This window comes from Hevea brasiliensis, chromosome 16, assembly GCF_030052815.1.
Source record: "Hevea brasiliensis isolate MT/VB/25A 57/8 chromosome 16, ASM3005281v1, whole genome shotgun sequence".
Classification (NCBI taxonomy): Eukaryota; Viridiplantae; Streptophyta; class Magnoliopsida; order Malpighiales; family Euphorbiaceae; genus Hevea; species Hevea brasiliensis.
The window spans coordinates 23,624,894-23,696,982 of NC_079508.1; the positions used below are offsets into that span (position 1 = coordinate 23,624,894).

The 72,089-nt window shown below is 34.8% G+C and overlaps 1 protein-coding gene across 1 annotated transcript; it reads right to left on the reverse strand.

Annotated features, from left to right (window-relative positions):
• Positions 1-39,361: 39,361 nt before the first annotated feature.
• LOC110665143 (trans-cinnamate 4-monooxygenase) lies at positions 39,362-43,158 on the reverse strand. The gene is made up of 3 exons (XM_021825151.2): positions 42,232-43,158; positions 41,439-41,572; positions 39,362-40,263 (listed from the first exon to the last, which is right to left on the reverse strand). The coding sequence occupies exons 1-3, from the start codon at positions 43,014-43,016 to the stop codon at positions 39,665-39,667; spliced, it is 1,518 nt and encodes a 505-aa protein (XP_021680843.1). The 5' UTR covers positions 43,017-43,158; the 3' UTR covers positions 39,362-39,664.
• Between the last annotated feature and the right edge of the window lie 28,931 nt (positions 43,159-72,089).

A 72,089-nucleotide genomic window follows, 5' to 3' on the forward strand; every position in this document is an offset into this window, starting at 1 on the left:
GCTCCATCTCGAACCAAAGTTAGACGGGCATTCAATGATCTCAAAGCTGTCATGGATTTTCTGCTCAAAGCATCAGCAACTACATTTGCCTTCCCAGGATGGTAGTCAATTACACAATCATAGTCCTTCAGGAACTCAATCCATCGCCTCTGTCTAAGGTTGAGCTCCTTCTGGGTTGGCAAGTATTTCAGGCTTTTGTGGTCCGTGTAAATGTAACACTTTTCACCATACAAGTAATGCCTCCATATCTTCAGTGCGAAGATAATTGCTGCAAGTTCTAGATCATGGGTAGGGTAGTTTTGTTCATGTGGCCTTAACTGCCTGGAGGCATAGGCGACCACCTTCCCCTCTTGCATCAATACACACCCTAACCCATTATGTGAGGCATCACTGTAGACCATGAAGTCCTTTCCTGACACTGGCTGTGTTAACACTGGTGCCTCTATCAACATAGCCTTCAACTTCTCAAAACTGGTCTGACACTTGTCATTCCAGACAAATTTGACATTCTTGTGTAACAACTTGGTCATTGGAGCAGCTATTAAGGAAAATCCCTTCACAAATCTCCTGTAATACCCAGCTAGCCCTAAGAAGCTTCTGACCTCAGTTGTATTCCTGGGAGGCTTCCATTCCATCACTGCTTCTATTTTCTTGGGATCCACCCTAATCCCATCAGCTGACACTATGTGTCCAAGGAATGCAATCTCATTCAACCAAAAGTCACACTTGGACAACTTAGCATACAGCTTCTTTTCTCTCAGGGTTTGCAGAACAATCCTCAAATGCTCATCATGTTCTTCCCTGGTCTTGGAATACACCAAAATATCATCAATAAAGACCACTACGAACCGATTTAGGTATGGATGGAAGATACGGTTCATAAGGTCCATGTGTAACACCCCTCACCAGACTACAGTGTAGCTGAGCAAAGTGTGCTACATTCGGTGCCGGAGCACCCTATCTTATCTTACTTTATTCCTTTCATATTTTGATCTCGTTATATTTTAATATTAATTATTTTTCGATGAAGAAACCAGCGGAGTTTCCCCTATTTTATTACCAGTTGACGTGTTTTACTATTTATCTGTTTGAAAGTTTCAACAATATTTTCAGAATGAAGTCTTATCCATGCTAATAATAATTATCTCATCAATCATTCTCATAATTTTCTCATATTTCAAATCTCATTCATACATTTCAATTTCATAATCATTTCCATACATTTCCATTCATACTCAATTCATATGTAAACATTCTCAAATTACATAAGCAAAATTTTCAAATTTCCTTAATTTACATAATTTACAAAATAATTACAAAATTTCATAATTTACATGATATATAAATTAATTACATATGACAAAGCTAATTAATTAATTTACATCACATTGCTATTAATTACTTGTTCATAATATACATTACAATACAATTTCTAAGCATTTTATACAAAATATAAAATATGATCTATATGGGCCCTATCTACATGCATTGCTGAGGAGGTGACAACCTTGAATACTTCAGACACTTCTGTAGATCTGAACTCCAAAATCTCTGTTTAGTATTCGCGGGGCTTTAACTTCAGTACCTGCGCGAGGAAACAATTCCATCGCGCTAAGCATTGCTGCTTAGTGGTGCAATAATAGAACAAGAAAATAAAATATACAAATAAAGAAAGAACGGAGCATAATTTGAATATTTAAGAATCAATTTAATTTAATACAATGTGTCTAATATTAATTATCTTTTGTTCTAATTTGTTCCTCTTTGGAAGCGTTTAATTCCGAAATTCACAGTGATAATGTACAATATACAGAATTAACAAAAATACTCAGTTTATATTCATATGGTAATAGAAGGTACATTTAAAATATTTAGTTAAGTTATACCTATTTTTGCAACTCTTTTATCATTTTACTTAACAATTTTTATGTGGTTTGGATCATTTCATAATTCTAACTAATTCTTTTGAAGTCTTATTAACTCATTTATTTGATTTCTAATACTTTCAATTACTAATAGTCTTAATTTATTTCAATAAATTACACTGCCCAAGTAACCTACGACAGGCTGACTAAACTGGATAACGGGTCGTTGGCACTGGACACCACGGTGCCTCGGGCCGTCATACCATGGGACGCAGAACGTCAACCATGTATGCAGTCAGTATGGCTAAAAAGCCATGATATCACATAATCGAGCATAAAAAGCCATGAATACGGGCATAAAAGCCATGAATACGGGCATAAAGCCTTTCGCAGTACTGCTAAAACAATACCCTATTGGCATGTCAATCTATCCAATCTGACACACGTGTCTAGGCAATACAAGGGCACATAATATCATTAAATATTAATATATTGTGTTTTATGAATTCATTATTTCATGAGAAATTTCAATTATAATTCATACATTCATTTGATCATTTATATGATCACAATTCACATCAATTATCCTTTTATGCCATTGTACTCAAAATACTTCTCCTTTCTATAATAATGAGAACTAATGTCTCATTCATACATTAATATAGTTCATTTATTCATTCATTATGTTATTCATATTGATCACAATTCTAAACAATGGTTCACCTGTACCATTGTATTCAAAACATTTTCCTTTCTCATTTATACATTTAAGAATCTACTTATGTAGTCACAATTTTATATTTCAAGTTGAGTTATTAATATTTTATGAATTCCATTTGTGATGGGCATATAAGCCCTAACTATCTATTCACATCAATTAGGTGACTTATTTTTCATGTTTCAAGTAATCCATGAATATTTTATGGATTTCAAATTTATGGTCTTAATTTCCTTTTAACAATTTTGACTAAGATACATAGTCCACATTTGTCATACAATTCTAAGCATTTAAGCTTAGAATTGGTTCTAGGTCTTCATCTTAGTTTGTTACTCATTTTGATTACTATTCACCTTACTAGTCAACCAAAATGTTGACTTTTTCATACTTAAGGGATATGTTAATTCTAATTACACCAAGATCTCACATTTTGAGTTTTACATTTGCTAGTATTAATTGCCAATTGCAATTTAAAGTCCCCTAGATGCATTTCTAATTTCAAATTTTGAATTTCAAGTTTTGGTGTCACTATTCACCTCATTGGTCAACAAAAATGTTGACTTTTGGATAGAAAATAGGTGTATTGGTTTTAACACCCCAAACATACCACATTTTGTATTTAAAACTTGTTGGAATTGATTGCCATTACCATTTCTATGCTTAAAACCAAAAGGGCAGAATTTTCAGTTTTTGAAGCCTAAATTTACTGTTCCATTAAGCCCTATTGCAGTGGGAATTTGAGGAAATGATAAACATGAAAGTTGTTCCTTATTTTGTATAGTTGAATTTCCTTTTTTGAATCACTCCATTTGGAGTTTTGTAGCTCCAGATATGGTCCAAAAACCACAGCTGGCCGGATTGCAAAAACTGCAGAATTACCAAATCTACAGTAACATGAACAGTGACTGGAATCACTTTGTTGGATGGGTTCTGGCCATAATTTGGGGTAGGTTTCTTCATAAAAGTTGTTTGTCTATGTCTTAACTTGTTGCTGTAAAAATTTCAGGTCAATTGACCATATCTACAGTGAGTTATGGCCAAATGAACAGTTACTGTTCATTTGGTCATTTCTGCAGGTGCTGTTGCAGGGTATCCGGATTGGGGCCAACTTTTGGTCCTCTTTCTTTGGTCTTTTGGGCATGGTTTCTTCAGCAAAAATGTGCCATTATAAGCCTAGTTTCATGTCCAATTGGCCAAACACCAATTGGACCAACACAGCCCAAGATATGGCAGTCCAAGTGGACTGAAATTTCAGTCACCCTGCTGCTGTCCCTAGGCAGCCTACACATTCCCTTTGCCATGCTATATTTCAGTCCAAATTGTGGTCAACTTACCTAAAATGGTCACTAATTGACCATTAAAATGTTCTCTAACAATTTCCTAAGCTAAATCCAAGTTTCACTCCCAAACCCTAGCTCATTTTCAAGGATTACACCAATTACCTTAGTTAGCACACCAATTCATCATACATATATATATATATATACCTTAAACATCATCTTTAGTCCACTCTAAGTCCATCAAAAACACTTAATCTTGTTCCTCCCTAGGGCTGCCAAAATTCATTGTATACATACACATAAATTCCATTCATTTAATTCACAAATTCTTGTTTATTTTAGGTCTCTAATCATGGAAAGAGAAAGATGTATGCATAATAGGCACTAACCTCTTGTAGGGCAGAATTTTCCCAACTCAAAACTTCACTTTCCTTAACTTTCTAGGCTACCAAACACTTCCCAAGAGGTAGAGACAAGCTTTTAGTGAAGGGACTTAGGGTTTTATAGTGCAAATTCATGGGAAAATGGAAGTAATTAAAGAAAACTTCCATGGAGGGTTATGGAGGAGAGGATCACGTTTTGAAGAAGAAGATGGCTGCTTGTTTTTGGTCTTCCTTGGTCTTTATTTATCTCTTTTATTAATTAGTCAAATGGTTACTTAATTGTGATTGGTGGACAATTTTAAATGACCTCATAATATGTCATAATTGGCATTTTATTATATTTTCTTTTCTTTTCTCTTCTACTAACTTCAAATTAATTTTTCATCAACATTAATTCATATTTTATGTCATAATAATTATTTACTCAACTGGACAAGTCGGCCAAAAATCGTCTCTGAAGGCGAAATGACCAAAATGCCCTCCGTTTGGCTTAACGGGTCAAAATTGTTTGTACCGATTGAAAAATTTTTCTAAATATTTTCTTGGCATTCTAATGCCATAGGATCAATGACCCTTCTCTGGAGTCCCAAAAATTATTTTATGAATTTTTTTCTGGGTCTAGGGCTCCTCGTTGCGAGAACCGCAACTTACCTCTGGTTACCCATCGCTTGGGCACCGGCTCGTTTAACTTGGTTGTATTTTATTTCTAAAATTTTTCCTAAATTTTTCTTATTAATATTTGAGTTAATTATGGTCCCTGACTTTAGTTTAAATATTTTTTCGGACCGGTCACCAGAACAGTAGACTGTGCGGAATTACTACCGGGAGGATGTTACACCATGAATGCCGCTGGTGCATTTGTTAAGCCAAAGGGCATCACCAGAAACTCATAATGCCCATACCGGGTCCTGAATGCAGTCTTGGGCACATCTACATCCTTCACCCTCAACTGATGATACCCTGATCTGAGATCAATCTTAGAAAATACTCCTGCTCCCTTTAACTTATCAAACAGATCATCAATTCTAGGCAACGGATATTTATTCTTCACTGTCACTTTATTCAACTGCTGGTAATCAATGCAAAGCCTCAAAGTCCCATCCTTCTTTTTCACAAACAGCACTGGAGCTCCCCATGGTGACACACTGGGGCGTATGAACCCCTTATCCAGCAACTCTTGCAACTGAGTTTTCAACTCCCTCAATTCCGTGGGTGCCATCCTATAAGGAGCAATGGAAATGGGTGCTGTACCCGGCAGTGTCTCAATAGCAAATTCAACTTTCCTTTCTGGTGGCAAACCAGGTAATTCTTCAGGGAACACATCTGGGAAGTCTTTTACTGTGGGTATGTCACTCAGATTTGGCTTAGCCTGCCTAGTATCCACCACATGTGCTAGGTAGGCTTCACAGCCTTTTCTCATCATTCTTCTTGCAACTGTGGCTGAGATGACATTGGACAAGAAATCTGTCCTTTCCCCCACAACCGTGATCTCATTACCCTCAGGGGTTTTCAAAGAAATCCTCTTCAGTTTACAATCAACCATTGCCTGATGACGTGACAACCAATCCATTCCCAAAATCACGTCAAACTCGTGGAAAGGCAACTCAATTAGATCTGCCAAGAATTCATACCCCAGAATCTTTAACGGGCAACCCTTATACACTTTGTTCACCACAACACTGTGGCCCAACGGATTAGTGACCAGAATGTCTTGGTCACTCTCCCCTACCAGTATCCCCCTTTCTACGGGTAGGTTGATGCAAATGTAGGAATGAGTAGATCCTGGATCTACCAATGCATGCACAGGTGTAGTGTAGAGGAAGAACATACCCCTGATGACGTCCGGGGCATCTTGCTCCTCCTGAGCTCTCATGGCATAAGCTCTGGCAGGTGGTGAGTTATCCGCCTCTCGCTCTCACCGCGAGCCTCTGTGATGGTCCCACTACCTCTGATTTACCAGGTTTTCTACCCCTTTGTGGTGCAAGAGCAGGTCTGTCTGCTTGTGTTGGAGCAGCTGTAGTAGTTCTGTGCGGACAGTTTCTCAACTGATGCTCTGTTGACCCACACCTCAAGCAAGCACCAGTTACTCTCCAACACTCCCCCTTATGCCACTTCAGGCAGTGTGGACATGCAGAAGATGCTGGGGCTGGTCCCCTAAACCCCATCCCCGGGAGCGCCCACCGATGGTATAGACCGACCTCTCCTAGGGGTGAATCGTGGCCCGCCCCGAGACCGACCACGACCTGTGGTTGAGCCGAACTCGTGCAGAGGACCCTTGAACTACTTCCCAAATGAAGGAGCAGAACTAGACCGACTGGTCCCCTCTTCTCTCTCTCTTCTAGTCCGCTTCACCGATTCTTACTTTTTCCACCTTTATTGCAGCTTCCACTAACTTGGTAAATTCTGTGATTCCCAAGGCAGTGAGCTGGATCTTGATGTTGTCATTTAGTCCCTCTTCAAATCTCTTGCACCTTTCAGCTTCGTTAGGGACTATTTCCCTTCCATAGCGGCTCAATCTTACGAATTCCTTCTCATATTCAGCCACCGACACCGTCTCGCCTCAGGTTAATAAACTCTCTTCTTCTCTCTTCCAGGTATACAGTACCCACATATTTCTTCTTGAATTCAGAGAGGAAGAAGTCCCAAGTTACAGCTTCTGGCTGCACTTCACTGGACACAGTGTCCCACCACTCATATGCATCAGACAAAGAAAGATATGGCGACTTCCGTGTTTTGCTCGACTGCAGTGGAGTTGTTTTAGGACTCGCACTGCTCGCTCAACCAATTTTACCGCAATGAGTCATCTTCTCTCTTGCCATAGAAATCCACTGCCCCAAACTTTCTTAGTCTTTCCAGGTGTGATTTCTGCTGTGGAGCTGGAGGTGGTGGTGGTGGTGGTGCTGGAATTACCCCAGCCATTTGTCTAAAGAAGTCAGCCATTTGCTGAAACATGGCCTGTGGAGGCTGAGCAAGCTCTGCTTGAGCTGGCGGAGCAGATTCTCTCATGCCCCCAGTCTCAGCTGCTGCAGGTGGAGCATGACTCTCCACTTCCTCCTCAACGGCTCTCTGAGATGAATGGTCTATATCCTATTCAAAATAAGAAAGATAAACAGATATGCGTTAGTGTCACCTCGACTCTTACAAATGCAATGCATGGTGTGGACTCAATCTAGGCCCAGAAATGCCTAAACCGTGCTCTGATACCACTAAATGTGACACCCCTTACCCGTGTACAGTATACCCGACTAAGTAATGCCACACGGTGTACTGGCACACTCTAATATACCCTCATTAATTTTCAACATAATTTTGAATATAACTTGTAAAATATAACTCATTTAAGTCATTTATTAAAATCATAATTTATTTGAGGTTCCGTAAATTTTAAAGAAAATCCGGCAGAGTACCGGCTAAAAATGGAGAAAACAGTTCTTTGGAACCTGTTAAAAACACTTCCAATAAACAATTTCATTCATTCTCAACCCCAATATCATCACAAAACTCAATATCAAGATCTCAACATTTCATCTTCAATTCTCAATCATCCATCACATGTGATGATCACATATAAATCATAAATAACCATTTACTTTTCCATTCACAAATACAATTTTCATAATTTACATAAACCTCAATATACATTACACAAGTTTAATTACATATGAGAAAATCAAAATTAAGTTACAAAACGTCAAAATGACACCTAGTGTCCTACCAATGCACTGCAGAAGTTGAGATGACACGGACACTGTGCAGAGCTGCAGGATGGACTCACCCGGTCTGTGGTCTACTGGGCTCACGATCTGTATCTCCAGTACCTACGCGTGGCAAAAGCAACGCGCTAAGCAATAATGCTTAGTGGTGCAATAATATAATAAAAGAAAATAGCAAGAAATTAAATGTGTAGTGAATGTATATGTTTTATTTGTTTGGTATTTGTATATCATTTACTTTGTCCACTTTTATTCATTTGGTTGCCCCAAGTAACCTACACTAAACGACTGGACTGGATAACGGGTAAACTGGCACTGGGTGTCTAGTACCTCGGGCCGTCACACCATCGGTCACATATGCATCTCCCGGTGTGCAACAGAACAGCTACCAAGCTGTAAATAATCTCAGGCACAAGGCCAAATCTCAATGCAAAGTCAGAATGGCTAAAAGCCATAAAATCACGGAATGGCATATTGCCATGTGCAGTACTGCTAACTGAACCCTATTGGCATGCCAAACTATCTAAACCAATCTTGTTAGGTATACTAGGGCATTTGAAACTTTTAAATTCTTCACTTTGTGAATTTCAAGTTTTTGGTGTCACTATTCACCTCATTGGTCAACAAAAATGTTGACTTTTGGATAGAAAATATGTACATTGACTTTGACACTCCCAACATACCACATTTTACATTTAAAACTTGTTAGAATTGGTCACCATTACCATTTCTAACTTAAAACCAAGAGGGCAGAAAATTTCAGTTTTTGAAGCATATGTTTACTGTTCCATTAAGCACTGTTACAGTGAGAATTTGAAGAAATGACAAACATAAAAGTTGTTCCTTATTTTGTCTAGTTGAATTTCTTTTTTTGAATCACTCTATTTGGAGTTTTGTAGCTCTAGATATGGTCCAAAAACCACAGCTGGCCAGATTGCCAATCTGCAGAATTGACCATATCTATAGTAACATGAATAGTGACTGCCACTGCCATTTGGGTTAGGTTCTGGCCATAATTTGGGGTAGGTTTCTTCATGAAAGTTGTTTTTCTATGTCTTAACTTGTTGCTGTAAAAATTTCAGGTCAATTGACCATATCTACAGTGAGTTATGGCCAAATGAACAGTTACTGTTCATTTGGTCATTCTGCAGAATCAGTTGCAGGGTATCCGGATTGGGGCCAAGTTTTGGTCCTCTTGCTTTGGTCTTTTGGGCATGGTTTCTTCAGAAAAAATGTGCCATTATAAGCCTTGTTTCATGTCCAATTGGACCAACACAGCCAAAGTTATGGCTGTGTAATTGGACTGAAATTTCAGTCTATTGCTGCTGTCCCTAGGCAGCATAGTCATTCACTTTACCATTCTATTTTTCAGTCCATATTATGGTCAAATCTCCTCAAATGGTCACTAATTGACCATTTGAATATTCTTTAACAATTGCATAAACCAAGTTCACATTTTACTCCCAAAACCCTAGTTCAAGGTCATGATTTCTACAATTTACCTTAGTTAGCTTCTAATTCATCATTCTTATGTTTATAAACTTCCAACATGATTCTAGTTCACTTCAAGCTCATCAAAAACACTCCCTCCTATTCCATAGCTAGGGCAGCTGAAATTCATGTACTCATACACATGAGTTTTTGTTCATTTAAATTACAATTCTTACTAAGTTTCAAGTCCCTAATCATGAAAATAAAGAGTTTTGGGGATATAGATGCACTAACCTCTTGTAGGCAGATTTTTCCCAAGTTAAATCTTCACTTTCCTTCACTTTCTATGCTGCCAAACACTTCCCCAAGAGATTTGGTTAAGTTTTAATGAAGGGGTTTAGGGTTTAGTGGTGGAAACAAAGGAGAAAGGAAGCTTTTGGTTGCACATCAATGGAGGGAGAAGAAGAAGAAATTTCGGCTGGGATAAGGGGAGAGGATGGCTGCTGGCTTTTTAATTTTTTTGGTCTTTGTTTTGTCTCTTTTAAGTATTTAAGAAGGCTTATTAGCTTGTGATTGGTTGGTAATTTATAAATGACATCATTATGATGTCACAAATTGCTTTATTTTGATTTTTCTTTTCTTTTCATCACTACTCATCTTCAATTTAATTTCTAGTAATGTTTATTCATATTTTATGTCATATTAATTATTTACTCAACTGGAAAAGTCGGCCAAAAATCACCTCTGAAGGTGAAATGACCAAAATGCCCTCCGTTTGGCTTAACGGGTCAAAATTGTCTGTACCGATTGAAAAATTTTTCTAAATATTTTCTTGGAATTCTAATGCCATAGGAACCTCAATGACCCTTCTCTAGAGTCCCAAAAATTATTTTATAATTTTTCCCCCGGGTTTAGGGATCCTAGTTGCGAGAACCGCAACTTCCCTCCGGTTACCCATCGCTTGGGCACCGGCTCGTTTGACTTGGTTGTATTTTATTTCTAAAATTTTTACTAAATTTTTCTTATTAATATTTGAGTTAATTATGGTTCCTGACTTTAGTTTAAATATTTTTCCGGACATTCTAGCTGTCCGGACCGACACTGGTCACCGGAACAGTAGGATGTACGGAGTGGTTACCGGGAGGGTGTTACACCTGGACCGCGGGGAACCCTGAAAAATATTTTTAGAATTTAAATAAATGTCTATTGAAGTATAAATGCCATTAGAAATATCAAAGAAAAATTAATTAATTAGTACAAAGAAAAGTGAGAAATCGAAAAACGGACAAAATCCGATATTACCGAAAAATCGGGAATGCAACCTGAACAGGGGCATTGTGGTCATTTGACACCCCAAGTTGTCTTTTGACCTAAATTTCCATTAAAAATACATAATATTACACTTGGAAAATATAAAAAAAAAATTAAATTAGTGGTACCTAATGTAAATAGCAAAAATGGGGTATAATTTGAGTAATTAACACTTTAAACATATAATATTATTAACTTATGGTGAGTGGAGCACTATGGGGCTAAATAATCTATTAAGTGGGCAGGTGTAAACCCACTAACACTTCATCTTCAACCTTAACCACCTCCATGCCGAAATGAAGCTCTCCAAAACCTCCATAGCCGAAATGATTCAAGCTTCCTAAACCTCCACCATTTCCAACTCAAACACCAAAGTCACTTCACTAACTTTGATCCCCACATCACAAGGAAGAAATAGATACTAAATTCAAGGGATTTTGGTGAAGATTTAACAAGCCTCATCAATAGGTAAGTGTTTAAATTGTTTTCTTTCTTAAGTAAAGTTTATGGGAAGCCTGAGATGAATAAGTTGATGAAGAAATTTTGAGTTTTTGGTGAGTTATGATTATGTATTAGTTTAGACAGCCATGGTAATTAAAGAGTTTGAATTATTTTCACATGAAATTGATGGGTATTGATGTTGATTAAAGTGAATAAAAGTTTTAGTAGGTTAATTATTGATGTATATTAAAGTTGAGCACTTGAGTTGGAAATTATGTTGAATTTGAAATTCTTTGCGTAAATGTCTAAATGGACAGCCATGAAATTGTATACTAAATGAAATATTCTTACATGTATTGTGGAGAATTAATGTTGACTAATATGGTTTAAAATTTTAGCAAGTTAACCTCATGTATATGTGATGGTGGACCAAGTGAAAATTTGAGCTTGAAGGCAATTATGGAAGCTTTACAAATTTGGCAGCTTGTTAACTACTTGAAGAGTGCTGGAATTCATGAAGTTGTTTGATGAATTGTGGTCCTAAAGTTTTCCAAATGTGTATGTAAGATAGTGGTGAAGTTATATTATATGATAGTGGAGAAGTTATATGTTATGATTAGGTGATTAAATTATTGTAATTGAGTTTGAAAGATTCTGCACTATATGAAGCATGTTGAGTGTGATTGTAAGCTGCCAAAATGACCAACAATATGTTGTGAATTGTGTTTAGGTTATGGTACAAACCAAAATTGGCATGAATGTGGAGTTTGGTAAATGCTAAAAGTGACCTTTGATGAGTAATGAAGAAAATGCAATAGGGCAGTTTAGCTTTTGGGCCTAGAACCTTAAGTGTGTGGCTCCAATTGGTATGAGACCAATTGGAGGTGAAACTAGGCACAAAATGTGCCAACTTTCATGAAGAAACTTACCAAAATTCTGCTTGTAAGGTAACTTGAAAAGTGACCAAATCCGGATTAGTGCATTTAAGGCCTGAAAATTGACCATTTGGGCAGTAGTTATATTTTGGCCGTAACTTACTCAAAACAGGTCCAATTGACCTAAAATTTTGACCATAAATAGATAAGACCTATATCTACAAGTCTTATGAAAACACCAAAGCCCAGAAATGACCATAAGCAAGTCAAAAAGCTTGCACATGTTCGGGTCCAAAAACTGGCCGAACCAAAATTGACCTAAAATAACCTAAAGTGACCGATTTTGGTACATTCTGAACAGCAATAGTAAAACGACCATAACTTGGTCTAGTAAACTCAGAATGACCTGAAATTTTGCCCTGTATGCAATAAGACATAGATCTACAAGTTTTTAGTTTTGACCGAAACCTGAAAGCTGAGAGAACTAGGTCATCCGGCTTGTTCAAATTAGTATACCGGGATCTGACAAATTGCAATAAAACGCAATATACATGAAAATAAATTAGGTAACATGTACCAATACTAAAAGGCTACAAATGTGACATATTGGTAACATTAAAACCTAATTTACCTAGACTGCATCGAGGGTGTGCATCTTAGGTTGACTAAGGAAATAATAGAATTCGATAAATTAATTATTGAACCTTATTCTTAAAGACAGTTTAAATGAGTACTGAAACACTTCAAAATTGTGTTTCTCAGTTAGCAAAGACTCAGGGAAGGGGAAGGAAACACTGAGTCAGAGCCAAGAGACAGTTATCAGAGGTTTGTACACAACTAGTTTTTAACTGATTTTGTTTTGAATATTTCATATGATTAAATGACATATTTTTCTTATGTATTATGTTTAACAAGCATTGGATTTAATTCAATGATTATTGAATTTGTTATAGTATGTATGAATTTAGCTTTGTGAAATGGTATTTCCACAAGTATTAAGCATTGTTATGGATTGAATAAATTATGTTTTGGAAAATTGTGATAGAACATGTTTTGAATTGTGATGGTAATTTTCATGGAAAAATGCAAATTTATGATTTGAATTGTGATGAGCATAAAAATTATTGGATATTGGAATTGAATTTGAATCGAATTATATTGTGATTTATGCTCACTAAAAGTATTGTGATATTGTTTTATGTCTCACTATAGATGCTTGACTAGGTTATTACCCGTCTCTCTCATTTGTTGTGAAGACAATGGAGTTAGTTGTGTTTTGATTACCATGGTACGTGCACAGACTTAGATTTTCCTCTGATTTGAGGTTAGATCTAAGTTTTTTATCATTATGGCCCTTGCGGACGATTCATTATTGTGATGTGTACTGTGCATGATGATTCGACCTCCCCGACCATAAGGAGTTAGAATCACTTTGAATATGGCCCTTTCGGATTAGTCTTGCATAGTTAGTGAGATAAAGAATGATTTTTGAGATACAACATGATTTTTGAGATGCAGCATGATTTTTGATATACAGCATGGTTTTTGAGATACAGCATCGTTTTTGAGATACAACATGGTTTTTGAGACACAGAATGTTTTTGAATAGTAAAGAATTGTGATTTCAGTTATAATTTATGTATAATTGATTTTGTTGGAACTACCTTAAATGGTTAGTCATGATTTGATAAATTGAATTTCGTGATCAAAGTCATTTCATACAAATGATTTACATTATTGGCAATGAATATTTTGAGTTTTGGAATTTGATGAGTATTCAGATTTCTAAATTATTTGCTATAAATTTTGTCAATGTATATTGTACTATGTTTTAAACTATAGTTGTGCACCACTGAGTTCACCACTCAGCAATAGCTTTGTATGCTGTCGCAGGTAAGAAGAGCATAGAGCAGTGAGTAAGTTTCTTTGAAGACACATTGGATCGACTCGGGTATATCATATGTATACCCATGTACATTAGTTTTGATGTATGCATGTAATAATATGTATGTAAATTATTTGAGCAGTTGTATAAAAACTCTTGTAAAATATTTTGGTATGTAATTAAATGCAAATTATTATAAATGTAAATTTGGGATTTCATTTATCTGAATAGTTTTGTAATATTAATTTTGAGTCTTGTAATCAATGAAATATTTCTTTTATGAGGAGATTGATTTGATTATTGAGATTTGAATTATGGGTTCAAATGAAGTTATTGAAGTTGTATTTGAGAAAACATATTGGGAATGTGTTCTTTGCAGATTTTGATGAACTGTTTTCTCAAAATACAACCGGCACTTTGCCGAAATTTTGAAAAAAATTTTATAACATCAGATTTTAATCGATGATTTAAATTTCATGAAAATTATTTTAAAATCCCTTGTAGTATATTTAATGGATTATCGGTAGGTGAAGTACGGTAATTCATTAGGTGTACTACGGGATCATGTTACATCTTACAGGGGAGTAGGGTGTGACATGTTTTGTTGTATCAGAGCAATGATTTTAAAGTAAATTTCGAACTGTGAATTTGAAATCTTTTTGTCGGTAACTACAACTGCTCAAATGTTTGATACATATAGTACATTTACATCATAAATATGAACTAATGGAGAGGAATCTCCTTATGTTGGTTGTACAGGAAAAGAAAATCTTGTGAAAAGAAATGGAAGAGAAGAATGAGACAATAGAACAGTCCATGATGGCAGAAGTACAAGTTGAGGCCCCAACTCCACAAAGTGTCGAAGGCCCGACTGTACCAGTTTTACCAGTACAAATTACTGCACAAATGGCCCAGCAAATGGCCACTTTCTTCCAACAAATGGCTGATAATCTGTCAGCTCAAGCCCAAGTATAGACCCAACCCCCACAAGGGCAGTGTGAAATAGAGAAGTGGGAGAAATCTTCAGGTCAGAACTCGAGCAGTAATTTGGGGAAGAGAAAAGAATTTGAGGAACCCCGAGCTCAGAGATATGACAGAGGCAGATCATTAGGGCAGAGAACACCAAGATCTAGTCGTCAAACAACCAGAAGTTCCTATTCTGCCCGTTTCTGCCATGTTTGTGGTAAGCTACATGGAGGTATTTGTCAAAGGGCCTCTGGAGCCTGCTACAATTGTGGAAAGCTTGGACACTTTGTTAGAGATTGTACTAGACCGCCTCGATCTGCTCTTCGGAGTTCACAGACCGTCAGTCAGAGTTGAGATAGAAATAGAGTTGGTACTCCTCACCACTATAACACAGTGAATCAACCTGAATATAGTAATGCACCAGTTAGAGCGTCCACTAAGCGCCAAGGAGAAAGAGCAGAAACTTCGGATGTAGCTGCTGGTAAGTTCTTAATTTTTCAAAGAAATAATGAGTTATTATTTGATCCCAGCACTACTTATTTATATGTTAGTGTTAGAATTCTATGTTTTATTGCTATTCCTTTACAGGGGAATAATTTTTTTGCTGGTAAGTTCTTAATTTTTGAAAGAAACAATGAGTTATTATTTGATCCCAGCACTACTTATTTATATGTTAGTGTTATAATTCTATGTTTTGTTGCTATTCCTTTACAGGGGAATAAATTTTGATGTGTTAGTGACTAGTTTTTTTTTTTTTAGAATAAAAACTATAATTACAAGTATGATTGACATTAATTTTGGAAGAATTGTTAGCTAAAAGTATTTTCTAAAACAGCATAAATTATAAAGCTAATTGGTGAGCCTACTTAATGTAAGGCAAGAGGACCTAAAAGTAAGTTACAGTAATAGAATTGCTCTAGATGAGGGCAAAGATGTTACTGTTAGTAATTGTCAAAGGAAATTGTAATCAGAATCGATTTAGGATATTAGTGGATTCGAGAAAGATAAGATGTTAGAAAACCTAGTCCATGAGGTTATAACGTAGTGAGTATGTAATGTTCTCGATGTTTGTATTGTAAGCTGCAGATTACAGTACCGACACGGGATTATTGTGTAGAGCTACGTGCTTCCTCGTGATACAATAAATTAAGAATATTTGTAAGTAATCTATAAATTGATACAATTGTGCCGGAATAAAGTACTATTACTGGAAATAAATGTGAAAATTTAGTAAGAAATTTAGAACTTTAGAACTAGCCTATCAAATGACTACACTTGTAAGGTAGCTAGAGTCAGTGACTCGGTTACATTAATTTGAATTACCGGTACCACAGTAATTGCTATAAGCTTAGAGATATCAGTACGACTTATCATCCTCAGACAGATGGATAGTCGAAACAAGTGATTCAGGTAAATTTTGAAACTCATTGAGTTTCTATAAATAATGAAATGAAATGATAATAATAACCTGTAATATGTGATAAGCCCTCAAGAATATACTGAGAACTTGTGTCATTGAATCCGAGGGGAGATGGGACAGATACATCCCACTAACAGAATTTGTATACATTAATAATTGTCAAGCTAGCATACAAGTGGCACCCTATGAAACATTGTAAGGGAACAGATAACTATGGATTTTGTGATGAGACTTCCAATGACATAGAATAGTCATGATGCAATATGGGTTATAGTTGATAGACTAACCAAGTCTGCTCACTTTTTACCAGTTCGGATGGACTATAGCCTAGGAAGATTGGCCAGATTGTACATAAATGAGATTGTAAAACTGCATGGAGTGCCAGTATTGATTGTATCAGGCAGAGATCCTAGGTTCACTTCTAGATTCTGGGGTAGTCTTCAGAGAGCCCTAGGAATTAGATTGAACTTCAGCACGGCATTCTACCCACAGATAGATGGCCAGTCTGAGAGGGTAATTCAGATATTGGAGAATATGCTACGAGCTTATGTGATTGAGTTTGAAGGTAGTTGGGATACACACTTGCCTTTGATTGAGTTTGCTTATAACAACAGCTACCAATCAAGCATGGAATGCCTCCATATGAAGCTTTGTATGGCAGAAGTACAGAACACCCCTATGTTGGGATGAAGTAGGTGAAAGGAAGATGATTGGGCCAGAAATTTTTTAGCAGACAGAGGAAAAGATTAGATTGATCAAAGATAGACTCAAGGCTGCATCAGACCATCAGAAGTCCTATGTTGGTCTGAAGAGAAGAGATATTGAATATGCAGTGGGTGATACGGTATTCCTCAAAGTTTTTCCTTGGAAGAGGATTATGAGATTTGGCAGAAAGGAAAAACTGAATCCTCGTTTCATCGGACCATATGAGATTCTGGAAAGAGTGGGTCCTTTGGCATATCGGTTGGCATTAACTCCAGAGTTAGCAAGGATACACAGTGTCTTTCATGTGTCCATGTTAAGGAGGTACAGATCTGACCCATCTCATGTACTATCAGTTGAAGAGATTGAGGTAAATCCAGACCTCTCATATGATGAAGAACCATAGAAATTCTGGCCTATGAGGTGAAGTAGCTAAAGAATAAATAGATACACCTGGTTAAGGTGCTGTGGAACCATCATTCAGGCTAGGAAGCTACTTAGGAACGTGAAGAGGATATAAGGAGACAGCACCCACAGCTGTTCAGAAACTAATGCCAGGTAAAATTTCGAGACGAAATTTCTTTTAAGGGGGGGAGAATTCTAACACCCTTAAGTTCGGTAGTGCGTTCTACTGTTCCAGTTACCAGTGTTGTCCGAACAGCTAGGATGCCTAGAACTACACTTCGATATGAGTGAGGAGACATAAAATAATGAAATACAAGAAAAGAAAATACAAAAAAAACAAAGGAAAAATAATAGCAAAGAAATGTAACCAAGTTAAGCGAACCGAGAACCCTAGCGATGGGTGACCGCACCGGGAAGTCGCAACGTGGACCATTGACTAGCCCTGGACTGCGGGGAACCCTGGAAAATATTTTTAGGACATAAATAAATGTCTATTGAAGTATAAATGCCATTAAAAATATCAAAGAAAAATTAATTAATTAGTACAAAGAAAAGTGAGAAATCAAAAAATGGACAAAACCCAGTATTACCGAAAAATCGGGAATGCAACCCGAACAGGGGCATTGTGGTCATTTGACACCCTGAGTTGTCTTTTGACCTAAATGTCCATTAAAAACACATAATATTACACTTGGAAAATATAAAGAAAAATTAAATTAGTGGTACCTAATGTAAATAGCAAAAATGGGGTATAATTTGAGTAATTAACACTTTAAACATATAATATTATTAACTTATGGTGAGTGGAGCACTATGGGGTTAAATAATCTATTAAGTGGGCAGGTGTAAACCCACTAACACTTCATCTTCAACCTTAACCACCTCCATGCCGAAATGAAGCTCTCCAAAACCTCCATAGCCGAAATGGTTCAAGCTTCCTAAACCTCCACCATCCAACTCAAACACCAAAGTCACTTCACTAACTTTGATCCCCACATCACAAGGAAGAAATAGATACTAAATTCAAGGGATTTTGGTAAAGATTTAACAAGCCTCATCAATAGGTAAGTGTTTAAATTGTTTTCTTTCTTAAGTAAAGTTTATGAGAAGCTTGAGATGAATATGTTGATGAAGAAATTTTGAGTTTTTGGTGAGTTATGATTATGTATTAGTTTAGGCAGCCATGGTAATTAAAGAGTTTGAATTATTTTCACATGAAATTGATGGGTATTAATGTTGATTAAAGTGAATAAAAGTTTTAGTAGGTTAATTATTGATGTATATTAAAGTTGAGCACTTGAGTTGGAAATTATGTTGAATTTGAAATTCTTTGCGTAAATGTCTAAATGGACAGCCATGAAATTGTATATTAAATGAAATATTCTTACATGTATTGTGGAGAATTAATGTTGACTAATATGGTTTAAAATTTTAGTAAGTTAACCTCATGTATATGTGATGGTGGACCAAGTGAAAATTTGAGCTTGAAGGCAATTATAGAAGCTTTACAAATTTGGTAGCTTGTTAACTTCTTGAAGAGTGCTGGAATTCATGAAGTTGTTTGATGAATTGTGGTCCTAAAGTTTGCCAAATGTGTTGTTTGATGAATTGTGGTCCTAAAGTTTGCCAAATGTGTATGTAAGATAGTGGTGAAGTTATATGATATGATAGTGGAGAAGTTATATGTTATGATTAGGTGATTAAATTGTTGTAATTGAGTTTGAAAAATTATGCACTATATGGAGCATGTTGAGTGTGATTGTAAGATGCCAAAATGACCAACAATATGTTGTGAATTGTGTTTAGGTTATGGTACAAATCAAAATTGGCATGAATGTGGAGTTTGGTAAATGCTAAAAGTGACCTTTGATGAGTAATGAAGAAAATGCAATAGGGCAGTTTAGCTTTTAGGCCTAGAACCTTAAGTGTGTGGCTCCAATTGGTATGAGACCAATTGGAGGTGAAACTACGCACAAAATGTGCCAACTTTCATAAAGGAAACTTACCAAAATTCTACTTGTAAGGTAACTTGAAAAGTGACAAAATCCGGATTAGTGCATTTAAGGCCTGAAAATTGACCATTTGGGCAGCAGTTAGTATTTTGGCCGTAACTCACCCAAACAGGTCCAATTGACCTGAAATTTTGACCATAAATAGTTAAGACCTATATCTATAAGTCTTATGAAGACACCAAAGCCCAGAAATGACCATAAGCAAGTCAAAAAGCTTGCACAAGTTCGGGTCAAGAAATTGGCCGAACCAAAATTGACCTAAAATAACCTAAAGTGACCAATTTTGGTACATTCTGACCAGCAATAGTAAAATGACCATAACTTGGTCTAGTAAACTCAGAATGACCTAAAATTTTGCCCCGTGTGCAATAAGACATAGATCTACAAGTTTGTAGTTTTGATCGAAACTCGAAAGCCGAGGGAACTAGGTCATCCGGCTAGGTCAAATTAGTATACCGGGATCCGACAAATTGCAATAAAACGCAATATATATGGAAATGAATTAGGTAACATGTACCAATACTAAAAGGCTACAAATGTGACATATTAGTAACATTAAAACCTAATTCACCTAGACTGCATAGAGGGTGTACATCTTAGGTTGACTAAGGAAATAATAGAATTCGATAAATTAATTATTGAACCTTATTTTTAGAGACAGTTTAAATGAGTACTGAAACACTTCAAAATTGTGTTTCTCAGTTAGCAAAGACTCAGGGAAGGGGAAGGAAACACTGAGTCAGAGCCAAGAGACAGTTATCAGAGGTTTGAGCACAACTAATTTTTAACTGATTTTGTTTTGAATATTTCATATGATTAAATGACATTTTTCTTATGTATTATGTTTAACAAGCATTGGATTTAATTCAATGATTATTGAAATTGTTATAGTATGTATGAATTTAGCTTTGTGAAATGGTATTTCCACAAGTATTAAGCATTGTTATGGATTGCATAAATTATGTTTTGAAAAATTGTGATAGAACATGTTTTGAATTGTGATGGTAATTTTCATGGAAAAATACAAATTTATGATTTGAATTGTGATGAGCATAAAAATTATTGGATATTGGAATTGAATTTGAATCAAATTATATTGTGATTTATGCTCACTAAAAGGATTGTGATATTGTTTTATATCTCACTAAAGATGCTTGACTAGGTTATTACCCGTCTTTCTCATTTGTTGAGAAGACAATGAAGTTAGCTGTGTTTTGATTACCATGGTACGTGCACAGGCTTAGATTTTCCTCTGATTTAAGGTTAGATCTAAGTTTTTTTATCGTTATGGCCCTTGCGGAAGATTCATTATTGTGATGTGTACTGTGCACGATGATTCGACCTCCCCGACCATAGGGAGTTAGAATCTGATTCGACCTCCCTGACCATAGGGAGTTAGAATCACTTCGAATATGGCCCTTTCGGATTAGTCTTGCATAGTTAGTGAGATAAAGAATGATTTTTGAGATATAGCATCATTTTTGAGACACAGCATGGTTTTTGAGATATAGCATGGTTTTTGAGATACAACATGATTTTTGAGACACAGAATGTTTTTGAATAGTAAAGAATTGTGATTTCAGTTATGATTTATGTATAATTGATTTTGTTGGAACTACCTTAAATGGTTAGTCATGATTTGATAAATTGAATTTCGTGATCAAAGTCATTTCATACAAATGATTTACATTATTGGCAATGAATATTTTGAGTTTTGGAATTTGATGAGTATTCAGATTTCCAAATTATTTGCTGTAAATTTTGTCAATGTATATTGTACTATGTTTTAAACTATAGTTGTGCACCACTGAGTTCACCACTCAGCGATAGCTTTGTATGCTGTCGCAGGTAAGAAGAGCATAGAGCAGTGAGTAAGTTTCTTTGAAGACACATTCAGATCAGCTCCAGGTATATCATAGGTATACCCATGTACATTAGTTTTGATGTATGCATGTAATAATATGTATGTAAATTATTTGAGCAGTTGTATAAAAACTCTTGTAAAATATTTTGGTATGTAATTAAATGTAAATTATTGTAAATGTAAATTTGGGATTTCATTTATCTGAATAGTTTTGTAATATTAATTTTGAGTCTTGTAATCAATGAAATATTTCTTTTATGAGGAGATTGATTTGATTATTGAGATTTGAGTTATGGGTTCAAATGAAGTTATTGAAGTTGTATTTGAGAAAACATATTGGGAGTGTGTTCTTTGCAGGTTTTAAAGAGCTGTTTTCTCAAAATACAACCGGCACTTTGTTAAAATTTTGAAAAAAATTTTATAACACCAGATTTTAATCGATGATTTAAATTTCATGAAAATTGTTTTAAAATCCCTTGTAGTATATTTAATGGATTATCGGTAGGCGAAGTATGGTAATTCATTAGGTGCACTACGGGATCATGTTATATCTTACAGGGGAGTAGGGTGTGACACTTGAGGGTAATGAGATCACAGTTGTGGGTGAAAGGACAGATTTCTTATCCAATGTCATCTCAGCCATAGTTGCAAGAAAACTGATGAGAAAAGGCTGTGAAGCCTACCTAGCACATGTGGTGGATACTAGGTAGGTTAAGCCAGATCTGTGTGACATACCCACAGTAAGAGACTTCCCAGATGTATTCCCTGAAGAATTGCCTGGCTTGCCACCAGAAAGGGAATTCGAATTTGCTATTGAGATACTGCCGGGTATAGTACCAATCTCTATTGCTCCTTATAGGATGGCACCTACTGAGTTAAAGGAGCTGAAAATCCAGTTGCAGGAGTTACTGGATAAGGGGTTCATACACCCCTGTGTGTCACCATGGGGAGCTCCAGTGCTGTTTGTAAAGAAGAAGGATGGGACTTTGAGGTTATGCATCGATTACCGGTAGTTGAATAAAGTGACTGTGAAGAACAAGTATCTGTTGCCTAAAATTGATGATCTGTTTGATCAGTTGAAAGGAGCAGGAGTATTTTCTAAAATTAATCTCAGATCAGGGTATCATTAGTTGAGGGTGAAGGATGCAGATGTGTCAAAGACTGCATTCAGGACCCGGTATGGGCATTATGAGTTCCTGGTGATGCCCTTTGGTCTAACAAATACACCAGTAGCATTCATGGACCTTATGAACTGTATCTTCCATCCATACCTAGATCGGTTAGTAGTGGTCTTTATTGATGATATTTTGGTGTATTCCAAGACAAAGGAAGAACATGATGAGCATTTGAGGATTGTTCTGTAAAACCCTAAGAGAAAAGAAGCTGTATGCTAAGTTGTCCAAGTGTGACTTCTAGTTGAATGAGATTGCATTCCTTGGACACATAGTGTCAGCTGATGGGATTAGAGTGGATCCCAAGAAAATAGAAGTAGTGATAGAATGGAAGCCTCCTAAAAATACAACTGAGGTCAGAAGTTTCTTGGGGCTAGCTGGGTATTACAGAAGATTTATGAAATGATTTTCTTTAATAGCTGCTCCAATGACCAAGTTGTTACACAAAAATGTCAGATTTGACTGGAATGATAAGTCTGAGGCCAATTTTGAGAAGTTGAAGGCTATGTTGATAGAGGCACCAGTGTTAACATAGCCAGTGTCGAGAAATAATTTTGTGGTCTACAGTGATGCCTCACATAATGGGTTAGGGTGTGTATTGATGCAAGAGGGGAAGGTGGTCGCCTATGTTTCCAGCAGCTAAGGTCACATGAACATAACTACCCTACCCATGATCTAGAATTTGCAGCAATTATCTTCGCACTAAAGATATGGAGGCACTTCTTGTATGGGGAAAAGTGTTATATTTACACAGACCACAAAAGTCTGAAATACTTGCCAACCCAGAAGGAGCTCAACTTTAGACAAAGGCGATGGATTGAGTTCCTGAAGGACTACGACTGTGTGATAGACTACCATCCTGGGAAGGCAAATGTAGTTGCTGATGCTTTGTGTAGAAAATCCATCACAACTTTGAGATCATGGAATGCCCGTCTATCCTTGGCTAGTGATGGAGCTATTTTGGCTGAGTTGCAAGTGAGGCCAAACCTGCTACAACAAATTTTAAATGGGCAGAAGGTATATGAGAAGCTAAAGGCTACTATGAGTAAAATCTCAGAAGGGAAGGCAACTAACTATGAGGTGAAAGCAGATGGGTGTCTGCATTACAAAGGAAGAGTGTGTGTACCAGATGATGGGGAATTGAAAGCCAGTATTCTATAAGAGGCACGCACCAGTGTTTATGCTATGCATCCAGGAAGTACAAAAATGTTTCATAACCTAAAGCTTCATTATTGGTGGCCTGGTATGAAAAAGGACATAGCTGACTATGTGACTAAATGTTTGACATGTCAGCAAGTCAAGGCAGAACATCAAGTTTCATCGGGTTCGCTACAGCCTATACGCATACCTGAATGGAAATGGGATTGGGTCACCATGGATTTTGTTAGTGGTCTAACTCTCACCCAGAAGAAGCATGATGCAGTATGGGTGATAGTAGATAGATTGATGAAGTCAGCACACTTTCTGCCAGTTAGGACTGACTACTCACCGGAGAAGTTAGCAGAATCGTATATCAGTGAGATAGTTAGACTGCATGGAATTCCACTTTCCATCATATCTGATCGAGACCCAAGGTTTACATCTAGATTTTAGAAGAAGTTGCATGAATCCTTGGGTACACAACTCCACTTTAGTACAGCTTTCCATCCTCAGACGGATAGGCAATCAGAAAGAGTAATCTAAGTAAACATTGAAACCAATTGAATTAATAAAAATATTAAACTGAAATGATAATAATAATATGAAATATATGTTAGGTCCTTGAGGATATGCTGAGGAGTTGTGTCATCAAGTTTGAGGGAAGTTAGGATAGATATCTTGTAACACCCTCTCGGTAGCAACTCCGTACATTCTACTGTTCCGGTGACCGGTGTCGGTCCGGACAGCTAGAACGTCCGGAAAAATATTCAAATCAAAGTGAGGGACCATAATTAACTCAAATATTAATGAGAAAAATTTAGCAAAAATTTTAGAAATAAAATACAGTTAAGTCAAAAGAGCCGGTGCCCAAGCGATGGGTAACCAGAGGGAAGTTGCGGTTCTCGCAACGAGGAGCCCTAGACCCGGGGGAAAAATTATAAAATAATTTTTGGGACTCCAGAGAAGGGTCATTGAGGTTCCTATGGCATTAGAATGCCAAGAAAATATTTAGAAAAATTTTTCAATCGGTACAGACAATTTTGACCCGTTAAGCCAAACGGAGGGCATTTTGGTCATTTCGCCTTCAGAGACGATTTTTGGCCGACTTGTCCAGTTAAGTAAATAATTATTATGATCTAAAATGTGAATAAATATTACTAAAAATTGAATTGAAAATGAGTAGAAAAGAAAAGAAAAAAAAATGAATTAAATGAGAATTTATGACATCACATGATGTCATTAGTGTACCTTCACCCAATTATATGGTGACACATGGCTATAACCCATTTAAAATCAATAAAATGGGCAGAAAATGAGAGAAAAATGCAGCTTTCTTCTTCTTCCCAATTTCCATACGTGAACCTTTCTTCCTCCATTAAAATTCATTTCATTTTCTCTTCCAAACCTTGAATTCTCACCACTAAACCTTAAATTCTCTTCATTAAAACTTGTCCACTCATCTTGGGAAGGTGTTTGGCAGCCTAGAAAGTGAAGGAAAGGGAAGTTTAAGCTTAGAAAATTTTGCCCTACAAGAGGTTAGTGCTTACTTATGCTAATATTCCTTTACTTCCATGTTAAGGACTTGAATTTAGTATGAAATTGTAAGTTAAATGGACTAAAACTCATGTGTATGTGTACCATAAATTTTGGCAGCCCTAAGGAAGGAACAATGATGGAGTATTTTTGATGGTTTTAATGGACTTAAAATGAATTAGAGATTATGTTTAAGGTGCATATACACATATGTGATGAATGAAAGTGTGTATCTAAGGTGTGTGTGTGAATCATAATGGGAAACTAGGGTTTGGGAGTGAAAATGTGGACTTGGCTTATGAAATTATTAAAGGACATTTTAATGGTCAATTAGTGATCATTTGAGGAGATTTGACCATAATATGGATTGAAAAATAGCATGGTAAAAGGGAATGACTATGCTGCCTAGGGACAGCAGCAATGGACTGAGATTTCAGTCCAATTACACAGCCATAACTTTGGCTGTGTTAGTCCAATCGATGTTTGGCCAATTGGACATGAAACTAGGCTTATAATGACACATTTTTGCTGAAGAAACCATGCCCAAAAGACCAAAGCAAGAGGACCAAAAGTTGGCCCCAATCCGGATACCCTGCAAACAGCCCCTGCAGAAATGACCAAATGAATAGTAACTGTTCATTTGGCCATAACTCACTGTAGATATGGTCAATTGACCTGAAATTTTTACAGCAACAAGTTAAGACATAGAAAAACAACTTTCATGAAGAAACCTACCCCAAATTATGACCAGAACCTAATCAAATCATTGAGCAAAGTGAAGTTTACTGTACTGAGATTTCCAGAATTTTCATTTGAGCAGTAATGTTTGGAGGACTATAACTCTCTCTAGAAAACTCGGATTTAGGCGATTCTTGAACCGATGGAAACCTAAGGCATAGTAGAACATTTCATATGAAGAAAGTTAGACCAAATTAGGAACTTAACTTGATCAAATTACTGACCAAAGTTGGATCAAAATCTGCCAGAACCCATGATAGCAGCATAAACAGTGCACGTGAACAGTAAACTTATTTTGGCCATAACTTGAGCTACAAAACTCCAAATGGAGTGATTCAAAAAAAGAAATTCAACTAGACAAAATAAGGAACATTTTCTATGAAGGAAGTTTTGTCAAATTCCAACAGTAAATCGACCAATGAAATAGTGCAACTTCGGAGCACCAAAACCGAAAATTGGCAATTTTGCCAAAATGACCTAAGCTTTGAGAAAGTGACCAAAACCAACAAGTTTTAAATGAAAAATGTAGTATGTTTGAAGTGCCAAAGTCAATGTACATATTTTCTATGCAAAAGTCAACATTTTAGTTGACTAATGAAGTGAATAGTGACATGAAAACTTGAAATAAGCTTGGAAATGGATTTGGTAATTGATTCCAACAAGTTTTAAATGCAAAATGTGGTACATCGGGAGTGTTAAAACCAATGTACCTATTGTCTATGCAAAAGTCAACATTTTTGTTGACCAATGAGGTGAATAGTGACACCAAAACTTGAAATTCAAAATTTGAAATTAGAAATGCATCTAGGGACTTTAAATTGCAATTGGCAATTAATACTAGTAAATGTAAAACTCAAAATGTGGGATCTTGGTGTAATTAGAATTAATATATCCATTAAGTATAAAAAGGTCAACATTTTGGTTGACTAGTATGGTGAATAGTAATCAAAATGATTAGTGAATTAAGATGAAGACCTAGAACCAATTCTAAGCTTAAATGCTTAGAATTGTATGACAAATATGGACTATGCATCCTAGTCAAAATTGTTAAAAAGAAATTTAGGCCATAAATTTGAAATCCATGAAATATTCATGGATTACTTGAAACATGAAAAATAAGTCACCTAATTGATGTGAATAGATAGTTAGGGCATATATGCCCATCACAAATGGAATTCATAAAATATTAGTAACTCAACTTGAAATATAAAATTTGTAATTACATAAGTAGACTCTTGAATGTATAAATGAGAAAGGAAAAATGTTTTGAATACAATGGTACATGTGAACCATTGTTTAGAATTGGGATCAATATGAATAACATAATGAATGGATAAATAAACCATATTAATGTATGAATGAGACATTAGTTCTCATTATTGTAAAGAGGAGAAGTATTTTGAGTACAATGGTATAAAAGGATAATTGATGTGAATTGTGATCATATAAATGATCAAATGAATGTATGAATTATGATTGAAATTTATCATGAAATAATGAAGTCATAAAGCACAATATATTAATGTTTTAAAGTATCAAATGCCCTAGTATACCTAACAAGATTGGTTTGGATAGTTTGGCATGCCAATAGGGTATTGTTTTAGCAGTACTGCGAAAGGCTTTATGCCTGTATTCATGGCTTTATGCCCGTATTCATGGCTTTTATGCCCGTATGCATGGCTTTTATGCCCGATTATGTGATATCATGGCTTTTTAGCCATACTGACTGCATACATGGTTGACGTTCTATGTCCCATGGTATGACGGCCCGAGGCACCGCGGTGTCCAGTGCCAACGACCCGTTATCCAGTCCAGTCGTCTAGTATAGGTTACTTGGGCAGTCAATTAAAGTATTATTCAATTCAGGCAACTGAGTTAAGTTAAGTATAATGAAAATCCAGTACAATTAAATTAAGTATTGAATGAATAAGCAAAAGAGATTAGCAAAAGAAACATAACAAAAATATAAATTGCGAGAAATGCATGACTTGAAATACAATACAGATAGAATAAATTATATACCTGCTAGTATTACTGAAAAGTTATAAACTAAGCACTTCCAAAGAGGAACAAACTAGTATATAAGATCGTTGATACTAGAAATACCATACCAAATTAAATTGATTCTTGAGTATTTGAATTATCATTTATTTCTTTCTTTACTTGTATATATTATTTCTAGTTATATTATTGCACCACTAAGCAGAAATGCTTAGCGCGATGGAATTGCTTCCTCATGCAGTCTTGAAAGGTAAAACCAGATGGTATCGATTGAGATTTTTGGAGTCAGATCTGTAGAAGTATCGTAAGAGTTCAAGATTGTCACCTCCTCAAGAATGCATGTAGATAGGGCTCATTTTATACATGTTATGTATATTGTTCATTCCTAGCACATTGTAAATTATTTGTATATCTTGTACAAAATAAACTCATGTAATTAACCTATGAATTATGGAAGCTATTCAAAGTAAGTATTTTAGTATGTGAATTGAATTTGAGTTATAATGAGATTATACTTGTGAATATTGAGATATTGAAAATCTAATGAGATTTCTGAGAAATCTGGATACTGCATTGAGATACATTATGTTTGAAAATTTTTGAGACTATTAAGTTTGAGAACTTGAGTATATATTGAAATTGTCTTTGGCAGGTTCAGAAGAACTGTTAGTCCAAATTACAGCCGACACTTTGTCGGATTATCGTTAAAATTTTTGAAATTTCCAACTTAGTTAGATTTTGATAAAAGTAAAAATAGCCTAAATCTTCAATAAAGTTTTTGAATAAATAAATCAAGGACTGTAATGAAATCAGATAAAATAGAGTGCTCCGGCACACTGAGTGGCATAACTTGCTCGGCTACACTGTAGTTGGGTAAGGGGTGTCACATTTAGTGGTATCAGAGCGCGGTTTAGGTGTTTCTGGACCTAGATAGACTGCATATCATGCATTGCATTCATAAGAGTCGAGGTGACACTATTGCAGATCTGTATTTCCTGTTTATTTTAGGTTAAGGTATGGAATAAGAGAGTGAAGAGACAATGAGATAGTGAATGGAGATGAGAAGGAGACTGTATTTAAGATGAAAAAGGATGAGTACATAACTGTTTGAGGATAGGATTGAGACTAAGGAGAAAGTGAAGTAGGATAACACGGAAATGTGAAGAAATAAAGAGGTATTAGCTCCTTGACTATTTACACCGGATAAATTTCGAGGACGAAATTTAAATAAGAGGGGAAGAGTTGTAACACCCTCTCGGTAGCAACTCCGTACATTCTACTGTTCCGGTGACCGGTGTCGGTCCGGACAGCTAGAACGTCCGGAAAAATATTCAAATCAAAGTGAGGGACCATAATTAACTCAAATATTAATGAGAAAAATTTAGCAAAAATTTTAGAAATAAAATACAGTTAAGTCAAAAGAGCCGGTGCCCAAGCGATGGGAAACTGGAGGAAGTTGCGGTTCTCGCAACGAGGAGCCCTAAACCCGGGGGAAAAATTATAAAATAATTTTTGGGACTCCAGAGAAGGGTCATTGAGGTTCCTATGGCATTAGAATGCCAAGAAAATATTTAGAAAAATTTTTCAATCGGTACAGACAATTTTGACCCGTTAAGCCAAACGGAGGGCATTTTGGTCATTTCGCCTTCAGAGACGATTTTTGGCCGACTTGTCCAGTTAAGTAAATAATTATTATGATCTAAAATGTGAATAAATATTACTAAAAATTGAATTGAAAATGAGTAGAAAAGAAAAGAAAAAAAAATGAATTAAATGAGAATTTATGACATCACATGATGTCATTAGTGTACCTTCACCCAATTATATGGTGACACATGGCTATAACCCATTTAAAATCAATAAAATAGGCAGAAAATGAGAGAAAAATGCAGCTTTCTTCTTCTTCCCAATTTCCATACGTGAACCTTTCTTCCTCCATTAAAATTCATTTCATTTTCTCTCTTCCAAACCTTGAATTCTCACCACTAAACCTTAAATTCTCTTCATTAAAACTTGTCCACTCATCTTGGGAAGGTGTTTGGCAGCCTAGAAAGTGAAGGAAAGGGAAGTTTAAGCTTAGAAAATTTTGCCCTACAAGAGGTTAGTGCTTACTTATGCTAATATTCCTTTACTTCCATGTTAAGGACTTGAATTTAGTATGAAATTGTAAGTTAAATGGACTAAAACTCATGTGTATGTGTACCATAAATTTTGGCAGCCCTAAGGAAGGAACAATGATGGAGTATTTTTGATGGTTTTAATGGACTTAAAATGAATTAGAGATTATGTTTAAGGTGCATATACACATATGTGATGAATGAAAGTGTGTATCTAAGGTGTATGTGTGAATCATAATGGGAAACTAGGGTTTGGGAGTGAAAATGTGGACTTGGCTTATGAAATTATTAAAGGACATTTTAATGGTCAATTAGTGACCATTTGAGGAGATTTGACCATAATATGGATTGAAAAATAGCATGGTAAAAGGGAATGACTATGCTGCCTAGGGACAGCAGCAATGGACTGAGATTTCAGTCCAATTACATAGCCATAACTTTGGTTGTGTTAGTCCAATCGATGTTTGGCCAATTGGACATGAAACTAGGCTTATAATGACACATTTTTGCTGAAGAAACCATGCCCAAAAGACCAAAGCAAGAGGACCAAAAGTTGGCCCCAATCCGGATACCCTGCAAACAGCCCCTGCAGAAATGACCAAATGAATAGTAACTGTTCATTTGGCCATAACTCACTGTAGATATGGTCAATTGACCTGAAATTTTTACAGAAACAAGTTAAGACATAGAAAAACAACTTTCATGAAGAAACCTACCCCAAATTATGACCAGAACCTAATCAAATCATTGAGCAAAGTGAAGTTTACTGTACTGAGATTTCCAGAATTTTCATTTGAGCAGTAATGTTTGGAGGACTATAACTCTCTATAGAAAACTCGGATTTAGGCGATTCTTGAACCGATGGAAACCTAAGGCATAGTAGAACATTTCATATGAAGAAAGTTAGACCAAATTAGGAACTTAACTTGATCAAATTACTGACCAAAGTTGGATCAAAATCTGCGGAACCCATGATAGCAGCGGCATGAGCGATTGCACGTGAATAGTAAACTTATTTTGGCCATAACTTGAGCTAAAAAACTCCAAATGGAGTGATTCAAAAAAAGAAATTCAACTAGACAAAATAAGGAACATTTTCTATGAAGGAAGTTTTGTCAAATTCCAACAGTAAATCGACCAATGAAACAGTGCAACTTCGGAGCACCAAAACCGAAAATTGGCAATTTTGCCAAAATGACCTAAGCTTTGAGAAAGTGACCAAAACCAACAAGTTTTAAATGAAAAATGTAGTATGTTTGAAGTGCCAAAGTCAATGTACATATTTTCTATGCAAAAGTCAACATTTTAGTTGACTAATGAAGTGAATAGTGACATGAAAACTTGAAATAAGCTTGGAAATGGATTTGGTAATTGATTCCAACAAGTTTTAAATGCAAAATGTGGTACATCGGGAGTGTTAAAACCAATGTACCTATTGTCTATGCAAAAGTCAACATTTTTGTTGACCAATGAGGTGAATAGTGACACCAAAACTTGAAATTCAAAATTTGAAATTAGAAATGCATCTAGGGGACTTTAAATTGCAATTGGCAATTAATACTAGTAAATGTAAAACTCAAAATGTGGGATCTTGGTGTAATTAGAATTAATATATCCATTAAGTATAAAAAGGTCAACATTTTGGTTGACTAGTATGGTGAATAGTAATCAAAATGATTAGTGAATTAAGATGAAGACCTAGAACCAATTCTAAGCTTAAATGCTTAGAATTGTATGACAAATATGGACTATGCATCCTAGTCAAAATTGTTAAAAAGAAATTTAGGCCATAAATTTGAAATCCATGAAATATTCATGGATTACTTGAAACATGAAAAATAAGTCACCTAATTGATGTGAATAGATAGTTAGGGCATATATGCCCATCACAAATGGAATTCATAAAATATTAGTAACTCAACTTGAAATATAAAATTTGTAATTACATAAGTAGACTCTTGAATGTATAAATGAGAAAGGAAAAATGTTTTGAATACAATGGTACATGTGAACCATTGTTTAGAATTGGGATCAATATGAATAACATAATGAATGGATAAATAAACCATATTAATGTATGAATGAGACATTAGTTCTCATTATTGTAAAGAGGAGAAGTATTTTGAGTACAATGGTATAAAAGGATAATTGATGTGAATTGTGATCATATAAATGATCAAATGAATGTATGAATTATGATTGAAATTTATCATGAAATAATGAAGTCATAAAGCACAATATATTAATGTTTTAAAGTATCAAATGCCCTAGTATACCTAACAAGATTGGTTTGGATAGTTTGGCATGCCAATAGGGTATTGTTTTAGCAGTACTGCGAAAGGCTTTATGCCTGTATTCATGGCTTTATGCCCGTATTCATGGCTTTTATGCCCGTATGCATGGCTTTTATGCCCGATTATGTGATATCATGGCTTTTTAGCCATACTGACTGCATACATGGTTGACGTTCTACGTCCCATGGTATGACAGCCCGAGGCACTGCGGTGTCGAAGCCAACGACCCGTTATCCATCGATCGTCTAGTATAGGTTACTTGGGCAGTCAATTAAAGTATTATTCAATTCAGGCAACTGAGTTAAGTTAAGTATAATGAAAATCCAGTACAATTAAATTAAGTATTGAATGAATAAGCAAAAGAGATTAGCAAAAGAAACATAACAAAAATATAAATTGCAGAATGCATGCACTTGAAATACAATACAGATAGAATAAATTATATACCTGCTAGTATTACTGAAAAGTTATAAACTAAGCACTTCCAAAGAGGAACAAACTAGTATATAAGATCGTTGATACTAGAAATACCATACCAAATTAAATTGATTCTTGAGTATTTGAATTATCATTTATTTCTTTCTTTACTTGTATATATTATTTCTAGTTATATTATTGCACCACTAAGCAGAAATGCTTAGCGCGATGGAATTGCTTCCTCGCGCAGGTACTGAAGGTAAAACCAGATGGATATCGATCGAGATTTTGGAGTCCAGATCTGTAGAAGTATCAGAAGAGTTCAAGATTGTCACCTCCTCAGCAATGCATGTAGATAGGGCTCATTTTATACATGTTATGTATATTGTTCATTCCTAGCACATTGTAAATTATTTGTATATCTTGTACAAAATAAACTCATGTAATTAACCTATGAATTATGGAAGCTATTCAAAGTAAGTATTTTAGTATGTGAATTGAATTTGAGTTATAATGAGATTATACTTGTGAATATTGAGATATTGAAAATCTAATGAGATTTCTGAGAAATCTGGATACTGCATTGAGATACATTATGTTTGAAAATTTTTGAGACTATTAAGTTTGAGAAATTGAGTATATATTGAAATTGTCTTTGGCAGGTTCAGAAGAACTGTTAGTCCAAATTACAGCTGACACTTTGTCGGATTATCGTTAAAATTTTTGAAATTTCCAACTTAGTTAGATTTTGATAAAAGTAAAAATAGCCTAAATCTTCAATAAAGTTTTTGAATAAATAAATCAAGGACTGTAATGAAATCAGATAAAATAGAGTGCTCCGGCACACTGAGTGGCATAACTTGCTCGGCTACACTGTAGTTGGGTAAGGGGTGTCACATATCTCCCATTAGCAGAATTTGCATACAACAATAGCTACCAAACTAACATCCAAATTGCCTCGTATGAAGCATTGTATGGGAGGAAATGTAGAACCCCAGTGTGTTGGACTGAATTGGGTGAAGATAAACTGGTAGGGCCAGACTTGGTGAAACAGACTGAGGAGAGAGTAAAGTTAATCAAAGCTAATTTGAAGGTTACCTCTGACAGACAGAAATCCTATACCGACTTGAAGAGAAAAGAAATAGAATATGCAGTTGGCGATAAAGTGTTCCTCAAGGTATCACCATGGAAGAAGGTACTAAGGTTTGGAAGAAAGGGTAAGTTGAGCCCTAGGTTCATTGGCCCATATGAAATCATTGAACATGTGGGACCAGTGGCCTATAGGCTAGCTTTACCACCAGAGCTGGACAAGATCCACAATGTGTTTCATGTATCCATGCTGAGAAGATATCGCTCAGATCCTTCACATGTCATTTCCATAGAAGAAATTAAAGTACAACCGGACTTGACATATGAAGAAGAACCCATACGGATCCTGGCTGGAGAAGTGAAAGAGTTGAGGAATAAGCAGATTCCACTGGTGAAAGTGCTTTGGAGGCACCACAACACCGAGGAGGCAACTTGGGAAAGTGAAGAGATGATGAGGCAATAGTTCCCTCAACTGTTTGCATCAGGTAAATTTTGAGGACGAAATTTAAATTAGAGGGGAAGAGTTGTAACACCCTCACTGTAGTAATTCCGTACATTCTACTGTTCCAGTGATTGGTGTCGGTTCGGACAGCTAGAACGTCTGAAAAATATTTAAACTAAAGTGACGAGCCATAATTAACTCAAATATTAACAAGAAAAATGTAGGAAAAATTTTAGAAATAAAATACAACCAAGTTAAATGAGCCGGTGCCCTAGTGATGGGTAACCTAGAGGGAAGTTGCGGTCTTCGCAGCTAAAAGCCCTAAACCCAGGAGAAAATTCATGAAATAATTTTTGGGACTCTAGGGAAGAGTTATTGAGGTTTCGATGCCATTAGAATGCCAAGAAAATACTTAGAAAATTTTTGAGATCGGTACAGACAATTTTGGCTCCTTAAGCTAAACGGAGGGCATTTTGGTCATTTCGTCTTCAGAGATGATTTTTGGCCAACTTACCCAGTTAAATAAATAATTATTATGACATAAAATATGAATAAATATTACTAAATATTTAATTAGAAATGAGTAAAGGAAATGAGAAAATAAATTGAAATTAAATTAGATTTATGACCTAAGCATGATGCAATTAAAAAGCAACACCCAATCACAATTTGACAAATTAAATAAAGGGATAAAAATGAAATAAAAATGAGATAAAAACAAAAACAAAACAGCCATCTTCCTCATTTCCTTCTTATGGCCGAAAATCTCTCATCTCTCTCTTCCATGAAAAATTTCTTCATTCTCTCTTAATTTTCATTGATTTTCCTCTACAAAACCCTAGACCTCCTTCATTAAAACTTGTCTACACTACTTGGGAAGGTGTTTGGCTGCCAAGAAAGCCAAAGAAAGTGAAGGAATTTGGAGTGGAAAAATTTTGCTCATAAGGTTAGTGACCAATCTCTCTTCCTTTCTCTCAATATATGTGTAAGGACTTGATTTAGATTAGGAATTGCAAGAAATTGAAAAGAAAATCATAAGTTATCTACCCCTCTCATTTTGGCAGCCTTATTTTACCTTAGCATATCAATTATAAAATTGAATTATAGTTGTAAATGGAAGTAATTGAACATGAATTTGATGGATTAATGCATTGATTGTGTGTATGAAGAATTGTAGTTGTTGGAGTTAGGGTTTGGGGCACAAATTTTGGATTTTGCTCATGTGTTAGTGAATGTAAGTTCTAATGATCAATTAGTGACTATTTGGCTAAGTATTATGAGGAATTAAAGTGAATTGTAGCTTGGGATTTGAGGTTGGGTGTGCAGCCTTGAGTGACCTGCAGGACTAGATGTGAGTCCAGCAAGTTTGGGCAGCTATAACTTCAGTTGTGTAGGTTCAATTGGTGCAAGGCCAATTGAACATGAAATTAGACACATAATGGCACAACTTTAATGAAGGAACCCTACCCAGAAAGCAAACTTAGGATGCCCTAAAAATTGACCAAATCTAGGTAACTTACATTCTGCCTAGGCAAAATGACCAAATGAACAGTGTTAATTCATTTAGTCATAACTCAGTGTAGAAAGGTCCAATTGACCTAAAATTTATATCAATGAAAAGCTTAGACAATTTAGAACAACTTTTGTGTTGAACACAAACTCTAATTCTGGACTTAACCAAATGAAATTATTGGCTAAAGTTGAACTACCAAATCTGGCAAATGGTATTCTGCCCAGAATTTCTGGGTAGATACCAATCCAGCCAGCCTTGCACAAAATGGCATATCTTGAGCTAGAAAACTCCAAATGGAGTGATTCAAAAAGCGAAATGTAACTAGACACAATAAAGAACAACTTCGATTAAGAACACTTGGCCAAATTCTCTTTGTAGAATAGCCTAATGGAACAGTGAACTCTAGCACCCAAAAACTGAAATTTTGATTTATTCTCCATTAGTTAGAAGTATGGATTGGCAACTGATGCCAACACTTTTGGAAACCAAAATGTGATAAATTTATGTGATTAGGACTTATGTAACTATTATGCATTGGAAAGTCAATAATTTGACCTAAATAGTAAAATGAATAGTAACCTTACATGTAAAATATGAAAATTCAATCAATAACTTTGTAATGTGCCCTAGTACACCTAGTAAGATTGGTTTGGATAGGTTGGCATGCCAATAAGGTTCCGTTAGCAGTACTGCACATGGCATTATGCCATTCTGTGATTTTATGGCTTTTAGCCATTCTGATATTATGATGATACTTGGCCTTGTGCCTAATGTTTATTACAGCTTATCAGCTATTCTGTTGCACACCAGGAGACACTATGTGATCGATGGTATGACGGTCCGAGGTACTTGATATCCAGTGTCAGTTCACCTGTTTATCCAGTCCAGTCATCCAGTATAGGTTACTTAGACAACAAAAAATGCAAGTTGATAAATTTAATGAAATAATAGATATAACAATATACTATAAATAATTACCAATAATTTGTCTGTATGAGAAATCAACATATACACTACATATTTATTTCTTTTTAGTCTTTTTATTTTATTATTGGCATCACTAAGCATTATTGCTTAGCGCGTTGCTTTTTGCCATGCATAGGTTCTGGAGAGACTGACAGGGAGCCCAATAGACCACAGATTAGGTGAGGCCGTTCACAGTTCTGCATGGTGTCCGTGTCACCTCACAGACTTCAGTACATTATTGGTAGGACACTAGGTCCTATTTTGGTATTTTGTACTGCTTGTACTTTGTCGTTAAACTTTTATTTTATGATGTATAGTTGAAACTCATGTAATACACTTTTGTATTAACGCAGATATTTGAATATTGTGTTTATAAATAAAAATTGAGTATTCTCTTTTATGAAATTAAGTTGAATTATGTTCTGAATGAAAAAAAAAAAGTGGAATTGTAATGAACAATTGAAATTTTTTATAAATATTGAGATTATGTTGACATAAATGGAGTTGAGAATGATTAGAAATGTATTGGAAGTGTTTTCACAGGTTCTGAAGAACTATTTTATTTATTTTTAGCCGGTACTCTATTGGATTTTCTATAAAATTTTTAGAACCTCAAATGAATTTATAATTTCAATAAATGACTTAAATGAGTCAAATTTCACAAATTGCATTTCATAACCATAAAGAAATAAATTAAGGAATGATAAAATAATTGAGATAAAATATGGTGTTCCGGTACACTGTGTGGCATATCTTGCTCTGCTATACTGTAGACAAGTAAAGGGTGTCACATTTCTGAAGAACCGTTTTCTCCAATTATAGACGGCACTCTACCAAATTTTCTGTAAAATTTGTGGAGATTTTAAATTAATTAAAATTTTGATTTATGACTTAACTTCAATTAAAGGTTTTTAATACCTGTGCAAAAGTACCCACCACTTTAAAAAAAAATAGAAATTGGTTTAAAATCCCTAGTAGTATATTTAATGGATTATCGGTAGGCGAAGTTCAATAATTCATTAGGTATGCTATGGGATCATGTCATGTCTTACGGAGGGGTATGGTGTGACAATTCTACACTTCTAAAGTAGAAAATGAAAATCCTAGTTGGGACGTATTTCTAGTAGATGATTGAATTCTTATAAATTGCTAATTATTCTTAAGTAAATTTATTCTTGGATTCATAACAATTTATAAGTGGGTAACACTTTACTCTTCACATCTTGTAAGGTTCAATCAATTATTTGGCTCCTAATGCTCAAAACCTTAGGTACATCGATTCTTGGACTTTTCTGCACTAGTTATGTTAGGCCTACTAAGTTAGTAAGCATGTAAATTTGAACATGAATAACCTCAGGTACATCTATTCTTGGTCACTAAAGTATTTAAATACAACATCTTATGTTTAACAATTACTTTAAGAAGATCTCTTAAATCAAATACATCATTTCTATGTTATCATAGCCAACAATGTAAATGTTTAAAACTTTCTAAATAATTGCCTTAGTGGAGAGCCATGATGTAATTTTTAAAATTACACCATTACTAACTTAATCATTTAATTGGAAGATTTCTTTGCCAACTTAGTTACTATAATGTCTCACTTTGCACATGAATCATTTTCATGCATATTTCATATACATTACATTCATTAACAGTAATGTAAAAAGCATGATCATGGATTATTCATTGAGAATTTAATCCTAACCACAAAAATTAGATTTTAATACATCCTAGGTTATCATCCATCTATTGCAACCAAGCATGAAAATCTTCAACTCTTCAAGTCTTATACTCTCCATCAATGATATGACCTCCTTTCGTTCTTGTAACTTCCACTAATGCCAAAATGCCTTTATTTCTATTCTCAATCCAAAAACAATTTAGTCTATGGTGTTTTATCTTATTAACAATTTGCATCCAAATTTATATATATATATATATATATATATGAATGATTTTTTGATTTAATGAGATTCACTTTTTTAAAATATAGGGATTAAATTGTTAATAAAACAAAACTTCAAAAACTAAATTATTAATAAAATAAAATCTTAAAAGCTAAATTGTTTTAAAATTAAAAATATAGTTAAGAGTAATTTGGTAATTTTTGCTAAAATTAATGATAACTTAACTGAAACTTTTACGGTAGAAATTAACTTATAGGTTTATTAAAATGTCAAGAACTAAATTATTAAGTTTCAAAATTGCAAAGACTAATAAGTTGTAGGTTTAAACAAATCTCAAAAATAAATTGTAGTTTATCCATTATTATATTATATTTTATTTATATATTATATTTTATTATTAGCATTATATTATAATTATATATTATTATATTCTATTTTATTATTATTTATTTTTGTTATTTATTATTTTTTTATTATTTTACACTATTGGCAAATGGATGCTACTCAAAGTAGGGTCCCGTTTATAAACTAGCCACCTGAGCTAAATTTCACATCCTTTAATAATTTAGTTAAAACTCACCCTTATACATTATTTTTTTCTGCTACACCCAATTGAAAAAAAAAAAAAAAAAATCACCTCCTTTACCATGTCTGCACAGGTCGGACCAAATATTGATAGGTTGCTGATTTTCCATACGCCACCTCATACCTTTAGATAGCAAATCCATATGAGAAAAGCAGAGCAAAGGAAAAGTGTATATAGTCGACGGCAAATTATTAATATATAGCTAACTATTGCATCTGTATACATGAGTTCCTCCAAATTCCTAGGCTTTGGATGTCAAATCACAATAATTAATCAATGAACAAGAAAATATACTTAATTATTGTAGAGTCTTAGAGCATCTTGGAAGCTCATAGATTTACTGTCAAACCCCAAATTATATCATAATCAACCAATCATTTCATCTCAATCCCCATATATTTTCATCAAAATCATCTTCCATCTTCATCTTCAACAACCCATAAGCACCATTACATAAAAAATAAACATAGTGGAATTAAAATGATCTTGGCTTGGCAACAATGGTGGAGTGCTTCAATATATGCAAGCTGAATTGTCCACCTTTCTCTGTGGTATCAAGATTTGACTGTCCTGGAGGTGGTAAGAGCTCGAAATTCTGTACCAAACGTCCCAAAGTAATACCAAGAATTGGCAATGCAAGAATAATTCCAGGGCAGCTTCTTCTTCCAACACCGAATGGCAGGTACCTGAAATCATTTCCATTAGCCTCAACGTTGGACTCCTCTTCCAAGAACCTCTCTGGCCTGAATTCTCCTGGATTCTTCCAGTGAGCAGGATTGTTGGCAAGCCACCAAGCATTCACCAAAATTTTGCTTTCTGCAGGAATATCGAAACCTTTAAGCGTTGCGTCGTGGAGATTCATGTGGGGGACAAGGAGAGGAATTGCCATTCTGAGACGGAGAGTCTCTTTGATAACAGCCTGAAGATAGGGGAGCTTGTGGGTGTCAGGCTCAGTGACTTGGTGACCAGGTCCAAGCACAGTGTCAAGCTCATCTCGCAGCTTCTTTTGGATTTCGGGATGGTTCACAAGCTCAGCAATTCCCCACTCAATCGACCATAGCGTTGTTTCAATTGCTGTTCCATAAATGACAAATTTTGTATATTAAAAACCATTTATCATCTAAAAAAATAGATTAATTAACAAAAAAGAAGGAAACAAGTCTAATCTATTCCACAATTATGCATAATAATAAAAGTTTTCTTCATTTGCAGAACTTAAATAAATAATGTTATTTAAAAAGAGGTTAGGTAAGAAAGGCACTTCCGACTTAGCCAACCAAAAGAGGAATAAAATAAAGCATACTTTTGATTAATAATCATCCAAAGAAGCGTTTATAGATTAACAAACTAGTTTTGATAATAATAAAATATTGTCCATAATTAGTTGGCTCTCCAACAGCCACTACACCCAAAAAGGGCAAAAAAATTATGTTGGTGGGGTTAGCACTTTCTGCCAAGTCAATACGGAAAGCAATAAATGGAGAAAAAAATTAAGCCTTTGAAAAGTCTCTACACAAAATCTGACTTTTTAGCCTAATTTAATAATAACAGAAAAAATTTAGCTTCAAAATTGGAAACAAAACAGAGAGAGCACCACACCCTTTAATAAAATTATAATAATTTTATTAAAATATACTAAATAATATATTCTACATATGAGATGTTGAAGTACTAATCCCCACATACTAAGGCGTTTGAAAGATAGCATACAGTATTACATCACACTGCAAGTGATGTGAGATCTCTAAATTATATTAATTTTGTTCAAGACCAAAAATGAATATTGTAAGTTATTTTTCATAAGAAAAAAAAACATTTTAATTGCATTCACACAATAAATTTTTTAAAATGAAAAACTATATTACTAATTATTTTGTGCTTTTAATTTATCAAATATATATATATATATAATAAATAAAATTAATATCTCCAGCCTGTAGAGATAGTTGCATCTGTAGTTATAGACGTGCAAAATCTAGAATTAAATGCCATTTATCAGTAACTGATAACGCTTGTAGTGCTGGTGCTGGAGATTTCAACGTGGCTGTCCATGTGACCATCCGCCAAAGATATTTAAGAACGGAAATACCCTCAACTTTAGCCAAATATTATGTGGAGAGAAGACAAAGAGGAGAAGGAATATATGGGTAATGTAAATAGCAAATGACAAGAGAAACGAGGCATTAAACGACAATAAGCAGTGAACTGAAAGATGTGTATGCATAGAGAATAACGTAGTAGTAATGTACCTGCGACGTTGATATTCTCAACAATGTAAAGAACGTTATCCTCATTGATCTCTCCCTTCTGCTGTGAGTCCAAAATATGATCTATCGCGCATTTCAACCCTTCATTGTTCATGCTCTTGGTGCTTGAAAGTTTCCTGTTCAAGTAGACAATATAAATTTATTTTTTTCTTATTGTTTAAATACATTCTTATAATTAAAAATTCTGTTTAAATTTAAAAGGAAAAAGCTTTTAATTTTAAATAATATTTTTTTTTAGAAAAATTTATTTTACTAAATAAAATTAAATTATAATGTTTTATTATTAATATTATTAATTATAAATATTATATTGATTGAGTATAGATATGCCACGAGCTCTCCATAGATTCCACTGAAAAGAATTTGCCAAAACAAAATTACGCTCAAAATAAATGATATTTTATAATTTAATTTTTGAAATATAATAAAAATTATAATTTAATTTTCCAAGTTTTATAAAAAATAATTAACCTTTAAAATATATTTTTATTAATAAATAATAGAATTAATTTATTATAAACATTAAAATAAAGTGTTTAAATTATTGAAAAAGTGAAATATAATATATTAAATTATTTATAATTTACAATTTATTAATTATAAAGTTTTATTAAAATAATCATTTTAATAATAAAAGTAAAAGTAAAAAATTAATTAATTTCTAAAAAAATAAAAAATAAAGGCATTTAATTTTTTGGCGCCCTCATTCTTCATCATCATAAATTTATTTACTTATTTTTATAGGATAAAAAAATAAGAAAAAAAAAATACTTACTTCCTCTCTTCAACAAAGTAGTCCTTGAAGAGCTGCAATCTCATGTCCTTCACTTCCTTACAAATCTTCAAGTAACCTCTCAAGAAAGGTCTCAAAATGGGAATAAAATCACCATAATTATACTCAAAGCTCTGAGCCAATCTACTCCTCTCTCCATTCAAAGCCTTCAGCTTCACAAACAATGGATCCTCCACGCTCTCAAATCTCCTGTCAAACATAATCCTGTACATATTATTATACATCATCAGCTGCAACCGCCGCCTCAACACAATACCACTTGTGGCAGCCTCTGGGTTCTTCTTCACATCCTCCACCACTTTCGTCGCCTCGTCTTCCCACCCATATCGATACTGCTGAACAACCTTGTTTGTGAAAAATGGAACTGTCATAATCCGCCTCATCTTCCTCCAGTGCTCACCGTACACGGTGAACACCATGTCTTGTCCCTTACCGGTGAAAATATCAAAGACAACATTCCGGGCTCTTGACCCGAACTCAACACCTTGAGTATGTAAAACCTCCCTAGCTAACTCCGGTGAAGAGACAACTGCGAGATTACGTTGCCCCATACGGAGAAGCAAGATGTCACCGAATTTCTTAGCGAGTTCTGTGAGGTTGCGGTGGTTCAAGTCATCGCCGACTTGAAGCCAGTTGCCAAAAACTGGCACAGGTAAAGGACCCGGCGGGAGCTTAAAACGCTTGCCGCGTAATTTAGAAACGACAATGGCCACGATAAAAGCAAAGAAGAGACCCAAAAGGGTCTTCTCTAGGAGGAGGAGATCCATGGCAGAAGCAATTTGATTGATCAGAGAAGGCGAGATAGGTGGTGGGTGTGGTAAGCAGTGAGAGAGGCGTTGGGTATTTTATAATGAAGGTGGAGGTTAAGTTTGATGGGCACGTTAGATGACTCGTGTGGCTATGGTGCTGGAGAGGAGTGGGTGAATTGATGGAAGAATTAAGAATGGAAGTTGACGGCGTTATTTTTGACGGGAAAATATGACGGGGTAGGAGGGGGACGTTGATATGGACTAGGTACAACAAGTTGGTGAAGAAACCGTCAGAAACTCGTCTTCTTCATCATTTCTCTTAATGCTAGACCCACCACGATCATTTTTTTTTTTTTTTTTTTTTTTTGTTTCAGCTCATCTAAAATAAAAAATAAGTTTTTATAAATAAAACATAGAATTTTCAAATTTTAAATTAATAATATTATAATTATTTTTAAAATTCAAATTTTAATTAAGTTTAGTTAGAAAAACAAAATTTAATTAAATAATATTGATTACTAATTTTTTTTTTAGAAATTTAACTCAAATTATTTTAATCAATTATGTTTAAAATTAACAATTAAAGTTTTTTTTTTATGATTTTAGAAATTCAGAATATAACACAGGTTTTTTAAATCTCTATTTTAGTTGAAATTTTTAAACTCATCAAAGGGTTAAAATACTATTTTTTATCTATAATATATATAAAAATAGAAAAGAAAGGAGAATAATAAAATAAAAAATATATATTTTTGATAAGGATAAATTATCTTTTATTTTGATTGGTTAAAAAATAATATTAAAATTTATTATTATTTTTAACTTGTTTAATTAAATTAACTTTTTATTTAAATCAAAATTATTGAAAAATAATATATGAATTTATTGTTATTAAAAATATTTTAATTGTTTAATTGAGTTATCTTTTATTTAAATCTATTTTGTATTCAATTGAGAAATATTATCAAGCTAAAATGAATAGAAATAATATCTTTATGGATAATTATATAATTTGTCGTCAATAATATGGCTTAATGATAATAAAGTTATTGTCAATCCAAATTTATTCATCGATAATAACTCTTAGCAACACATACTTCATAACTAATAATTTTTAGAAACTTAAATAATTTAATTTTTAATGTTATTATATGTAATGTAAAATTTAATTTTAATATTATTTTAATAGTAATTCTACTTATACAAAAAATATTATTATATTTCATAAGTTAGAAATTCGATGATTATATAATTTTAATATTAAAAGTTTTAGTAATTTATTAAATTTATTTAATATATTATAGTAAAATTAATAAAAAAATTTTAAATATTAAATCTCACCTTTACTAATTTATTTTTTAATTATTCCAAATATTTACAGATTTTAATATTAAATTTTGATTAATAAAAGTAATTGTATGTGCTTCAAAATTAATAAATTATAATTATTTGACATTTTATGAATCTCAATTTTACTTTTTAACTCTATTTTTTTTTTTGTTAAGACTCCTAAATTCTAATATCATAAGTAATTTTTATAATATTAACACTTAATCAGATAAAAAATATCTTTCAATTAATATATTTATATGTAGTTCACTAAAAATTTAAGAAAAAGAAAGGTTTTTGCATATATAAACAGAAAACAAATGTTATAGATAAATTACCTCTAGATAAAGATATTTAAATCCTGATTTTTAATTAATTTTCATTTTTTTTTTTCGTTTCCTTGATTTTATGCATTAACTTATTATTTGCACTATTATATTGATCTCGATATAATATTCAAATACCCTATATTGTTGATGTTTACTTAAAAGAATTATAACTTATATTAAATCATTGGTTCATATAAAAATCTAAATCAATTTTGCTGAACGATATGTAAATATTAAAAATAATTATATTATAAAATATATAAAATAATTATATCTATTTTGAAAATGGTACTAGTTATAAATAAATAATAAAAAAATTTAATAATGGATTTTCTATGAAATATTAATTTCAATTTAACAATAATAATAACAAACAAAAGAAAATGATTTTAGTTTTGTGATATTAAAATATTTTTTTTATCTATTATAAAGTTCCTGTTCTTTAGTGACTTACATATAATTTTGAATTTTATTAATATTTATTTATTTCTACCGATGTTATTATGAAATATATTATATATATATATATATATATATATATATATATATATATATATATATAGAAAGGCACATACATTCGATGTAGTACCGCTCACCTAGAGTAATCAGAATCCATGCTCAGAGGAGAATGTTCCACAAAGCCCTGAAGGAAAAAAAAAAAAAAAAAAAAAAGAGTGGAGTGTTTGGAGAGTGAATAAGAAAACATGGATTAACTTGTAATAAGCTTGTTCACGCAAGTTCAACCGCTGAAGTTTGTCTAGAAAGAATATAAAACTCGAAAGAATTATCAGCTCACTAGCTCTCTTCCTCACTCTCTCCATCTTTCTCCCCTTTCCTCCCCTCTCCCTTTGTTTCCTCTTCCCCTTTGCCTAAAAATCTCTACCATTGCTCCCCCATGAAGAAGAACCATCCTGAACCTCTAAAAAGGGGTAAAAAGCACTCTTTTCCCTCATCTTTCAAATGAGTTAAAGCAATGGGAGAGACTCCTCCGATCCTTTTGGAAGCTATAGCAAGGAGAGGTAAGCTTCCTCCTCCTTCCTTTTAGTTTGGTTAATGGTTTTAAGGTTAGTAATTGGCTTAGAATTGATTTAAGTTTGTTTAAGGTTTAGTATAAAAATTAGGAAATTGAAGTTAAATAAAGAGTTTTAAATAAATAATGTCACACCTTATCCCTTGCAAGATATGACATGTTCCCGTAGCATACCTAATGAATTACCGAACTACACCTACCGATAATCCATTAAATATACTACAAGGGATTTTGAACAAATCATAGTTTTTTATCTTATCATTATTTTTTTTTTCAGAAAACTGCGTGGTGATAGTTAAAAACTTTAGCAAAGCCCAAATATCTAACCTGTTGAAAGAGCATAATATAAGTCAAGTCAAAGATTTTTCTTCAATCCATTTCACAAATATAAAATTTTTGAATTTACATTTCAAGTGAACATTTGATTTTCAAAAGTTTCATTCATTAGAGATAATGAACTTAACATTATCAAAATCTACAATTACATAAGTCTCAAAATAAAAAACAAATATTTACAAACTCAAAATGTTATAGCAATATAATACTTTTTAATACAAACTGCTCAATGTCCGTACATCCATGCATATAGCTACAAAATACATCAAAATAAATTTACGGGGGTATACCTACTATATATACCCATAGTCAATACAAAATGCTGCTTTCAAGTCTCTCACTTGGCAATTTTCTCTTTTCCCTTACCTGCGACAGCATAAATAAGCTATTGCTAAGTATGTCACTCAGTGGTGCACAACTAATAACTTTAAAACTTAAAATAAAGTATAACTTGTCAAAGCATAATAAATCATATTTTCCTTAAGCATGAAAACATAACAATAGTTCTAAGTCCATAAGAACCATTTATTGAAATCACCTTTTAAATGAGAAATCATACTTCACAAATCACAATTCACAAAGCATAAGTGTTGTCAGTATCAACACATAGTTTAGACCATGACACAAAATTTCATTATCAATGCCGTATTGTACACCATGATAAAGCAATCTCAACCTCACTAACCGTTATTAATGAGGGAAGGGCTAGCTAGCTAATGAGTACTTATATAGTCTCACCCCACTAACCGTTATTAATAGGGGACATAATCATAATCAAATATCAAACCCCAGATAGCTGTTACTACTGGGAAGTTCTGAAAGGGACTGTTATGCTAACTGTGGTTTCAAAACAATTTTCAAAAGTTTCCCAATCAACAATCACATTTGCAAACTAATAAACACATTCAAATCATCATAAAACCCATATAGAGGTGGCAACACCCAAATTTCTCAAATGCAAGAGAAAAATAATATCTCAATCAAATTAAATGCATTCAAAGCAAATCCATTCAAATAAACTCATTCCAATCAATTTACAAGTTTAAAAACAAGGAAAAATGTTAGTTTTGCACAAACCTTCAATGAACTCCTTTCTCTTTACTTACTTCTCCTTGCCCATTCCAATCTCTTTTTCTACTGAAAATATACAAGTAGAATGTCTCAATATTCATCTTAACTATTGCCAAAAGCTCATTTCATGAATGTCTAATGCCTCCCTAAGTTAGATTGGCAAATTTCAAAGAGTTTGAAACTTTGGATAGCTTAGTGTTCAAATATTTGAACTCAATTTTTACCTAGTTCCAATCATAATTTGGAGAAGTGTTCTCCATGAAAATTGTTTCTCTAGGTCTTAAATTTATTTTCCTTTTTGAATCACCTAATTTAGAGTTGTGTAGCTCAAGTTATGACCAAAAGAGTAGTTACTATTCACTTGGGCAGATTCTGGTAGATCTAGTGACTTAAATTTGCCCAGCAATTTAATTGAGTTAAGTCCATAATTTAGCCTTAAGTTCTTCATATGAAATGTTCTATTATGTTTTAGGTTTCCATAGGTTCAAGAATTACCAAAATTGGATTTTTCTAGAGAGAGTTATAACAATGCAAAGTTTACTATTTACGTGGTTCAAATTCTACAGATTCAGGTTCTGACATATTCATTGACTTAACTTCGCTCAGCAATTTGATTGAGTTAAGTTCATAATTTAGTGTTGAGTTCTTCATATGAAATGTTCGTCTATGCTTAGGGTTTCCATCGGTTTAAGAATCACCTAATTTGGAGTTTTTTAGAGAGAGTTATAATAATGCAAACTTTACTATTCACATGGTCACCACTGCAGATTCCAAAATTCCACCTCTAGATTCAAGGCTCATTTTGGGTAGTTTATGGTCATTTTCGGGGTAGGGTATTAGCCCTATGTCTTAAGTTTCATTTGCGATTAGTTTCATACCAATTAAAGTTGTGTAGCTCAACTTATGGCTGTCTAAATATGCTGGACTCAAGTTCAGAATTTTCTGCCCTAAGGTTCAATTGTCACCTTCCTAATTACTTCCACTAACCAACATCAACTCACATTTAATTCACCCCAAATGACCATAATTAAACATTAATGCATTCATAACACTTTATAGCACAAAAACCCCTAAATTTTTCTCAAACCCCCAAATTTTCAACTTCACAATTCATGCAATTCCATAACATTTATTTCACCAATCAAATACAGTTCATCAATTAAACATAAATTCTCAACTAAAATATGTCAAATGACCATAAGGTTTTATAACCCTTAATTGTAAAACATACTATAAAAGCCCTAATTCTACATAAACCCTAGTTTGCAATTTTCCCCAATCCATATCATTTCACTAATTCCTTTCATCTTACAATTGTCAATTCACACTCAAAGAACTTCAAATGAACATATATTGCGATTATAAACACCAATTACACTTTATATAATAAAAGCCCTAATTTTTCATGAACCCTAATTTTCAAATTTTCTAATTTATGCAATTCCCATGTAATTCTACTACCCTAAACATGTATACCACTTTAATTAAACTTGAATTCATCATCAATTTAACTAAAACACATCAAACCCTAAGTTTTCCCCAAATTGGCCAAAATCACACCTCTTCATACATACATGATTCTCATGCTTTCTCATGTAATTTTTATCAAAATCTAACTTGATTCAAAGTTTGTATAACTAATTGAGTAAGAAAAGAAACTTACTTCAAGTGTCCAACATCTAATCTTCAATTTCCCTTCCAAATTCCTTATTCTTCTTGCTTTAATCCCTCAATCAAAGGTTACTTTGGTGTTTTCTACCATTTATATTGAGAACCCATAGATGAAAGGTGGAAAATCAAGAGTGGAGGGAGGTTGCAAATGGGAGAAATGAAGAAAAGAGAGAGAGAGAGAGAGAGAGAGAGAGAGAGAGAGAGAGAGAGAGAGAGAGAGAGGATGGGGAGACAATGGGGGCACAAATTGTAACACCCCTATGTTCGGTAGTGCGTTCTACTGTTTCGATGACCAGTGTTGTCCGAACAGCTAGGATGCCTAGAACTACATTTAAATGTTAGTGGGGAGACATAAAATAATGAAATACAAGAAAGGAAAATACAAAAAAAATAAAGGAAAAATAATAGCAATGAAATGTAACCAAGTTAAACGAGCCGAAAACCATAGCGATGGGTGACCGCACTAAAAAGTTGCGGCGTGGACCGTTGACTAGCCCTGGACTGAGGGGAAGCCTAAAAAATATTTTTAAGACTTAAATAAACATCTATTGAAGTATAAATATCATTAGAAATATCAAAGAAAAATTAATTAATTAGTACAAAGAAAGACGAGAAATCGAGAAAACGATAAAACTCGGTGTTACTGAAAAATCGGGAATGCAACCCGAATAGGGGCATTGTGGTCATTTGACACCCCGAGTTGCCTTTTAACCTAAATTTCCATTAAAAATAAATGATATTAAACTTTAAAAATACCATGAAAAATTAAAATGAGATACATTATGTAAATAGTGAAAGTGTGGTGGCCAAATTGCAAAAATTGAAAAGTTTAACATTAAAATAGATTTTTAATCAATTAGTGCTCCACTAACATCACTTAAGTGGATAGCCAACTCCACTAACTCCATCTTCTTCTTCTACATTCTTCTCCAAGCCAAACCAAATTCTCTCAAAAATTCTTCCATGGCCGCATCATACCACAAGCTCCATCTACCATGATTAAGCCATGGTTTCTTGTAAATTTCTTCATTAAAAGTGGTGTATACCTCTTGGGCAGATTATTGGGAGCAAGAAAGTTAAGTTTTGATGAGGTTTTGAAGAACTTCAAAAGTGGTAAGTGAGTGTTTTCAATTCTTGTTTCATTAAAAGTGTAATCAAGGTTGTGGGTAGTTGATTTATGAAAGAATTTTTAAAGTTTGATGTTTTAATGGAGATGTACATTTTGGAAGCCATGAAAATTCAGTATATGTAGCTTGTTTTACTTGTTTATGGTTGTTAAAGTGTTGTTATTGTAATACCCTCCCGGTAGCAACTCCGTACATTCTACTGTTCCGGTGACCAGTGTCGGTCCGGACAGCTAGAACATCCGGAAAAATATTTAAATTAAAGTGAGGAACCATAATTAACTCAAATATTAATAAGAAAAATTTAGTAAAAATTTTAGAAATAAAATACAACTAAGTTAAATGAGTCGGTGCCCAAGTGATGGGTAACCCAGTGGGAAGTTGCGGTTCTCGCAACTAGGAGCCCTAGACCCGGGGAAAAATTTATAAAATAATTTTTGGGACTCCAGAAAAGGGTCATTGAGGTTCCTATGGCATTAGAATGCCGAGAAAATATTTAGAAAAAATTTTCAATCGGTACAGACAATTTTGACCCGTTAAGCCAAACGGAGGGCATTTTGGTCATTTCGCCTTCAGAGGCAATTTTTGGCTGACTTGTCTAGTTAAGTAAATAATTATTATGATCTAAAATATGAATAAATATTGTTAAAAATTGAATTGAAAATGGATAGGAAAGAAAAGAAAAGAAATTGAATGAAAACTTGAATTATGACATCATAATGATGTCATCAAAAAGGCCTCCACCAATCACATTTTAACAAGCACTCTTAAACCAATTAAATAGGTCAAAAAGGAGTTAAAAATTGAAAAATTTTTCTGCACATCTTCTTCCATTTCTGGCAGCCCCTATTTCCCTCACAATCTCCATTAAAACTTTCTCTTTTTCTTGCTAAAACCTCACCCTTTACACCATAAAACCTCATCCTCATTTCACTAAAATTTATCCTCACACCCTAAATCATATTTAGACAGCCATTAGAGGGAGAAATTTTAAAGATTGACAAGCTCAAGTGGGAGCTTTAATAAGGTTAGTGCCCTAAACTTTAAATCTCACTTCAATTTCATGTTTAAGAGCTATATAAGTGATTAAATGACAAAGAAATTTTGATAAAAGACATTGGTATGCTAACCCTAAATTTTGGGCAGCCAAGGTTAAGGTGATATGGCAATAATTTTTGGGAATCTAATATGCAAGTATGGTTGCCCTTAAAGTGTAACTTATAAGTGAATTGATAAATGAAATGATTATGCATAGTTTTGAATTATTGAGTTAAGGTTTGGGTTGAAGAATGAGATTTGATCTTGTGATGATGGAAGTAGGTTTTAATGGTCAATTAATTACCATTTGGTTTGGTTTGAATCAGAAATGAAGTGAATTGGGTTGTGGGATTTGAGGTTGATGCTGCTGCCTAGTGAGAGCAGTAGGTGTGGCTGTGAGTCCAGCCTGTTTGGACAGCCATAACTTTGGCTGTGTAGGTTCAATTGGTGTTTGGCCAATTGAAAATGAAACTAGACACATAATGGCACAATTTTAGTGAAGAAACCATGCCCAAAAGACCAAAGCAAGTGGACCAAAAACTGGCCCCAATCCGGATGTCCTGCAACCAGATTCTGCAGAATGACCAAATGAACAGTAATTGTTCATTTAGCCATAACTCATTGTAGAATGGCCCAATTGACCTGAAATTTTTACAGCAACAAGTTAAGATATAGACAAACAACTTTCATGAAGAAATCTAACCCAAATTATGACCAGAACCTATCCAACAAGGTAGTTGCAGTCACTATTCACTGTATTGTAGATATGGTCAGTTCTGCAATTTTTCAATCCGGCCAGCTGTGGTTTTTGGACCATAACTGGAGCTACAAAACTCCAAATGAAGTGATTCAAAAAAATAAATTCAACTAGACAAAATAAGGAACAACTTTCATGTTTATCACTTTCTCAAATTCCCATTGCAACAGTAACTAATGGAACAGTAAAGTTAGGGTACAAAAACTGAAAATTCTGCTCTCTTAGTTTTAAGCTTAGGAATGGTATTGGTGATTAATTCCAACAAGTTTTGAATGCAAAATGTGGTACATTGGGAGTGTTAAAACCAATGTACCTATTTTCTATGCAAAATTCAACATTTTTGTTGACTAGTGAAGTGAATAGTGACACAAAAACTTGAAATTCAAGAATTGAAGAATTCAAAAGTATCAAATGCCCTAGTATACCTAACAAGATTGGTTTGGATAGTTTGGCATGCCAATAGGGTTCAGTTAGCAGTACTGCACATGGCATTATGCTATTATGTGATTTCATGGCTTTTAGCCATTCTGACATTGTGTTGATATTTGGCCTTGTGCCTATTGTCATTACAGTTTATTAGCTGTTATGTTGCACACCGGGAGATACATATGTGACCGATGGTGTGACGGCCCGAGGTACTAGATACCCCGTGCCAGTTTACCCGTTTATCCAGTCCAGTCGTCCAGTATAGGTTACTTGGGCAACCAAAAATGAAAGTGGATAAATTTAATGAAATAATGAATATAACAAGTACAAAACAAGTAAAACATCGATACATTCAATACATATTTATTTTCTGTTATTTCCTTTTATTTTATTATTGCACCACTAAGCATTATTGCTTAGCACGTTGCTTTTGCCACGCGTAGGTTCTGGAGATACTGACCGAGAGCCCAGTAGACCGCAGACTGGGTGAGACCTCCTATAGCTCTGCATAGTGTCCGTGTCACCTCACCATCCACAGTGCATTGGTAGGACACTAGGTTTCATTTTGGTATTTTGTAATTAACTTTTATTTCCTTTTGTATAATTGAAACTTATGTAATGTATTTGGTGTTCATGCAAATAATGAAAATTGTGGTTATGAATGGAAAATTTGAGTTTTTATTTATTGTTTGTATATGAGTACCATGAGAAATGAATGTTTGAGTAATGGAAAGGTTGTTGAAAATCATATTGAGACTTTGTTGATGAAATGGAGTTGGGATTGTTTGGAAATGATTTTGAAAGTGTTTTTCACAGGTTCCGAAGAACTATTTTCTCCATTTTTAGTCGGTACTCTGCCGGATTTTCTATAAAATTTTCGGAACCTCAAATAAATTATAATTTCAATAAATAACTTAAATGAATTATATTTCACAAGTTATATTCAAAACTATGATAAAAATTAATTAAGATAAAATAGAGTGTTCCGGTACACCGTGTGACATAACTTACTCGGATATACTGTAGACGGGTAAGGGGTGTCACCATACCATGCATTGCATTTGTAAGAGTTGAGGTGACACTAATGCAGATCTGTTTGTCTTTGTTATTTTGAATAGGATATGGACCCTACATCACAGAGAGCAGTTGAGGAGGAAGTGGAGAGTCATGCTCCACCTACAGCAGCTGAGACTGGGGGTAGGGGAGAACCTACTTCGCCAGCTCAAGCAGAGCCTGCTCAGCCTCCACAGGCCATGTTGCAGCAAATGGCCGAATTCTTCAGACAAATGGCCGGGGTAATGCCAGCACCATCACCACCACCTCCACAACCAAAATCACATCTAGAAAAATTGAGAAAGTTTGGAGCAGTGGACTTCTTTGGCAAGAGAGAAGATGATTCTGTTGCAGCCGAGAATTGGTTGAACAGAACAGGCAGAGTTTTAAAACAACTCCACTGCACCCCAGAGCAAAATTTAGAGGCTGCTGTATCTCTGTTGCAAGATGATGCATATGAATGGTGGGACACGGTATCCAGTGAAGTGCAGCTAGAAGTTATAACTTGGGACTTCTTCCTCTCCGAATTTAAGAAGAAATACGTGGGTAGTGTATACCTGGAAGAGAGAAGAAGAGAGTTCATTAATCTGAGGCAGAGAAAGCTGACAGTGGCCGAGTATGAAAAGGAATTTGTCAGATTGAGCCACTATGGAAGGGAGATAGTCCCTAATGAGGCTGAAAGGTGTAAGAGATTTGAAGAAGGATTAAATGACAATATAAAGATCATGATCACGGCCTTGGGAATCATAGACTTCACCAAGTTAGTGGAAGCTACAATAAAGGTTGAAAAGGTTAGAATAAGTGAGCAGACCAGAAGAGAGAGACAGCAGAAGAGGGGCCCAGGTCAGTCTAGTTCATCTCCTGCATTTGGGAAGAAGTTCAAGGGTCCACCTGCACAGAGTTCAGGTCAACCACAAGGTCGTGGTCACCTCAGGGGCCCAGGCCATAGTTTACCCCTAGGAGAGGTCAGTCCACACCATCAGTGGGCAGCTCTCCAGGGATGGGGTTCAGGGGACCAGCCCCAGCATCTTCTGCATGTCCACATTGTTTGAAATGGCATAAGGGAGAGTGTTGGAGAGTGACTGGTGCCTGCTTAAGGTATGGGTCAACAGAGCATCAGTTGAAGAACTGTCGACGCAGAACTACTACAGCTGCTCCAACACAAGCAGACAGACCTACTCCTGCACCACAAAGGGGTAGGAAATCTGGCAAATCTGACGTAGTGGGACCATCACAGAGGCCTGCATCTGAGCCAGCAGAGAGGCCTGAGAGCAGACCACCTGCAAGAGCTTATGCCATTAGAGCTCAGGAGGAGCAAGATGGCCCGGACGTCATCAGGGGTACGTTCTCCCTCTACAATACATCTGTGCATGCATTGGTGGATCCAGGATCCACTCATTCATACATCTGCATCAACCTACCTGTAGAAAGGGGGATACTAGTAGGGGAGAGTGACCAAGACATTCTGGTCACTAATCCATTGGGCCATAGTGTAGTGGTGAACAAAGTATACAAGGGTTGCCCGTTAAGGATTCAGGGGTATGAATTTTTGGCAGACCTGATTGAGTTGCCCTTCCACGAGTTTGATGTGATTTTGGGAATGGACTGGTTATCACGTCATCAGGCAATAATTGATTGCAAATTGAAGAGAATTTCTCTGAAAACTTCTGAGGGTAATGAGATCATTGTTGTGGGTGAAAGGACAGATTTCCTGTCCAATGTTATCTCAGCCACAGTTGCAAGAAGAATGATGAGAAAAGGCTGTGAAGCCTACCTAGCACATGTGGTGGATACTAGGCAGGCTAAGCCAAACCTGAGTGATATACCCACAGTAAGAGACTTCCCAGAGGTATTTCCTGAAGAATTGCCCGGTTTGCCACTAGAAAGGGAAGTTGAATTTGCTATTGAGACACTGCCGGGTACAACACCCATTTCCATTGCTCCTTATAGGATGGCACCCACTGAATTGAGGGAGTTGAAAACTCAGTTGCAAGAGTTACTTGATAAGGGGTTTATACGCCCCAGTGTGTCACCATGGGGAGCTCCAGTGCTGTTTGTAAAGAAAAAGGATGGGACTTTGAGGCTATGCATCGATTACCGACAGTTGAATAAAGTGACTGTGAAGAAAAAATATCCGTTGCCTAGAATTGATGATCTGTTTGATCAGTTGAAGGGAGCAGGAGTATTTTCTAAGATTGATCTCAGATCAGGGTATCATCAGTTGAGGGTGAAGGATGTAGATGTGCCAAAGACTGCATTCAGGACCCGATATGGGCATTATGAGTTTGTGGTGATGCCCTTTGGCCTAACAAATGCACCAGCGGCATTTATGGACCTTATGAACCGTATCTTCCATCCATACCTAGATCGGTTTGTAGTGGTCTTTATTGATGATATTCTGGTGTATTCCAAGACCAGGGAAGAACATGATGAGCATTTGAGGATTATTTTGCAAACCCTGAGAGAAAAGAAGCTGTATGCTAAGTTGTCCAAGTGTGACTTCTGGTTGAATGAGATTGCATTCCTTGGACACATAGTGTCAGCTGATGGGATTAGGGTGGATCCCAAGAAAATAGAAGCAGTGATGGAATGGAAGCCTCCCAGAAATACAACTGAGGTCAGAAGCTTCTTGGGGCTAGCTGGGTATTACAGGAGATTTGTGAAGCGATTTTCCTTAATAGCTGCTCCAATGACCAAGTTATTACACAAGAATGTCAGATTTGACTGGAATGACAAGTGTCAGACCAGTTTTGAGAAGTTGAAGGCTATGTTGACAGAGGCACCAGTGTTAACACACCGATGTCGAGAAAGGACTTTGTGGTCTACAGTGATGCCTCTCATAATGGGTTAGGGTGTGTATTGATGTAAGAGGGGAAAGTGGTCGCTTATGCTTCCAGGCAGCTAAGGCCACATGAACAAAATTACCCTACCCATGATCTAGAGCTTGCAGCAATTATCTTCGCACTGAAGATATGGAGGCATTACTTGTATGGTGAAAAGTGCTACATTTACACAGACCACAAGAGTCTAAAATATTTGCCAACTCAGAAGGAGCTCAACATTAGACAGAGGCGATGGATTGAGTTCCTGAAGGACTATGATTGTGTAATTGACTACCATCCTGGGAAGGCAAATGTAGTTGCTGATGCTTTGAGCAGAAAATCCATGACAGCTTTGAAATCATTAAATGCCCGTCTATCTTTGGTTCGAGATGGAGCTATTTTGGCTGAGTTGCAAGTGAGGCCAAACCTGTTACAGTAGATTTTAGATGGGCAGAGGGTAGATGAGAAGCTAATGGCTATTATGAGCAAAATCCTGTGGGGAAAAGCAACGACTATGAGGTGAAAGCATGGGTGTCTCAGACATAAAGGAAGACTGTGTACCGGATGATGGGGAATTGAAGGCCAGATTCTAAAAGAGGCACACACGGTGTATATGCTATGCACCTGTGAAGTACAAAGATGTATCATGATCCAAGCTTGGTATTGGTGGCCTGGTATGAAGAAGGACATAGCTGACTATGTGACTAAATGCTTGACATGTCAGCAAGTCAAGGCAGAACATCAAGTTCCATCAGGATTGCTACAGCCTATACGCATACCTGAATGGAAATGGGATCGGGCCACCATGGATTTTGTAAGTGGTCTACCTCTCACCCATAAGAAACATGATGCAGTATGGGTGATAGTGGATAGATTGACGAAGTCAGCACACTTTCTGCCAGTTAGGACTGACTACTCACTGGAGAAGTTAGCAGAATTGTATATCAGTGAGATAGTTAGACTACATGGAATTCCACTTTCCATCATATCTGATCGAGACCCAAGGTTTACATCGAGATTTTGGAAGAAGTTGCACGAGTCATTGGGTACACAACTCCACTTCAGCATAGCTTTCCATCCTCAGACGGATGGGCAATCAGAAAGAGTAATCCAGGTAAATAATTGAAACCAATTGAATTAATACAAATATTGAACTAAAATGATAATAATAACATGAAATATATATCAGGTCCTTAAGGATATGCTGAGGAGTTGTGTCATTGAATTTGAGGGAAGTTGGGATAAATACCTCCCACTGGCAGAATTTGCATACAACAATAGCTACCAAGCTAGCATCCAAATGGCCCCATATGAAGCACTGTATGGGAGAAAATGTAAAACTCCAGTGTGCTGGACTGAATTGGGCGAAGACAAACTGGTAGGTCCAGACTTGGTGAAACAGACTGAAGAGAAAGTGAAACTAATCAAAGCTAATCTGAAGGTTGCCTCAGATAGACATAAATCTTATGCCGACCTAAAGAGAAAAGAAATAGAATATGCGGTTGGCGACAAAGTGTTCCTCAAGGTGTCACCATGGAAAAAAGTACTGAGGTTTGGAAGAAAAGGTAAGTTAAGCCCTAGGTTCATTGGCCCATATGAAGTCATTGAACGTGTGGGTCCAGTGGCCTATAGACTAGCTTTACCACCAGAGCTGGACAAGATCCACAATGTGTTCCACGTGTCTATGCTAAGAAGATACCGCTCAGATCCTTCACATGTCATCTCCATGGAAGAAATTGAAGTACAACCGGATTTGACATATGAGGAAGAACCCATACGGATTCTGGCTCGGGAAGTGAAAGAATTGAGGAATAAGCAGATTCCACTAGTGAAAGTGCTTTGGAGGTACCACAACACCGAAGAGGCAACTTGGCAAAGTGAAGAGACGATGAGGCAACAGTTTCCTCAACTGTTTGCATCAGGTAAATTTCGAGGATGAAATTTAAATTAGAGGGGAAGAGTTGTAACACCCTCCCGGTAGCAACTCCGTACATTCTACTGTTCCGGTGACCAGTGTCGGTCCGGACAGCTAGAACGTCCAGAAAAATATTTAAATTAAAGTGAGGAACCATAATTAACTCAAATATTAATAAGAAAAATTTAGTAAAAATTTTAGAAATAAAATACAACTAAGTTAAATGAGTCGGTGCCCAAGTGATGGGTAACCCAGTGGGAAGTTGCGGTTCTCGCAACTAGGAGCCCTAGACCCGGGAAAAAATTTATAAAATAATTTTTGGGACTCCAGAGAAGGGTCATTGAGGTTCCTATGGCATTAGAATGCCGAGAAAATATTTAGAAAAATTTTTCAATCGGTACAGACAATTTTGACCCGTTAAGCCAAACGGAGGGCATTTTGGTCATTTCGCCTTCAGAGGCGATTTTTGGCCGACTTGTCCAGTTAAGTAAATAATTATTATGATCTAAAATATGAATAAATATTGTTAAAAATTGAATTGAAAATGGATAGAAAAGAAAAGAAAAGAAATTGAATGAAAACTTGAATTATGACATCATAATGATGTCATCAAAAAGGCCTCCACCAATCACATTTTAACAAGCACTCTTAAACCAATTAAAAAGGTCAAAAAGGAGTTAAAAATTGAACAATTTTTCTGCACATCTTCTTCCATTTCCGGCAGCCCCTATTTCCCTCACAATCTCCATTAAAACTTTCTCTTTTTCTTGCTAAAACCTCACCCTTTACACCATAAAACTTCATCCTCACTTCACCAAAATTTATCCTCACACCCTAAATCATATTTAGACAGCCATTAGAGGGAGAAATTTTAAAGATTGACAAGCTCAAGTGGGAGCTTTAATAAGGTTAGTGCCCTAAACTTTAAATCTCACTTCAATTTCATGTTTAAGAGCTATATAAGTGATTAAATGACAAAGAAATTTTGATAAAAGACATTGGTATGCTAACCCTAAATTTTGGGCAGCCAAGGTTAAGGTGACATGGTGATAATTTTTGGGAATCTAATATGCAAGTATGGTTGCCCTTAAAGTGTAACTTATAAGTGAATTGATAAATGAAATGATTATGCATGGTTTTGAATTGTTGAGTTAGGGTTTGGGTTGAAGAATGAGATTTGATCTTGTGATGATGGAAGTAGGTTTTAATGGTCAATTAATGACCATTTGGTTTGGTTTGAATCAGAAATGAAGTGAATTGGGTTGTGGGATTTGAGGTTGATGTGGCTGCCTAGTGAGAGCAGTAGGTGTGGCTGTGAGTCCAGCCTGTTTGGATAGCCATAACTTTGGCTGTGTAGGTTCAATTGGTGTTTGGCCAATTGGACATGAAACTAGACACATAATGGCACAATTTTGGTGAAGAAACCATGCCCAAAAGACCAAAGCAAGTGGACCAAAAACTGGCCCCAATCCGGATGTCCTGCAACTAGATTCTGCAAAATGACCAAATGAACAGTAATTGTTCATTTAGCCATAACTCATTGTAGAATGGCCCAATTGACCTGAAAGTTTTACAGCAACAAGTTAAGATATAGACAAACAACTTTCATGAAGAAATCTACCCCAAATTATGACCAGAACCTATCCAACAAGGCAGGTGCAGTCACTGTTCACTGCACTGTAGATATGGTCAGTTCTGCAATTTTTCAATCCGGCCAGCTGTGGTTTTTGGATCATAACTGGAGCTAAAAAACTCCAAATGAAGTGTTTCAAAAAAATAAATTCAACTAGACAAAATAAGGAACAACTTTCATGTTTATCACTTTCTCAAATTCCCATTGCAACAGTAACTAATGGAACAGTAAAGTTAGGGTACAAAAACTGAAAATTCTGCTCCCTTAGTTTTAAGCTTAGGAATGGTATTGGTGATTAATTCCAACAAGTTTTGAATGCAAAATGTGGTACATTGGGAGTGTTAAAACCAATGTACCTATTTTCTATGCAAAAGTCAACATTTTTGTTGACTAGTGAAGTGAATAGTGACACCAAAACTTGAAATTCAAGAATTGAAGAATTCAAAAGTATCAAATGCCCTAGTATACCTAACAAGATTGGTTTGGATAGTTTGGCATGCCAATAGGGTTCAGTTAGCAGTACTGCACATGGCATTATGCTATTCTATGATTTCATGGCTTTTAGCCATTCTGACATTGTGTTGATATTTGGCCTTGTGCCTATTGTCATTACAGTTTATTAGCTGTTCTGTTGCACACCGGGAGATACATATGTGACCGATGGTGTGACGGCCCGAGGTACTAGATACCCAGTGCCAGTTTACCCACTTATCCAAATCCGATCCAAAGATAGGTTACTTGGGCAACCAAAAATGAAAGTGGATAAATTTAATGAAATAATGAATATAACAAGTACAAAACAAGTAAGACATCGATACATTCAATACATATTTATTTTCTTTTATTTCCTTTTATTTTATTATTACACCACTAAGGATTATTGCTTAGCACGTTGCTTTTGCCACGCGTAGGTTCTAGAGATACTTGTGACACCCCTTACCCGTGTACAGTATACCCGAGTAAGTAATGCAACACGGTGTACTGGCACATTCTAATATACCTTAATTAATTTATATCATGCTTGTGAATATAATTTATGAAATATAATTTATTTTAGCCATTTATCAAAAGTATTATTTATTTGAGGTTCCGATAATTTTAAAGAAAATTCGGCGGAGTACCGGCGAAAAATGGAGAAAACAGTTCTTCGGAACCTATTAAAAACACTTCCAATATTTGTATTCCATCATCTCAAACTCCAATATCCAAAATCTCAACAATATTTCTCAATTTCAGTTCTCAATAACCTTGTCATTTCTCAAACATCCATTTCTCATAATTTGCATTCATAGTCATAACTTTCATTATTTACATGAACATCAAAATATATTACATAAGTTCAAATACATATGAGAAAGTAAAAATTTGCTACAAAATATCAAAATGACACCTAGTGTCCTACCAATGCACTGCAGAAGTTGAGGTGACAAGGACACTGTGCAGAACTGCAGGATGGACTCACCCAGTCTGTGGTCTATTGGGCTCACGATCGGGATCTCCAGTACCTACGCGTGGCAAAAGCAACGCGCTAAGCAATAATGCTTAGTGATGCAATAATATAATAAAAGAAAATAGCAAGAAAATAAATGTGTATAGAATGTGTATGCTTTCTTTGTTTGGTGTTGGTATATTTTTTTTTTCATTAACTTTGTTCACTTTTATTCATTTGGTTGCCCCAAGTAACCTACACTAGACGATCGGATGGATAATGTAAGCGCACTGGGTACCTAGTACCTTGGGCGTCACACCATCGGTCACATATGCATCTCCGGTGTGCAGCGAGCGGCTAACAAGTCAGAATAATATCAGGCACAAGGCCAAGTCTCAATACAAAGTTAGAATGGCTAAAAGCCATGAAATCACAGAATGGCATATCGCCATGTGCAGTACTACTAATTGAACCCTATTGGCATGCCAAACTATCCAAACCAATCTTGTTAGGTATACTAGGGCATTCGATACTTTAAAATTCTTCAATCTTTGAATTTCAAGTTTCGGTGTCACTATTCACCTCTTTGGTCAACTAAAATGTTGACTTTTAGGTAGAAATTAGGTATATTGGTTTTGGCACTCCCAACATACCACATTTTGCTGTTTACACTTGTTGGGATTGGTCACATTTACCATTTCTAACTTAAAACCAAGAGGGCAGAAAATTTCAGTTTTTGAAGCATATGTTTACTGTTTCATTAAACACTGTTGCAGTGGGAATTTGAAGAAATGACAAACATGAAAGTTGTTCCTTATTTTGTTTAGTTGAATTTCCTTTTTTGAATCACTCCATTTGGAGTTTTGTAGCTCCAGATATGGCTCAAAAACCACAGCTGGCCGGATTGCCAATCTGCAGAATTGACCATATCTACAGTAACATAAACAGTGACTGTGATTGCATTTTTGAATTGGTTCTGGCCATAATTTGGGGTAGGTTTCTTCATGAAAGTTGTTTGTCTATGTCTTAACTTATTGCTGTAAAAATGTCAGGTCAATTGACCAAATCTACAGTGAGTTATGGCCAAATGAATAGTTACTGTTCATTTGGTCATTCTGCAGAATCAGTTGCAGGGTATCTGGATTGGGGCCAAGTTTTGGTCCTCTTGCTTTGGTCTTTTGGGAATGGTTTCTTTAGCAAAAATGTGCCATTATAAGCCTAGTTTCATGTCCAATTGGCCAAACACCAATTGGATCAACACAGCCCAAGTTATGGCAGTGCAAGTGGACTAAATTTTCAGTCCCCCTGCTGCTGTCCTAGGGCAGCCTGCAACTTCACTTTGCAATCCTATTTTTCAGTCCATTTTATGGTCAACTTACCTAAAATGGTCACTAATTGACCATTAAAATGTTCTATAATAATTTCCTAAACCAACTTTACATTTTGCTCACAAAACCCTAATTCAAATTCATGTTTTATACAATTTACCTTAGTTAGCTTTTAATTCATTATTCTTGTGTTTATAAACTTCCAACATGATTCTAGTTCACTTCAAGCTCATAAAAAACACTCCCTCCTATTCCATAGCTAGGGCAGCCGAAATTTATGTACTCATACACATGAGTTTTTGTTCATTTAAATTGCAATTCTCACTAAGTTTCAAGTCCCAAACCATGAAAATAAAGAGTTTTGAGGATATAGATGCACTAACCTCTTGTAGGCAGATTTTTCCCAAGTTAAATCTTCACTTTCCTTCACTTTCTAGGCTGCCAAACACTTCCCCAAGAGGTGTGGTTAAGTTTTGATGAAGGGGTTTAGGGTTTAGGGGTGGAAACAAAGGAGAAAGGGAGCTTGCTTAATTGAACATCAATGGAGGGAGGAAGGAAGAAGTTTCGGCTGCACTTGAGGAGAGAGGGATGGCTGCTGGTTTTTTTGATGAATTTAGTCTTCATTTAGTCTTTTTATTAGTTAGTCAAATGATAGCTCAATTGTGATTGGTCATAATTTATAAATGACATCATCAAGATGTCATAAATGAGCTTTTCTTTGATTTTTCTTTTCTCTTCATCACTACTCAATTTCAATTTAATTTCTAGTAATGTTTATTCATATTTTATGTCATATTAATTATTTACTCAACTGGACAAGTCGGCCAAAAATCACCTCTGAAGGCGAAATGACCAAAATGCCCTCCGTTTGGCTCAACGGGTCAAAATTGTCTGTACCGATTGAAAAATTTTCCTAGGTATTTTCTTGGCATTCTAACGCCATAGGAACCTCAATGACCCTTCTCTGGAGTCCCAAAAATTATTTTATAATTTTTCCCACGGGTCTAGGGCTCCTCGTTGCGAGAACCGCAACTTCTCTCTGGTTACTCATCACTAGGGCACCGGCTCGTTTAACTTGGTTGTATTTTATTTCTAAAATTTTTACTAAATTTTTCTTATTAATATTTGAGTTAATTATGATTCCCGACTTTAGTTTAAATATTTTTCCGGATGTTCTAGCTGTCCGGACCGACACCGGTCACCGGAACAGTAGAATGTACGGAGTTGGTACAGGGAGGGTGTTACAATACTGACCGAGAGCCCAGTAGACCGCAGACTGGGTGAGACCTCCTGTAGCTCTGCATAGTGTCCGTGTCACCTCATCATCCATAGTGCATTGGTAGGACACTAGGTTTCATTTTGGTATTTTGTAATTAACTTTTATTTCCTTTTGTATAATTGAAACTTATGTAATGTATTTTGATGTTCATGCAAATAATGAAATTTGTGGTTATGAATGGAAAATTTGAGTATTTATTTATTGTTTGTATATGAGTACCATGAGAAATGAATGTTTGAGTAATGGAAAGGTTGTTGAAAATCATATTGAGACTTTGTTGATGAAATGGAGTTGGGATTGTTTGGAAATGATTTTGGAAGTGTTTTTCACAGGTTCCGAAGAACTGTTTTCTCCATTTTTAGCAGATCTCTGCGGATTTTCTATAAAATTTTCGGAACCTCAAATAAATTATAATTTCAATAAATGACTTAAATGAATTATATTTCACAAGTTATATTCAAAACTATGATAAAAATTAATTAAGATAAAATAGAGTGTTCCGGTACACCGTGTGACATAACTTACTCGGATATACTGTAGACAGGTAAGGGGTGTCACAGTTATTGATGGAAGCATGGATATGTGTATAATGGTTTGGAATTGGGTATGTAAATGGTGTATGTACATGTGGTTAAATGGTGTAAATGGACTTTGGAAAATTCTGTGTTATAGTGTGCATATTGAGAATGGTTACAAGCTGTCCAAAATGACAAAATGTGTTGTTAAATGTGTTAATGGTAAGGTACAAACTAGAATTGACATGGGAAGTTAAAGTATAGCAAGTTGAATATGTAAATTGATTGGTATTTGAGGACTATATTGAGGACAGTATGCTTGTAGAGCTATAACCCTAATTGTGTAGCCCCAATTGGTATGAGGCCAATTGGAGGTAAAATTAGACATATAATAAACTAACTTTCATGTAGAAGCCTTACTAAAAATCAGTCCAGAAAGTGACTCAAAAAGTGACCTAATCCGGAACAGGTAACTTGACAATCCAGAATTTGACTATATGAATAGTAGCCAGTATTTTGGCCATAACTCACTCAAAACATGTCCAAATAACCTGAAATTTATACCGTTGGAAAGCTTAGACATAGGGCTACAACTTTGGTGAAGACCACCAAGCTCAGAAATGCCAATTACCAAGTCAAAATGATCGCCAAATTTGGGTTACAAAAGCTGGCCGAATTGACTTTGACCTAAAAATGACCTAAACTTTGCAATATAAGTGCAACTTGACCAGCAATAGTAAAATGACCATAACTTAGCCCATAGAACTCCAAATGACATGAAATCAGTCTCAAAATTTCAATAAGACATAAATCTACAATATTGGTAATTTGACCAAAACCCAGAAATCAAGGGAACTAGGTCAATTAACTTGATTAATTTGGTACACTAAATCTAGAATTGGCACATTTGACCATAAAATCCAGAAAATTCAAATAAGCATATCTCCCACAAGAAGTGTCCAATTTAAATAAGCCATACCAACCTGGAAAGCTAAGAAAAAGAATTAAAACTTTATTTTAGACAACTTCCTCAAATTATAAATGTATAAGGTTAGAATTTAAGGTCAAAGCCATTTACCTAATTAAGGACCATGCCAATATAAGACCTTTGAGTCTAAGTCAATAATTTGGCTATAAATAATTCTATAAGACTTAACAAATTACAAGTAAAATTTTTTATTGACCCTAAGACATAGGGCAACAATACTTATGAAGAATGCTAGACCTCAATGTGATTATAAACAGTCCAAATAAATTAGTAAATTCAGAACCAAAAATGCCTAATAAGGAAGTCAAAATTTAACTTTGACCTAGTTATGGTTAAATAACCATAACTTAAGTTATACAACTCCAAATTGAGTGATTCAAAAAGGAAATTAAAGAAGACACAATGAGAAACAATTTAATGAAGAGAAATCTATTAAATTTACACTGTAGCTTGGTCTAATAAACAGTAAACATTGGCCACGAAATCTGAATAATTGCAATAAAAATGCAATAAGCTTTGAAATGAAATTGGCAACATATATCAACATGTGAGGAATGAAAAATGGAACATATTAGCGACATTAAAACTACTTCACCTAGTGTACATTAAAGGTCAACATTATAGGTTGACTAATGAAAGGAATAGTATTAATAAAATTTAATTATTAAACCCTATTATTAGAAATAATTTAAATGAGTACTGAAACACTTTAAATTATGTGTCTTAGTTAGAAAAGACACTGAGAAGGGAAAAGATCCACTGAGTAAAGGCCAAGAGGTGACTCATAAGAGGTTTGTGCACAACTAGTTTTTAAATGATTTTGTTCTGAATATTTCATATGATTAAATGATGTTATTTTCTTTATTTGTTATGCTTATCAAGTATTGGATTTAATTCAATGATTATTGAAATTGTTATAATATGTATGAATTTAGCTTTGTGAAATGGTATTTCAACAAGTATTAAGCATTGTTGTGGATTGAATAAATTATGTTTTGGAAAATTGTGATAGAATATGTTTTGAATTGTGATGAGCATAAAAATTATTGGATATTGGAATTGACTTTGAGGCGAATTGTGTTGTGATTTATGCTCACAAAAAGGATAAAGAGATTTATGATATTGTTTCATATCTTACTATAGATGCTTGATTAGGTTATTACCCGTCTCTCTCATTTGTTGAGGAGACAATGGAGTTAGCTTTGTTTTGATTACCATGGTATGTGCACAGGCTTAGATTCTCCTCTTATTAGAGGTTAGATCTAATATTTTTGTTATGGCCCTTTCGGAAGTTTTATTATTGTGGTGTGTACTGTGCACGATGATTCGACCTCCCTGACCATAGGGAGTTAGAATCCGATTTCACCTCCCCGACCATAGGGAGTTAGAATCACCCCGGAGATGGCCCTTGTGGATTAGTCTTGTATAGTTAGTGAGATAAATAATTGTTTTTGAATGGTAAAGAATTTTCATTTCAAATGAGATTTATGCATAATTGATTTTATTGGAATTAATCTTTATTTCCATGATTGCTGGAATTACCTTTGTGATTTGATAAATTGAATTTTGTGATCAAAGTCATTTTATACAAATCATCTATATTATTGACAACGAATATTTTTATTTTTGAAATTTGATGAGTATCCAGATTTCCAAATTATTTGCTGTAATTTTGCTAAGGTATATTGTACTATGTTTTAAGTTATAGTTGTGCACCACTGAGTTCACCACTCAGCGATAGCTTTGCATGCTGTCGCAGGTGAAAAGACCATAGAGCAATTGAGTAAGCTTCTTTGAAGACACATTCAGATCAGCTCCAAGTATATCATAGGTATACACATGTACATAGGTTTTGATGTATGTAGGTAAAAATATGTATGTAAATTATTTGAACAGTTGTATAAAAACTCTTGTAAAATATTTTGGTATATAATTAAATGTAAATTATTGTAAATGTAAATTATTGTAAATGTAAATTTGAGATTTCATTTACCTGTATAGTTTTGTAATATTAATTTTTGAGTCTTGTAATCAATGAAATGTTTCTTTTATGATGAGGTTGGTTTGAAAATGAAATGATTTGATTATTGAGACTTGAATTGTGAGATGAAATGAAGTTTATTAAAGTTGTATTTGAGAAATCATATTGGGAGTATTTTCCTTTTCAGGTTTGAAGAATTATTTTCTCAAAATACAGCAGACACTTTACTGAAATTTTGAAAAATTTTTATAACACCAGATTTTAATTGATGATTTAAATTTCACGAAAATTAATTTAAAATCTCTTGTAGTATATTTAATGGGTTACCGGTAGGCGAAGTACGGTAATTCATTAGGTGTACTACGGGATCATGTTACGTCTTACGGAGGAGTAGGGTGTGACATAAATGGGGAAAGGGAAGAGGGTTTGTTTCCTTAATATATTTATCCCAATTTTAATTAATTTAATTAATTTTTAATTGAGTTGTCCAAAGCATATTGGTTATAAAATTTTAATTGTGTCATAAAGGTAATTAAACTTAAGTTTTTATTTCTTTTCTTTTCTTTTTACATTTACACTTAATTTTTCTCAAAATTTCTTCATAATTCAATATATTATTTTCATTTAATTTAATTAACATTTTTGTCAAAAATCAACTCTTAAAGTGAATTGACCAAAATGCTCCTCATCGAGTCATAATCCTTCTTTTTCATAGTACTCGATGAGTCCTTAGGTCTTTGGTTCACTTGATGTTTAATTGTGTCTATCTCAATTAATTTTCCTTTTATTTTTGGTCCTTAAGGTGTCCTTGAACAGTACTAGTCACAGACCAAAAAAATTAGTACTATTCAGAGCTCAAAGGTACGGTCTGTTACAATTCTTTGCTCCTTAAAAATAAAATTTTGTTCTCGAAATTTACCTGGTCTCAGTCTCTGAATAGCTGTGGGTGCTACCTCCTCATGTCCTCCTCACGCTCCCATGTAGCCTCCTGGCCTGAATGATGGTTCCACTGGACTTTTACTAGAGGTATCTGCTTGTTCCTCAGCTGCTTCACCTTATATGCCAAGATCTTTATGGGCTCTTCATCATATGTCAGGTCTGGATTCACCTCAATCTCCTCTACTGGAAAAATGTGAGAGGGGTATGATTTGTACCTCCTCAACATGAAGACATGAAAGACATTGTGAATCTTCTCCAACTCTGGAGGCAATGCCATCCTATAAGCCAACGGACCCACTCTTTCCAGAACCTCATATGGCCCGATGAAGTGAGGACTTAGTTTCCCATTTCTACCAAATCTCATAATCTTTTTCTATGGGGAAAATTTAAGAAATACTTTGTCACCCACACTATACTGGATATCTCTTCTCTTCAGATCAATGTAGGACTTCTGTCTATCCGATGCAGCCTTGAGTCTGTCTCTAATGAGCTTAATCTTTTCTTTCATCTGTTGCACAAGTTCGGGGCCAATCAACCTCCTCTCACCCACTTCATTCCAACACAAGGGCATTATACACTTTCTGCCATAAAGTGCTTCATATGGAGGCATCCCAATGCTTGATTGATAACTGTTGTTATAGGCAAATTCAATCAAAGGCAAGTGTGTATCCCAACTTCCTTCAAACACAATCACACAAGCCCGAAGCATGTCCTCCAAAATCTGAATGACCCTTTCAGACTGACCATCTGTCTGGGAATGAAATGTTGTGCTGAAGTTTAATCTAGTTCCTAGGGCTTTTTGGAGACTACCCTAGAATCTAGAAGTGGACTTTGGATCTATATTTGATACAATAGACACTGGCACTCCATGGAACCTCACCACTTCATCAATGTACAATTTAGCCAATCTTTCTAGGATGTAATCTATCCTCACTGGCAAAAAGTGTGCAAACTTGGTTAATCTATCAATAATAACCCAAACTGCGTTATGATTCTTCTGTGTACGTGGAAGTCCTGTCACGAAATCCATAGTGATTCTCTCCCATTTTCACTCGGGAATTGGCAATGGCTGAAGCAACCCTGCTGGCACTTGGTGTTCTGCCTTTATTTGCTGATAAGTTAGGCATTTGACAACATATTCTGCAATGTCCTTCTTTATTCCCCTCTATTAATAGTGCTCTTTCATGGTTCTGTACATTTTGGTTCCACCAAGGTGCATCACAAAAGGTGAATCATGTGCTTCTTTTAAAATGGTCTGTCACACCTTACCCCTCTGTAAGGTATAACATGATCCCGTAGAATACCTAATGAACTATAGAACTTCACCTATCGATAACTCATTAAGTACCCTACAAGGGATTTTAAAACAATTTTCTTATTTTTGATAAGTGGTGAGCATTTTCTAATAGGTATTTAAAATATTTAATTAAAATTAAACTAGTTAATATTTTGGGTCTATTTTATTTTTTCGCAAATTTTATAAAAATTTTGCCAGAGTTCCGTCTGTATTTTTAAAAACAGTTCTTCAAATACTTGAAAAAAAGGCACTTCCAATAATTTTTCAACCACTGCTTCAAATTCATACTCAATCTCAACCAATTTCTCAACACATTTATCAACCTTCAAATTTCAGATCCACTATCCAATGATCATCAAAATACTAGCAATCCATTTCATTCAAATTAAATAAAATAGTTCCATTCATAATTCATTAAGGATAAAACAATTTATATACATCCTTACAAAATTTACATTAAGAGAATTTCAAACTAAAATTTATTACAAACTTTACACAAGCTTTATACAAACTGCTCAAGACCGAATTTACATGTCCATATATTTATGTGCATTACATACATCAAAAGAAATATTTATAGTTAGGGTATAAGTTATACCCAATAACTTCAAGCTGATAGATCCTCAATCCTCAGCAGCTCAATTTGCTGCTCCTCTAGTCTCTAAATATGTGACAGCAATAACAGCTATCGCTGAGTACTAGGACTCAGTGGTGCACAACATACTAAAATAATCTTTATGCAGAATTAAAATCACATTTATTCAAAAATTAGAATGAACATGATAATTAAATATAAAACCTGAATTAAGAGATTTTAATCCCAAACAATTTCATTTTGAAGTATCAAATCACATTTCATAAAACCCACAGTTAGATCATGCCATTCGAAACAAATATAATCTCAATAGCTAGAGGCTAAAGAGAAGTCACATCACAAGGCTAGCTAGCTCAAATATATGGATATCCATTCAAATCCTCTTCTACTGGCACACCTCAACACTTTTTCAGAGAAGAAATCAAAATTCGAAACTAATTACCCCCACTAGTCATGCTAGTGAGGTGTTCAAATATATGGTAATAATACTGTGGTTTTAAAACTTATCTTAACAATTTGCTAAACATTGCTATTTCGAATATACACAATAACATTCACAATTTAAATAAAAACATCATAAATAATGTCATAAATAAACTTTCAACAATTCAAAGCAAAAGTAAAATACATATTTCATTCACTTTATCAATGAATTTTAAAGCATTGTGATGTTGTGCACAAACCTCAAGCGAGTCGCCTCTTGGCCTTGACTCGGTTTCTCGAGTTCTTTTCCGGTATTCTTTTCAACTGAAATACACAATTTCACAGTGTTTCAGTACCATAACTTAACGTAAATCCAAAAATAAATTTAACTTCACTTTTACCTAGCTCTAATGTGCTAAACTTGACGTTCTTGAAATTTTGTGTTTCGGGGTTACTATTCACTACATTATTCAAGTCAAATTGTTGACTTTCTAAGGCTTAATAGGTATGGGAATTCCAACTTCACCCACATACCACATTTTGGTCACTAAATTTGTTGGTTTTGGTTGTTTACTCAATTCTAAGTCTTTTAGGCAAATTTGAAAATTTTCAGTTTTGGTGTCTAAGGTTGCACTATTCCATTGGCCATCTTACTGTTGAAATTTGGCAAAACTTTCATCACAGAAAATGTTCCTTATTGTCTTAAGTTTATTCTCCTTTTTGAATCACTCCAATTGGAGTTTTGTAGCTCAAGTTATAGCCATTTGAACCATGGTTGCCAGATTGGACTCAACCCAGATTTTCTGGGCAGTTTTGGTTCTGGCAGTTTTAGGTCACCAATTTGGGGTGGCCAAATGACTTGGTTAATGGCATAATTTTGGTTTGTGTTCTTCATGAAAGTTTTAGGTCTATATCTAAACTATCCACTGGTAAAATTTCAGGTCATTTTGACCTTCCTAGCTCAAGTTATGGCCAAATGAACAAACACTGTTCATTTGGTCAGTTTGTACAGGGCAGAATGTGATTTTCCAAGTTTAGTCAATTTGTTCACTAGGTTTTGGTCACTTTTTAGCCATGCTTCCTAAATGAAAATTGTGTCATTTAGTGTCTATTTTCATTCTCAATTGGTCTCATACCAATTGGACTTGTAAAGTTTCATTTTTGGTCCCTCAAAGGGACCTTGGTCATGCTGCCAGCAGCATGACCACACTCAATCCGAATTTGGCCTTAACTCCAACCATTCCAACACACTTCATTTGGTCAGCATTAACCATTTTTAACTTCAAACTAGGTCCAAGACATCATTTACAAGTTTCTCACATTTTTGTCTCTAAATCCTAATGTCCAAAACCCTAATTCACAATTTCCTTGCATTTAGCTAATTCAAGCCTTTAATCATAACCATTTAACTACTTAAGGTTCATATTACCATCCAAAACAATCAAACCATGCAAATCACACTCCCCATCATGCTGGCCGAAATTTTAGTTTAGTCCTCCACAAGTTTTTATTTCATTTCTTTTGTTTTTAAGCTCATTTAAATAACTAAACATGCATTTGATTAGATAATTGGAAGTTAGAAGACTAACCTTTGCTTGGAGGGTTTCTAGGCTTTCCTTTCTTCAATTCATTCTTCTTCTTTTTACTCTCTAATGCTTCCTCAACATGTAAAGAGAATTTTTTATGTTGGGACTTTGTGAATTTATGGAAGTAAATAGGGAAATTCAAGCTTTCTAATCCTTAAAAATGGTGGAACAAGTGAGTGAGAATGAAGAGAGAGATG

Excerpts from the sequence above, each read along its gene's own strand:
- LOC110665143 (XM_021825151.2), bottom strand. The coding sequence starts at position 43,016 with ATGGATCTCCTCCTCCTAGAGAAGACCCTTTTGGGTCTCTTCTTTGCT. Across the intron at positions 41,573-42,231 it reads TACTTTGTTGAAGAGAGGAA|GAAACTTTCAAGCACCAAGA; the intron begins GTAAGTATTTTT and ends CTACTTGAACAG. Across the intron at positions 40,264-41,438 it reads TGAGAATATCAACGTCGCAG|CAATTGAAACAACGCTATGG; the intron begins GTACATTACTAC and ends TTTATGGAACAG.